Source organism: Sinohyriopsis cumingii, chromosome 16 (genome assembly GCF_028554795.1).
Source record: "Sinohyriopsis cumingii isolate HCF-2022 chromosome 16, ASM2855479v2, whole genome shotgun sequence".
NCBI lineage: Eukaryota > Metazoa > Mollusca > Bivalvia > Unionida > Unionidae > Sinohyriopsis > Sinohyriopsis cumingii.
This window is the reverse complement of record NC_142976.1, coordinates 28,672,995-28,745,083: the sequence shown is the minus strand read 5'-3', so window position 1 is coordinate 28,745,083 and position 72,089 is coordinate 28,672,995. Positions and strand designations below refer to the sequence as shown.

Sequence of the window (72,089 nt, the reverse complement as noted above, 5' to 3'; positions counted from 1 at the left end):
AATATTCGTTACGCATGGAGGACTTGAGATCCTTTTTCAGAGGATTTCAGACATTTTTTCAATAACTTGTCGTTTTATTATTTCCGGTTTTGTAATTATCTCCCTTGAGAGCGTTCTATCCCGAATGAATCGCGTGAAGGAGGTAGATGACTGAAATATAGGATTACCAGGGTCCTAACAAAGAAACAGCAAATGACAGCTTCAGAAATATTGTAAACAAGCTATTGTATTCAATAATGTAGAAAAACTTGCTGTTTTTTTTATAGACGACTGTCCTAGCCTAAAGCTGTAATAGAAGACGTATAAACTTGATTAAAAAGAGGCAGAAAGAAATAGATGAAAGTAGTAGAATAATGATAATAATAATAATAATAATAATAAAGCGAAAAAAGAATTCGCAATAAAATATGAAATGTGAATTCGTGTTTGGTACGTGCGATGCTTTCTTGGAACGTACGAGACTTTTTCGATGCTTTTGTTCTCATTTTTATATTCATTCTTGAGATTGCTTTGAATAGATTGTCTTTCATTTAGTCTATAAAGCTTGTACCATACTTCGGTTTATGGTCATTTATCGTACTTTATGCATTATGTTTGAATATACTACGAGCCTCCTATAAAGCAGAGCGTGTTTTAACGTTTTTCTTTAGGGATTTATAAACAAGCCGAAGGGAAAGGATCTAATCAGAGTAATAACGAAGCAACAAGACGAATAACGAAAGTTTGAAGATTAACAATAAAAGCAATAAGACAAAATGCTTGAAAGCACGACGACAAATAATAAAAGCAAAAAGACAAATAATGAGAGCAAGACGACAAAAAAAAACGAAAGCAAATAACGAAAGCAAGAAGACTACATAATGAAAGCAAGAAGAAGAAAATGAAAGTAAGAAGACAAAATAATGAATGCAAGAACACAAAAAATGAAAGAAAAAAGACTAAATATCGAAAGCAAGAAGACAAACAAGGAAAGCACGAAGACAAGTAATGATAGCAAGAAGACAAAATAATGAAAGCACAAATATTAAGTAATGAAAGCAAGAAGACAAAAGAAATGAAAGCACGAAGATTAGATTACGAAAACGAGAAGAAAAATAATGAAAGCAAGAAGACAAAATAATGAAAGCAAGAGGACAAACAATGAAGGCCAGAAGACTAAATAACGGAAAGCAAGAAGACACATACTGAAAGCGAGAAGGCAAATAATGAAAGCAAGAAGACAAATAATGACAGCAATAAGACAAATAACGAAAGAAAGAAGACAAAAAATGCAAGAAGGCAAATAATAAAAGCAAGAAGACACAATAATAAAAGCAACAAGACAAATAATAAAAGCATGAAGACAAGTAATGAAAGCAAAAGACAAATAATGGAAGCAAGAAGACAAAAAATGAAAGAAAGAAGACCAAAAAAATGAAAGCAAGAAGACTACATAACGGAAGCAGGAAGACAAATAACGAAAGCACAAATACAAAATAATGAAAGCAAAAACACAAAAAGGAAAGCAAGAACACAAAAAGGAAAGCAAGAAGACTAAATAACGAAATGCAAGAAGACAAATACTGAAAGAAGACAAATAATTAAAGCACGGATACAAAAAACTGAAAGCAAGAAGACAAATAATGACAGTAATAAGACAAATAATAAAAGCAAAACTACAATATACTACAATCAGAAAGACAAACAATGAAAGCAAACAGACAAAATAATAAATGCAAGAAGGCAAATAATAAAAGCATGAAGACAAGATAATGAAAGCAAAAAGACAAAAATGAAAGGAAGTAGACAAAAAAAATTAAAGCAAGAAGACTAAATAACAGAAGCAAAAAGACAAATAATGAAAGCAAGAAAAAAAAAACAAATAATGAAAGCACGAAGACAAATAATGAAAGCACGAGGACAAATAATAAAAGCAAGAAGACAAATAATAAAAGCAAGAAGACAACCAATGAAAGCAAGACGAATGATAATAAAAGCTTGAAGATAAATAATCAAAGCTAGAAGACAAACAATAAAAGCATGAAGACAAACAATAAAAGCAAGAAGACGAAATAATACAATTCAAAACGACAAAAGTATTAAAAGTATGAATACAAAATAATGAAAGCAAGAAGCCAAACAATAAAAGCAAGAGGACAAAAATAATATAATTCAAAACGACAAATAATAAGAGTTGGTAGAGAAAAAATAAAAACGATTCGGGTCCGATTCTCCCCTTATACTTTCAACGACAGTTATACATCGTTACAGATGAATACTGGGTGATTGTTCGACAACATGCACGCACTAGCGGACATAATGACATTATCCCAAAAACTTCATTCAAGTGACAATAACAAAATTGTTTGAAATGTGAAGTCTGTTTAAAATGTTACAGCGGGACCCCATATCACTTGCGAACATTATTATCAAAATTTTTTGATTTATAATGGTCTCATGATGTTTGTAGAATATATTGTTAAATGTATGATGAGCTACTAAATTTTGTCATGGAGTTGAAATGACTAGAATGTAATGGAATGGTGTTTTTTTTTTCAGACTTGGCTTTGCTTGCTTTAAATGGAGAAGCAAACATTTTATGAGATGAATGTGAAATTTAATTAGCAAATAGGTAATATAGGTGTAAGGTAACAAGTCTTGTGTTAAATGATTAATGCGCTATTTCCTTAGCAAAACAGGAAGCTTCGTACATCACATTTTGCGTGTCAAACATGTGTATTGTTCACAGTTCCCAAGTAACGGGATTTTTTCATGGTGAGAAAGTTTCTGTTATATTTCTCCAAGGAATACTTTTCACCATTGCCTGACGTTTAAACGAAAATTGGGGCATAATTACAATCACTCTGTGCAGTTAAAACTACAATTACCGCCTTATCGCACTTGGGCAGCCATCAAACAGTAGCATTGGACAGGGCTTTCCGTGCTGCAGATAACCAGATATAAGCTTAAGACAAGTTGAATGATTGATTTCTAATGCCAACCCGGTTTATGACTTCAATCCAATTGGGAACATAAATTGTTAATCATAATGCAATTGTTAAATTAAAACAACTTAATTAGTTACTGTAAGTGAGTCCGCGGGACAGAGCGACCGTCTCTTAAATACCTCCATCACAAGAATTGCCACGATTAATTTTCTTTGAACCGGTAGCAGATCCTCGCAAAAGGCGACGGGGGAAATTACAGAAAATTGAACGTAATACTTTATTTAAGTTGTATCAATATGGAAACAGAGAAGTGTGAATCCTCAAGGGGTAATATATAACTATATATTTCGTCTGCCGATGATATTCAAATTAACCATTAACATGTAGAATCGATCTTGCATTATATGCTGACTTTTATAGCCTTCATTAACGATATTGGTTGGCATTGAATATCTTTATGCACCGTTTTTAGTCATTCAATTCCCAATTACTTTTCGCTGTTTGGACGTATTTAGAATAAACTGGGATCTCTTTTCCATCGCGGCGGGAGCGAAGGTGAAAATCGCCGGCGGACTAATTGCCCGAATGAACATCCATCTGTCATGACGTGATGGAAAGTATAACATTGTAATCACTCTGTTGCTTCCTCCGGGGATTTGCCCGTGTCAGTTTATTGTACATAATTAACAGGTAAATCACCACTAACAGACTTAAACATTAATTAATTGGATTCCGTGTATTGCTAGAATGATATGAAACATCTTGCGATCATTTTGATGGCTATATCGCGTTCACCCGGTGGAATCAATTTTCATTAGCCCTAAAAGTCATGAGCGAGTCTAAGAGGAGGACAATTGCAGAACTAATGAAGAGTAACAATATGTAAATGCTCTTAAAGAAGCATTCCAGCGTAATAATTAAGGTCAATTCTCCGTGGATCATGAAAACTTTTAGATTCGTTTAGACAACTAAAGTATCGATACCAAGCTTCTATAATTTTATCCTTTTTTTGCATTTCAATTTTAAAAAACTGCGATGAATGTAATAATAAAGTTTATTAATTAGTCTCTTTCACCATCAATTAAATGGGGCGTTTGACAAGCATCTTTTTACAGACAAATAAATGCAGCAAAACTTGTTTAAACCATCCTCCCGAGAAATCCGGATCTTTTTATTGGCCGTACAATATTAGTTTGCAGTACAGTGTGGTTTTTTTGTGTCCTGTTCCGAGTCAAATGAGGTACGGAAAAAATAGAACGTCCACTAGAATAAATAAGAAGAATGCAAAAGCCACATTTAACATATCTGACACCCGCGTGTCAGCTAAAGGTTTGTGAAATAAAGAAAGTGAATCTTGATGGCAGTGCATGCTAATTAAAACGATACCTATCAAGAAGTAAAGGAGAACGCATGCGCTGGTTAGAACGATAACTACCAAGAAGACAAGGGGAACGCTGGTCGTATTTTTTGTACTTTAAATGGACGACTGCTCTTTAAAACACCTACTATAGCATCTTAGTGGCATACATTCTTTACCGCACATCGATTGTACTCACGATGCTCTGTCAGGATTAGGACATTTGAAGCCAAATGGTCAAATAGAGAGCAAATCCAGTCTAGCATTATTGTATTGTATTCAGTACGAAGCATAGATGTTCATTACTGAAACCAGTCTGCTTCCACCACCACCACCACCACCATCCCACGCTTTGTCATGTTCAAGTCGTTATGTGTATCTCTGTATCTAATCCATGACTTGCATGTAAGGAAGATGTATATCTTTTGTTATGAATTATACTGCTCTTTTGTGGCACTTTGGGAAATCTAGTGTATCTCCAAAAAGCCAAACAAACACGATAGTGCATACAAAAATTAAGATTTATTCGAACTTGAAGCATTGTTCGGGACATTGGGTTTCTAAAGAAGTACTTTACATGCAAGGGAAAATAGTCACAAATCCGCCCACTGACACTATTTACTGTTATTTTGTTTTCGTTAGCCCCAAAAATATGGAAAAATGTGGAAGTTGAGGAACTGCAGTTCTTCAGCGAGATATCTGGAAGACCAGGAACTGCAGCTTTGCAATTTTATCCGCATAACACGCATTTCTAGAAAACAACTAATCACCAGTCTACCGCGCAAAAGAAAGATCAACAACTCATCACCAATCTACCGCGAAAAGAATGGGCAACAATCTACAAAAATGTCTCTGGAAAGCAATGGTTAAAACAAAATATGTTATATTTTGCTGCGTGAATGGTTGAAGTTCTTGGACCACAGGTTCGTGATGCATATAGCAAGGCAACAAACCTCACTGATGTGTTTTCAATAAATGAGTGGGTCTTAGGGGCCATTTACATCATCAATACGAATCTAAATGTTGCCTAATATTGACACCACACATCATCCTGTAAAAATGTATTATTTTCACTGTCCCAGCATAAAATAGATTAAATCCGGCCATCCATAAAAGGGGCTTATTAAATATTTCAATAAAAAAACAGCATGTGTGCCGTCGATTCAGTGGTACCATTTTTGTCACAGAATGAGGGAAGAAAAGACTTGGTTTCTCCTTAGAATGATTTGATCATTTTCGTCGTACATGCGTACAACGTCGCCTAGGGTCGATAATTGTTTTTCTAGTTAAGCGACTGAACTAGGATGTGTCTCTTCGTAGATCACTTTCGGCGAGAGACACAAAGAGCACGGTATGCACGGGTATCGTACCCTTACTAATACTCATTCTCCTGTAGATTTAAGGCAAGTTTCTTTTCTAATGGAAACATTGGTCTTTTGGGATTTTGTCAAAGAGTGTACGTTCTCTATTTTGTTCTACAACCAAAGAGTTAAATGTTACATTTTTATTTTATTTGATATATGAAGCATATTTAGTTTTAATGTCGTAGCGTGAAATGTTGTCTTTACTACTACTCGGATTTGAAACGTTGTGAACTTGTGAACTGTTTTAAGTTAATATTAAGAGCTTAATTTAGTAGCACGTGTCTATATATTTTAATTCCGTACCTGTTATTATGATCAGTTTGCTTTTATTTTAGCTGTCTGTGTGTGCATGCGGGTTTATCAGGCCGTTGTTTGTGCTGTTTCAACTGAGTACATGGAATATATGGTGTGTTTCAATAGAGTACAATTTTAATTACCTTCATTACATGAGATTATATGAATCGTACTTTCATTACACGAGAATATATGAATCACATTTTTGTTTTCCCATCTGTGAATGTTTGTGTAGCGTAATTGAACGAGTCGTGTGTTTAGAGCTTGAAAGAAGCACACTGTATTTGTAGAGGATATACATATTTTTATTAATTCATTTCATAATCTTCCATCTTTCATCGCATTGTGTTGTGTTATTTAATCCAAACATCCATCCAGGTCAAATCCTGTAGCAATTTTGTATAGAATTTTCATATAGAAAAATTTTTGGATTTGAAATTTCCGAGGTAAGCTTCCTAGTGGATCCGTCTTCGGACATTTTCGGTTCAACATTTGTATGAAAGTGTAACGTTTTCAAAAGGAAAAGCTATTTTATTTAGTAGATGACGATAACGTTTTTATCAAGTCATACGCTCAAATCGTGTAAATTATCACCTGAGCCCAAACCTTAGCATACAGTATAGATTCCTGTCGAAACCTTAGCTGACAGCTTAGCAAAGTACTGCAAGTTATTGATATATTTTCGTAATCTTTGTTTTGATTTATTTCCATAAATTAACTCCATTACAGTGCGGCACGGCAGAAGACAGAGCCCCCCCCCCCCCTTTTTTTTTCAATTATGATACTTGCATTCTCACCCTGCACCATCACCGCTCAGAAAACACCTACAAGATTTACTGCAATAGTTTGGTTGTATCCTTACGCCAACCGTGTGTATGTTACGCGTCTAAAACTAAAATTCCAAAAGTCGGTCCCTTTTTGCTTTGTTTTCTGTGATACCTTGCTAAGGTCAATTAAATATTTGCCTTGCTTGTAATTTGAACACGGTAAATTGCTTTGTATAAATTTCTTAATATGTATATTTGTTTTCAACACGTAAAGTTGCCCATGCTCACTGGAGCACTTCCGTTCTCAAATTTTCATTTTCAGAGATGCGTAGTTTTTGGCATGCTGTCCAAGTCTTCAGTTTCGGATGTAAGTAAATCTTGCATGCTGTCTGCAGTCACAAATGGAAGTGATAGGTTTTGAAAATCACCGGAAGCTTTATCCAATCCTATTTTACTTGTCATTCATGCTGACTTGACAAGCCATACTATAAACCTTCCATCCTCACTACAGTTAATCTCTCTCTCTCTCTCTCTCTCACACACACACAAACACACACACACAAACACACACACACATTGGAGTTATTTTAGTCAGTTCTCTAGTAATCTGAACTATGTACTGTTTGCCCATCTTAATGTCATTTTGATGGATAGCCAGGTTAAGTTGTCATGAACTTCAGATTAATATCGTGAAAACCGAAATTTTCACCGCAATCCATTGCTTTGTAGATGAAAAGAAAGTTCATATTTTTACTAGTTTGATTGGTGTTCCCATTTATGACTGAGTTATTAGGATCGACCTTTCTAATTGCCTTCTTGATTTTTACAGAGGAAATGTATTCGAATTACATACATACATACATACATACATACATACATACATACATACATACATACATACATACATACATACATGCATACATACATACGTACGTACGTACGTACGTACGTACATACATACATACATACATACATACATACATACATACATGCATACATACATACATACATACGTGTTTAATATTAAGTTGAAGACCAGGAAACATTACAATTATCAATCAATCCGCAATCAGTGGTACCCGACGTGATATTCCACAATAACGACACTTAGGGGCATTCGACGCTTGTGATTTAAACTGGATATGATAATATGAAAGTGACAAAGAAAATCGTAATATGTTTAGCAGGATTTCAAGTCTATCCACGTCGTTATGAAATTGGAACCAAAATATATCTTTTGTTCGTGTGCAGGAAAAATGATTCGGGAATAATGTGATTAATATAAAACGAGATTGTCATAACATTTGCTATAAATTTAAAATAAGACACTTCAGAACTGCCGATGAAATGAGAGAAGACACATTTTATATATGGAAAAGACACCATTTAACCCAGATAACATTGCATTTAATAGAGTAAAATCTTTATAATGACAGAATTAAACCAAACAATGATAGCTCAGTAAACTCGGCAAGAAGACTATGGCTATAAAAGCAGGACGAAATCGGACACGTTAGTTGGATGAACTGATACCTTTGATTTATCTAGACTCTGTGTAAATCCGACATGATACTTAGTATTATGATATTTTACTGTGGCAATATTAGTTGAATATGATAGCAATGCTAATCGTATACGAACATGTTCATACTAATAATATTTATATAGTTTTGTTTATTAATTAATAACAGTATAATGACGTACAACCATCCAATTCTAGAAGTTATTCGGATAGACTTCAGACCAGCAATTATTACAATTTACTTAGCTGAAAAACTGGCATAACCCATTTCAAAGTGAACACACATGTAATCGAATTTCTTTTCTTTTCTATCTATCTATCTATCTATCTATCTATCGACTTACTAGTAGTACTTGTACTATTGCTTGTAGTACTGCTACAACTACATATGTATGCCCCGAATGGCCGAGTGGTCTAAAGCGCTCTCCGTTACTGATCACTGCCATCTCACCTCTGTCTGCGTAGGTTCGAGTCTCGGGCTCGACCAATGTGGGTATGTGAGAAAGCTTGCCAATAGTTCTCCCCGGGGTTTTCCTGGGTTCTTCCTCCACCATTAATACTGTTCGCCATGTATAGCCTATCCTGTGATGAAATATAGCGCTAAACCCTATAACAACAACAACAACTACATATGTATTACTACTGCTACTACTACTATTACATGTATCACTACTACTTGTACTACTGCCAGTGCTACTACTACTACTACTACTACCATTACTGCTTAACTACTACTGCTGCTACTACAATTTATCCTACTGCAATCACTGCTATTACTTGTAGTACTACTACTACCTGTACTACTACTAATACTACTTGTACTACCAATATTACTACTACTACTACTACTTGTACTACCAATAATACTACTACTTGTACTACCAATGCTACTACTACTACTACTACTAGTACTTGTACTACTAATACAACGATAATTATTATTATAAGACATTTTTGAAATTTATTTTCATTAAATGATTTATGTATTTTCTCGGACAAATAATGCTGAATATCATTCAAAACGATAATGTACCTGTACAATATATTGACACATTACGAAAATATTTATGTTACTATGAATTAGACACCAAAATTGAAGTGGCACTGATAGTCGAAAGCGCTCGCTTTACCGATCATTGCCATCTCACCCGTCTCTGTGTAGGCTCGAATCTCGAACTCGATCGATGAGGGTATGAGAAAGTGTGCCAGTAGTTTTCCATGGACCGATGTTCCTTTCAGGGTTTTCGCGGGATCTTCCTCCACCAGCTGTACTGGCCGCCATGTCTAGCATTTCATGCACTGAAAAATGGCGTTAAGCCTAAAACAACAACAGTAACAAAGTTGAAAAGGGTTTTAGAATCGTTTGAGACACATTTTTCATTAGTAATGGAAGGTTTACATGCGCGTGCTTTCGTTTTTCAAAATCGTTTTGGCTGTTCGATTGTGTAAGAAGGCAAGAAGGAAACTGTTTTGAAAAGCAACATCTTCTTGGTGCAATTAAAGGAATCGTTGAGACCCAGAGTGTGAAGGGAGAACGCAATTATTGTCATTTAAAAAGAAATAAAACCAGTGTCAAACCGATGATGCAGGTTGGTTTAAAATATGTAAATCCCCGTGTAAACTTAATGCATTTCTTGCAGTGTGTAGCCACAGGTTGTCACTTTTCTCGTATGAGCGAGAAAATGAAATCTCGAGTGGCCGTATTACAATGTACCCTCTCGCTTGATTAATTGCCACAGTTAACAGAAGATATTCGACTTTCAAAATGAACTCCGCTGTTCATTTTCCACTTTCGAAGTCATCATCACCCTCGAGTGTCTTGGTCTAATCCTTCTTAAGGGGTTTTCCATACACAATACCGCGTGGAGAAAGTGTGGACTTTAGATAAACAACAACTCAAACAAATCATTATTTTCCTTTGAAATTGATCTGATTTTAAGGTTATCCTCTTTATGCCAAATTCGGCACCCTCCCTGTTCAAGGGTGTCTACACAATGAACCCTGGGTTAAAGATCGCCCAGCCATATGCCCAGTCCAATGAACTAACTCGATGGGTCGACGTATTTAAATACAAACATTATAGGATTATGATAAGATTACATTGTATAAGGGCCAGAAGTGTTGCTGGCAGAACAATGTTGCCCTCCCCTTGTCCTTCTTAATTAAATGTCCTACAAGAAAATGCGAATCTTTATTTATTTATATTTTCTGCTTGTTGATTTTGCCTTGTTTGACGTCGATTTTTTTTCATGGTACTTAGAACCCATGACGCGCTAGAATGATTCAGAAATAGGACACTGAAATTACAGTCTTGATTGCAAATGCTAATAATCATGATATTGCAATTGGCACCGGAATGAAAACGGCCCCAGAGCATTACAATTAATTCTCACTAACAATAAGCAATCACCTGCAGCAACAAATAATAATAATAATAATAATAACAACAATAATAATAATCTCATTTAAGAAGTGCCTTTATCTTCTCAAAGGTTATCACAATTGTCGTCGCTGTCGTTATAGCAAATATTTGTATTGTCACATTTTTAAGCATTTGGTAGAATACAAAATAAAATTTCTGCTAGGCTCAGGGACATTACTGTATGTTATTTAATCTCAGAGACATATATGTGTGCTATCTACTCTCTGGGCCATCTCAGTGTGTTATTTAGTCTCAGGGCCATTACTCTTTCTTATCTAGTTCCAGTGTCTTCACCGTGTGTTACTTAGTCTCAGAGCCATCGCTGTGTGCCACCTAGTCTTAGGGCCAGCAATGTGAGTTATTTATTCTCAGAGCCATCAATGTGTTATCACTACTACATGTACTAATTTAGTCTCAGGGCCAACACTGTGTTATTATAACTACATGTACTAATTTAGTCTCAGGGCCATCACTGTGTTATTACAACTACATGCACTAATTTAGTCTCAGGGCCATCACTGTGTTATTATAACTACATGTACTAATTTAGTCTCAGGGCCATCACTGTGTTATTGCTACTACATGTACTAATTTAGTCTCAGGGCCATCAGTATTATTACTGCTACATGTACTAATTTAGTCTCAGGGCCATCACTGTGTTATTACAACTACATGTACTAATTTAGTCTCAAGGCCATCACTGTGTTATTACAACTACATGTACTAATTTAGTCTCAGGGCCATCACTGTGTTATTACAACTACATGTACTAATTTAGTCTCAGGGCCATCACTGTGTTAATACTGCTACATGTACTAATTTAGTCTCAGGGCCATCACTGTGTTATTACAACTACATGTACTAATTTAGTCTCAAGGCCATCACTGTGCTATTACAACTACATGTACTAATTTAGTCTCAGGGCCATCACTGTGTTATTACAACTACATGTACTAATTTAGTCTCAGGGCCATCACTGTGTTAATACTGCTACATGTACTAATTTAGTCTCAGGGCCATCACTGTGTTATTACAACTACATGTACTAATTTAGTCTCAAGGCCATCACTGTGTTATTACAACTACATGTGCTAATTTAGTCTCAGGGCCATCACTGTGTTATTACTACTACATGTACTAATTTAGTCTCTGGTCAATCACTGTGTTAATACTACTACATGTACTAGTTTAGTCTCGGGGCCATCACTGTGTTATTACAACTACATGTACTAATGTAGTCTCAGGGCCATCACTGTGTTATTACAACTACATGTACTAATTTAGTCTCAAGGCCATCACTGTGTTATTACAACTACATGTACTAATTTAGTCTCAGGGCCATCACTGTGTTATTACTACTACATGTACTAATTTAGTCTCTGGTCAATCACTGTGTTAATACTACTACATGTACTAATTTAGTCTCAGGGCCATCACTGTGTTATTACAACTACATGTACTAATGTAGTCTCAGGGCCATCACTGTGTTATTACAACTACATGTACTAATTTAGTCTCAGGGCCATCACTGTGTTATTACAACTACATGTACTAATTTAGTCTCAGGGCCATCACTGTGTTATTACAATTACATGTACTAATTTAGTCTCAGGGCCATCACTGTGTTATTACAATTACATGTACTAATTTAGTCTCAGGGCCATCACTGTGTTATTACAATTACATGTACTAATTTAGTCTCAGGGCCATCACTGTGTTATTACAACTACATGTACTAATGTAGTCTCAGGGTCATCACTGTGTTATTACAACTACATGTACTAATTTAGTCTCAGGGCCATCACTGTGTTAATACTGCTACATGTACTAATTTAGTCTCAGGGCCATCACTGTGTTATTACAACTACATGTACTAATTTAGTCTCAGGGCCATCAGTGTTATTACAACTACATGTACTAATTTAGTCTCAGGGCCATCACTGTGTTATTACTGCTACATGTACTAATTTAGTCTCAGGGCCATCACTGTGTTATTACAACTACATGTACTAATTTAGTCTCAGGGCCATCAGTGTTATTACAACTACATGTACTAATTTAGTCTCAAGGCCATCACTGTGTTATTACAACTACATGTACTAATTTAGTCTCAGGGCCATCACTGTGTTAATACTGCTACATGTACTAATTTAGTCTCATGGCCATCAGTGTGTTATTACAACTACATGTACTAATTTAGTCTCAGGGCCATCACTGTGTTATTACTGCTACATGTACTAATTTAGTCTCTGGTCAATCACTGTGTTAATACTACTACATGTACTAATTTAGTCTCAGGGCCATCACTGTGTTATTACAATTACATGTACTAATTTAGTCTCAGGGCCATCACTGTGTTATTACAACTACATGTACTAATGTAGTCTCAGGGTCATCACTGTGTTATTACAACTACATGTACTAATTTAGTCTCAGGGCCATCACTGTGTTATTACAACTACATGTACTAATTTAGTCTCAGGGCCATCACTGTGTTAATACTGCTACATGTACTAATTTAGTCTCATGGCCATCAGTGTGTTATTACAACTACATGTACTAATTTAGTCTTAAGGCCATCAATGTGTTATTACAACTACATGTACTAATTTAGTCATTTATTATCATTAGCCACATCAGCAAATGTATGCTCATCAGTACTGCTACTACTAATACTACTACTACTAATATTAATATTATTATCATTGTTATTATTAAACGACGATGGTAATAATGATAACTGACAACACTGACAATAAAAAGTATATATATATATATATATATATATATATATATATATATATATATATATATATATATATATATATATATATATATATATATGCGAATTAATGTTTTGTATATAATTAGATATACATAGAAATATCATACCTCAAGGATAGTTTCCATGAGATTATAACGACAGCATGTTTCTAAATATGCGCACGTTGCTGAAAAATACTGTTTTCATTTCCCCATAATTCCGGTGCGAATGGTCAAGTGATGGGAGGGAGGTTTCCAACATTTCAAAAGTACCCTGGCTTTCCTTGAAAGTACAACAAAGCAAAAATCTGTGTCTGTTTACTCAAAGTGTGCATAATACCCAAAACAAACTATGAGAAAACCGCATAAAGGAAATCTTATATAGTTTTTACATACCACATTTTGATACTTGAAGACATTACTTATTGACACAACGTCTTGTGTACTTTTTACATGCCAATTTCTACATTTGTTAAGACCTTACTTATTTACGCATTGTCTTGCATAGATTGTACATCTCAATTTGACATTATTTATTCACGCAATGTCAGTAAGCCTGGTACCTTGCCAACAATCAATAAGATAATTTCCACGTAATTAATATTTAAAGGATATTTTATAAATTGTTAGAAGAAAAAAATATGTAAACAGAAACTCTTAAAATTACAGAATCGTTTAAATTACAGAATCTTTTCAAAGAGGAGTAAACGAAAGAAAAGAACAAGTTTGCATATATATCCTGGTTCTTATTTATTAGACTACAAAGAACGTGGCCTAACTTTAAATATTGGCTATTGGACTGCAAATAACGTGGCCTAAACTTTACATATTGGCTCTTGGACTGCAAATAACGTGGTCTAACTTTAAATATTGGCTATTGGACTGCAAATAACGTGGCCTAACTTTAAATATTGGCTATTGGACTGCATAGAACGTTGACTAAACTTTAAATATTGGCTATTGAACTATAAAGAACGTTGCCTAAACTTACAAAACAAGATAAATAAATGAGTATTGCAGAACTATAATGACCAGCTGAAATAATATGCGTTATAAAGTATCAAAACATGCAATAGATGAAACGAAGAAAGATCTTTTGCAAAAGAAAGCTCATTAAGATATATAAGCAATGGACACTTCCAAATATATAAGCAATGGACACTTCCAAATATATAAGCCATGGACACGTCCAAATATATAAGCCATGGACACGTCCAAATATATAAGCAATGGACACTTCCAAATATATAAGCCATGGACACGTCCAAATATATAAGCCATGGACACGTCCAAATATATAAGCCATGACAATTCCAAATATATAAACCATGGGCACGTCCAAATATGTAAGCCATGACAATTCCAAATATATAAGCCTTGACAATTCCAAATTGCTAATGACTGATGAATCTGCTAGGAATATGGGTATTAAAACTGCTCACTGCACATTAAATACGCTGTAAAGTTTATGTACGCAACTAACATAGCTTTGTCTGGCCGGTAAAATGTAGGTGAGAAAATAAAAATGACAAAATTATTGGAGGCAACTAAAAAGTCAATTGACGATACTCAGGTGATAAGTTAGTTATCCGGCAATTTCTTACACATCAAAATTCAATTTTCCAATAGCTCATATATCGCAACGTATGTGCAAATTGAAGGAAAAAATCCAAATTATAATACAACCAAAATCTTCAAGGACAAAATTCGGATCAGTTTTCCATGAATTGCAGATACTCACTAAGAGACATTATTTCCTTTTTTATTTGAATTTAATTTTAATTACTCCAAATTGATGACAATACGCTGCTTTTAAATGCAATTCTTTTTGTTAGAGAAATTATGTCACTGAGACCATAATAACGTGGGATATGCCAATAAATAGCGAAATTGAAAGCAAGAGCCTGGGTCAGATTGCAGTATTAGAGCCGTCCCGCCCACGTTGATGGTGATTGGTTTATTGATATTGGAGAAGCAAAGAAGCGCCTTATTGTCCCGCCTTAATGTCCCACATATTGTCGACAAGCCTTTAATATATGCTGCTGTATGATTTTCATTTATGAAAGACGTTTAGGCAAATTAGAAAGGGCCAATAGAAAAGGAGAAAGTTGCTAGCAAATTCGTGTACTTTATGACCAGCTAATCCGCCTTATTGTCCGTTTTGGTTTTAGGTCGAAGTTGTAAACACGCATTTTAGATGTCTAACGTTCTCTGCGCTATACCCGGGTTAAAGGGTGTGACATTGTGGTTGGCTTAACTAGGAAAAAGGGATTTTGACATAAGATTTTATGTTGCTGTGGATTAAGTATAAGATCTGTTTTTAAAAGCCCAATTGCCGTTGATCGTTTGAATCTTCCACGTCACAGCAAGGCACGGATAAACAACCGATTTAAACTTTGATTTCAGTGTTTTCAAATATCTTCCGATATCTCACAGATGGACATTTATCCTATTTTGAAGGCCATACCCAACTAGTATAATTGCTTGTTATTTGATTATCTGGACACGTGTGAGTGTAATATACGCAGTGGACACATTTTAATTGTTTTCCAGCATGTGAACAATTATCCGCGTCGATGACTTTTAATACAAGCACATGATGAAGATCTTGTGATTTCTTGTACAGCAGAAACTGTGACAATCTGTATAAAGCACAAGGAATAGTTTTTCTACAATAAATTGTACACCAGTCTTGATGTGTTATTTATACATGCTTAGTTTCATATCTCATAGTTTGTAAAACTCTTCATTTTGAATATGGATTCGAGCTCGTGCAGTGAACCTGAATCGCCTGCATCCTATAAACAGGAAAAGAATGAGGTATGCACTGATTTAAAGTACACAAAATCTGTGCATAAAGAACCAGCAGAGGATGACTGTGCGCAAAACACATCACCCGGTGTTCCCACTCTGGAGTCTGGCAAACAGACAATTTCTTCAGTATCCGCCAAGCATGCGGACTCTATACCAAAGTCGGCAATCCCGAATTTGGTTCCATCGAAACCGTCGTTTTTAATCACAGACATTCTTTCAGACAGACATAAAGAGAAATCTACGGCACCTAACTTTTTTAATGATACAAGGACACTGTCTATGCATAATAGGACTTTTCTGGAAAGACCATTGACGGGAAGCTCGTGCAGTTCAGAATCGGGACGCTTAAAAAGTCAATTTCATGATGACGAGAGTGAGGACTCCGATGACGATGATAAACACAGAGAAGGTAATATATCTTTGATACAATTCTATTTTTATTTAGTAATAATCGTCTTTGTATTGTTATTTTAATTTCAAAATAAGCTCCAAGTGTATGTACAAATACAAATACAGTTTATATTACGTACATACAAAAATATAAGAAATGCCAAAAGTCTGTTGATGGAATGTCCATTGCATGGCAAACCTAAGGAACTGAGACAAATGGACGGACATAAAAGTGTTGCGCAACATACCATTGCTGTTATGGGGCGTAATCACAGATCAGAAAGAAAAAATGACAAGGTGTAAGGGTACCATTGGAACATTACAAACTGTAATGGTACCATAGGAACATGACAAGATGTAATGGTACCATAGGAACATGACAATATGTAATGGTACCATAGAAACATGAAACAAATGTGTCATAGAAACATAACAAGATGTAATGGTACCAGAGAAACATGGAGGGTTGTACGCACAACTATATACCATACGGTTTCTATGCGTTTTTTGCTCCTCTACAAATTTCCATTTCTTACTTTGAAATCAGAAATCAGTTCGTTATCCATTAGACATCAAGTTTTATTTCCATGTCAGATTTATTATCGACATTACACGACATTTGATGAATCAATATACGCTATTAATTGCTATTTTACGAGTACAGCACTTCAACAGGAAATGTTACTTAGATGAGGTTATTTTTCACTCATTGTTAATAATAATATTACATTCTTTAAAGTAAAATGCATGATTTCTCCGTAACGTGTACTATGATCTTTTATTTTTCAAAACAACCAAGATCTCCATCAAATTAGAGTTTAGAGTAGTAACATGTAATAAGCTACAACACTTAACATGTAATAAGCTACAATACTTAACATGTAATAAGCTACAATTATGAACATGTAATAAGCTACACCACTTAACATGTAATAAGCTATAACACTTAACATGTAATAAGCTACAACACTTAACACGTAATAAGCTACAACACTTAACATATAATAAGCTACAACACTTAACATGTAATAAGCTACAACACTTAACATGTAATAAGCTACAACACTTAACATGTAATAAGCTACAACACTTAACATGTAATAAGCTAGAATACTTAACATGTAATAAGCTACAATTATGAACATGTAATAAGCTACAACACTTAACATGTAATAAGCTATAACACTTAACATGCAATAAGCTACAACACTTAACATGTAATAAGCTACAACACTTAACATATAATAAGCTACAACACTTAACATGTAATAAGCTACAACACTTAACATGTAATAAGCTACAACACTTAACATGTAATAAGCTACAGTTATGAACATGCAATAAGCTACCTTAATTAACATAAAATTTGCTAGATTAATTAAGATGTAATAAGCTAATTACCAAACATTTTCTTCAAATATTAGTAATTAGCAGGTAAAATCTACACTTACGAAGTCGAAACGAAAGAATAAGTTAATGCTGCGAAGTATGTATGTATGTATGTATGTACGTACGTACGTACGTGTGTGTGTGTAAACGGCTTATCAACACAATTCTGTCTTTCAAGTTCGATAGCGCACATAGTAAAGGCAAAAACTTGCCATATACCAAAGAAGACAAAGAAGACAACACTGAATCCGAAGTAAATAATAGATCTACCAAGAGACAAAAGATGGAAGCTAACGATGTTGCTAAAGACAAAAGATGGAAGCTAACGATGTTGCTAAAGACAAAAGATGGAAGCTAACGATGTTGCTAAAGACAAAAGATGGAAGCTAACGATGTTGCTGAAGGCAAAAGAGGGTAAATTGATGAAACTACATGATCAAACTTTTACATTTATAATCGAACTCTTTCAAAGGTCCAATACCTCCGTTGTAACCTCATCACGACCTCCATTAGTCGCCTCTTAAGACATTTATTAGGTCGCATCGGACCAATTCACATCCCCAACCCAGCAAGGACACTGTGTTGTGACCCAAAAGTCAACATATATAATTTCTCTATGATCTTGTTTCACATATCCACTGAACGGCGGAAACATAAAAAGAACAGAGTGGCTTACTCGTTAAAACATCTGTAGTTTCAGATTTGTTTTACACCGTTATTGAGAATGAATATTTTGCAGTACAATCCATAATGTATATTTGTTCAATGTACATCTAATGACAGAGGTCTGTATACTTTGAATTGAATTCGTTAAGACATACTACGAATTTAAATAATTCTATTTCAGGCCATGATACTATTAATCTGAATGTGTTGCAAGCCGTACATTGGTTTCTTAATTGAAAGAAAGTTAACAATGCGTATGACGTTTTGCAAGTATTTATCAAATTACTGACATGAGGAATGGTGCTATTTGAGAACGTGTGTTGGAAAATATTGCTTATCTCTTACAAATTGTGATTAATATATTATATCTTTTAGTCCAAAACCCGATATTATGCTTGTTTTCTGCACATATTATCTAGCTTTCAGATTATGTATTTTAAGGGTTCATATTCATAGTATGCAGTTTCTCTTGCAAATTGAATGTCTACTATTAGAAACTGGATGTCATATAATAACTGTCACTTCATTTATGAAAATATCGGTTATTCGATACACATTGTTTGAATATTTTAATCTTTTAACAAATATTTCATAACTTGTAAATAGGATCACTTCTCTAGCACGCCAAAATGTATATTGTACACTCGAATCACGAAAATTATACAACTTGAGTATGAATTACCTGTGCTACAATGAATGTTTCTAACTTTATCACTGTCTATATTCGCTAGATGAAGCATTTAACGGCTAATTACCTGTGCTACAATGAATGTTTGTAACTTTATCACTGTCTATATTCGCTAGATGAAGCATTTAACGGCTAATTACCTGTGCTACAATGAATGTTTGTAACTTTATCACTGTCTATATTCGCTAGATGAAGCATTTAACAGTTAATCTTACACAATTAAGATATGTACTAGAACATTTTTGATACGAGGCTTTTTCTTGATATGTTCCAACATGTTCTGAACGTCTTTCTTGTTTGTATGTTGTCTATGTGACCGTACTTAGCTTTATTCAGGCTAGTTTTTTATAATATTATGTTGCTAATTATTTGTATCGATCTGCATGTTGTATTATGCACCACAACAGTTACAAATAGAAAGGATTTATTTCTTTATCAAATAATTATAAAAGATTTATTTCTTTTCCAAATAATTATTAGTTTTCTCAGAATTTATGGCTGTATACATTCATAAGAAGGTTTTGTGTAATTCACCTTTTAAAGCAAAAATCCACCATAAAGACGCATACACGCATACGCACGCATTCACACACACATACACACACCTTAAAAGTGTAATTCGGTACGGAGATGATCCCATAACTGCTTTCTGTCCTGACTAAAATCTATTTATCTAACACTTTGTACATGTCAAACGTTAAAATAGCATGTGCACACCGTTGTACCTCGAAGAATGCGTTTGTGCATATCGATATATATTTTTTATTTATATACTTATTAAAACAGGAATACAGGCAAATCAGCAAACCTTTTCCACACGTGCACGACATGATTTTTTTTTCCACTGACACATTTCATTTTATGATTTAAAATTTAAATCTACCTACCACGCCACGACTATTTCCCACATACATGAACGGCCATACTGTAAAAGTGTTTGCTTTCAAGAAAGACTATCTATTAATTCTTCATATTAAATTATTTTATCTTTACCACTCTGCATTACATTATACGTTGCTTTCGTATACTCGCAAATGTAACTGGCAACGCTTTGAATGCACATTTATTTAATGTAACTTTTGAATACACACTTATTTAATCTAGCTTTGAATGCAAGTTTCTTTAATGTACCTTTGAATACACATTAATTAAGTTTTAATACACATTTATTTCATGTAACTTTGAATTCGCGTTTATGAATACATGTTTTTTTTTTTTAATGCACCTTAGGACCCAAAGTATTAGAGATTTCAGAAAGTAAAGTTACTATTTGGTTGGTCTGATTATCTTTACCTCGCATTTCGGTTCCTGTATACTCGACAAATTACGGAAAATATATCATCATCCAAACATAGACCTACAAAGTTAACTATGGACGAAACATTTAATGAATGATGTAAGGGTGACATTGTACAAAACATCAGTATGTACATATATCGACACTGTACAAAACGTCAGTATATACAGAAATCGTCATGGTACAAAACATCAGTATGTACAGATATAGGCATTTTACAAAACGTCAATGTGTACAGATATGGGCATTGTACAAAACATCAGCATGTACAGAAATCGACATGGTACAAAACATTAGTATGTACAGATGTAGGCATTTTACAAACATTCAGTGTGTACAAATATGTACATTGTACAAGACATCAGTATGTATAGATATCGACATGTTACAAAACCTCAGTGTGTACAGATACGGGCATTGTACAAAACCTCAGTGTGTACAGATATGGACATTGTAAAAAACATCAGTGTGTACAGATATGGACATTGTAGTAAACATCAGTGCGTACAAAAATGACTGGAAATTTGTTTTTCGTCATATCTTTAAGCATATTTTTGTTTGAAAAATATCATACTTAGTTGCTAGTCATTTTTGGGAACCCATACGGTCAGCAACCAGCCATTTATAAGCTTGAGATAATGAGTGTATTTGTTATTCGTATCTGATAAATTTAAGTATCAGTAGATAGGAATGATTTATTTGTAGATATTAGAGGCGTGTAATTTTACTCAAGTTACATGATATTTTATTGCTTTTAATATCGTACAAATAAATAGGAATGATCCACTAATCTTAAGCTATGATTTAAAAAAAAGATTTTGACCAAAACGTTTCAGTATCAATTCCGTTCTTTTTTGTAATTTTATTTGAACTGTTTGATCTATTCTTCTGTTTGTGTGTTTCATGTTTCTTCCATTATCTTTAAAAATCGGGAAAGAAAAGGATTCCAAAAAAAAACCGTCAAGGAATATATCAAGGTCGAAATACTAGTGAAATTGTTATAAATCAGCGGCGACAAGTGAATCTTAACTGAAGTGAAATCTTCACAAATACAGCCCTTGCTCTTTTTGTCGTTTCCATTTTGTTTTATGACCGTGTCACTATTTGTAAGGCGTGTTTAACAATTATACGGGTATGAATTATCGTCACATCCCCATCCTATATCCTGCTTATGGTATCACTTTCCAGCGTTTAGAGCCATTCTTTCTTTTCCTGGGGCAGAGGTAGTTTTAATTTATTTTAAAACCAAGACTAGATCGGTATTTTACGGAGTACAATGTTTATATGGATTTTTCCAAATAAAGTCCTAACATACGTTTTATTGCAGTCTTCAAAACTCCTGCAATTATTCGGGAAATAATTGACTTTAAAGCTATGCTGATCAAAGAGTTTCTTTTACCCTTTAATACATTTATGTCTTAAAACAACTACACATATTTGCTTTTGGCACAAAGGTGGTGTCACATTCCATAGCAAAAAAGACACATTTACCTCCTCAAATTGAAATATGAGTTGCAAAATTATACGTTCATTTGCTCATAAATGTTCCTTTACCCCCGTGTCGCTGAATAAAGGGAAATGATCAATTTGACTCCTTAGTTTAAAGGGCTGATTTATGTCGCTAAATGTATCTCACGTAACAATACACAACACAATGATACCGGGTAACTGTATCTTGGCTAAGCCCAAATTGAGTTTGGCTGACAATTTGTTAGAAGACGAAATAAAGCGTTAATTGCCGTGTTCGAATGGCAAGAAAAGAGCTCTTCAATTAAAAAAAATTCTATTGCAAAACGTAAATACAAAGTTGAAACGAAATCTAATATAATCGAGAGTACGCAATTTGATGATGATTTAATTTCAATGAGACCATATTATTAATTAAGACCAATTAGATGATGATGTAATTTCCATGCGACGATATTATTAATGAATACCAGTTTCCATGCGACGATATTATTAATTAATACCAATTAGATGATAACTTAATTTCAATGTGACGATATTATTAATTAAGACCAATTAGACGATAATTTAATTTCCATGCGACGATATTAATTAACACCAATTAGATGATGATTTAATTTCAATGAGGCTATATTATTAATTAAGACCAGTTAAACGATAATTTAATTTCCATGCGACGATATTATTAATTAATACCAATTAGATGATAATTTAATTTCAATGAGATGATGTTATTAATTAGGACCAGTTAGACGATAATTTAATTTCCATGCGACGATATTATTAATGAATACCAATTTCCATGCGAAGATATTATTAATTAATTCCAATTAGATGATTTAATTTCAATGAGACGATATTATTAATTAAGACCAGTTAGACGATAATTTAATTTCCATGCGACGATATTATTAATAATTACCAATTAGATGATAATTTAATTTGAATAAGACGATATTATTAATAATTACCAATTAGATGATAATTTAATTTCAATGAGACGATATTATTAATTAAGACCAGTTAGACGTTAATTTAATTTCCATGCGACGATATTATTAATAATTACCAATTAGATGATAATTGAATTTGAATAAGACGATATTATTAATAATTACCAATTAGATGATAATTTAATTTCAATGAGATGATATTATTAATTAAGACTAGTTAGACGTTAATTTAATTTCCATGCGACGATATTATTAATAATTACCAATTAGATGATAATTTAATTTGAATAAGACGATATTATTAATAATTACCAATTAGATGATAAATTAATTTCAATGAGACGATATTATTAATAATTACCAATTAGATGATAAATTAATTTCAATGAGACGATATTATTAATAATTACCAATTAGATGATAATTTAATTTCAATGAGACGATATTATTAATAATTACCAGATAGACGATAATTTAATTTCCATGTGACGATATTATTAATAATTACCAATTAGATGATAATTTAATTTCCATACAGAAATGATATTATTAAGTAGAAGCATACTTATTTTTTGATCAAGCACAAAAACTATTTGTTTGTCTCTCGATCAATAATTGTTTTGAAATAATTGGCTAGTACACGCGTTGTTGTTTTAGTTTTAACACAATATACCTGATAAATTCTACTAGAAGGCAAAAGTTCAACTTAAATTTCATGCAAGGACACTGCGACTTCTGGATCTGATTGTTGAAAGGTATCTATTATAGGTCACAGAGACCAATATGTATAACTGTTGGAAGGTATCTATTATAGGTCACAGAGACCAATATGTATAACTGTTGGAAGGTATCTATTATAGGTCACAGAGACCAATACGTATAACTGTTGAAAGGTATATATTATAGGTCACAGTGACCAATATGTATAACTGTTGGAAGGTATATACTATAGGTCACAGAGACCAATATGTATAACTGTTGGAAGGTATATATTAGAGGTCACAGAGACCTATGGGTGTGGCTGATAAAAGTATGTGTTATATATAGATCGAAAAGATATTTCACTTCATTCTGCCGTGAATGATGGGAAGATGATAACAGATCTTTCACTTCATTCTGTCGTGAATGATGGGAATATGATAACAGATCTTTCATTTCATTCTGTCGTTAATGATGGGAATATAATATCATTTTAGAGCACTTGTTGGGCAGTTATACCAACAATGTCATTTGGATGTGTATAGGCAACTTTTTGCAATATAATATTGCTTAAATTTCGTAAATATCACAAACAAATTTGAATTATAAGATACAAAGCACAGAACAGATTTTTACAGGACATCGCGTGTGCGTGTGCGTGTGTGTGTGTGTGAGAGAGAGTGTATGCGCGGTGTGTGTGTGTGTGTGTGTGTGTGTGTGTGTGTGTGTGAAATGTTTAATGACTATTTTCTTGCTTAATTTCTCCTAATGTTTTCTTTCTTCTCCGAAGTCAACGTAGTATATGCGAGATACAGTACACTTATTACAAGATAAGATGACTCGGAATCTCTGATGAACTGGCAATTACTTGTATGATATTCATGTGGCAATCACTAGTATGATATTCATGTGGCAATTACTTGTATGATATTCATGTGGCAATCACTAGTATGATATTCATGTGGCAATTACTTGTATGATATTCATGTGGCAATCACTAGTATGATATTCATGTGGCAATTACTTGTATGATATTCATGTGGCAATCACTTGTATGATATTCATGTGGCAATTACTAGTATGATATTCATGTGGCAATTACTTGTATGATATTCATGTGGCAATTACTTGTATGATATTCATGTGGCAATTACTTGTATGATATTCATGTGGCAATTACTTGTATGATATTCATGTGGCAATTACTTGTATGATATTCATGTGGCAATCACTAGTATGATATTCATGTGGCAATTACTTGTATGATATTCATGTGGCAATTACTTGTATGATATTCATGTGGCAATTACTTGTATGATATTCATGTGGCAATTACTTGTATGATATTCATGTGGCAATTACTTGTATGATATTCATGTGGCAATTACTTGTATGATATTCATGTGGCAATTACTTGTATGATATTCATGTGGCAATTACTTGTATGATATTCATGTGGCAATCACTAGTATGATATTCATGTGGCAATTACTTGTATGATATTCATGTGGCAATCACTTGTATGATATTCATGTGGCAATTACTTGTAAGATATTCATGTGGCAATTACTTGTATGATATTCATGTGGCAATCACTTGCATGATATTCATGTGAAAATTACTTGTATGATATTCATGTGGCAATTACTAGTATGATATTCATGTGGCAATCACTTGTATGATATTCATGTGGCAATTACTTGTAAGATATTCATGTGGCAATTACTTGTATGATATTCATGTGGCAATCACTTGTATGATATTCATGTGAAAATTACTTGTATGATATTCATGTGGCAATTACTTGTATGATATTCATGATGATATTCATGTGGCAATCACTTGTATGATATTCATGTGGCAATTACTTGTAGGATATTCATGTGGCAATTACTTGTATGATATTCGTGTGGCAATTACTTGCATGATGTTCATGTGGCAATTACTTGTATGATAATCATGTGAGTAGGAAATACAAAATAAGATAACATAGACGAATGAAGGACGTTCAAAATTAATTTTATAATTTTTATGAAATTTTAAAGTGATTATTTTTCTATTTCATCAATGCCGTAGACGTGTTTCCACATTTATGATTAAAATACTAAATGTCAACAGAAAACTGCATTAGTAGGGTTTGACTATAAAAGAAAACAAATGAGGAAAGGAACTGTAAACGCCATGAAACAATAATCTGTTCATATTTCTTGTCGATAAATGCTACTATTCGTCGTTTTCTTGTCGATAATAATACTATTCAGCGTTCTCTTGTCGATAATGATAATAGACAACGTTTTCTTGTCAATAATGATTATATACAGTGTTTTCCTGTCGATAACGACAATATACAGTGTTTAATTGCCAATACTGATAATACACATTGTTTTCTTGTCGATAATGACAATATATAGTGTTTAATTGCCAATACTGACAATACACATTGTTTTCTTGTCGATAATGAAATGTACAGCGTTTAAATGCCGATAATGATAATATACATTGTTTTCTTGTCGATAATTACACTATACAGCGTTTAATTGCCGATACTGATAATACACATTGTTTTCTTGTCGATAATGACAATATACAGTGTTTAATTGCCAATACTGACAATACACATTGTTTTCTTGTCGATAATGTCAATATACAGTGTTTAATTGCCAATACTGATAATACACATTGTTTTCTTGTCGATAATGATATGTACAGCGTTTAAATGCCGATAATGATAATATACATTGTTTTCTTGTCGATAATTACACTATACAGCGTTTAATTGCCGATAATAATAATATACAGTTTCATTGCTGATAATGATAATATACATTGCTTAATTGTCGATAATGATAATATACAGCGTTTAATTGCCAATAATGATAATATACAGCGGTTTAATTGCCGATACTGATAATATACAGCGGTTTAATTGCCGATACTGATAATATACAGCGGTTTAATGACGATAATGATAATATACAGCGTTTAATTGCCGATAATGATAACATGCAGCGTTTAATTGCCGATAATGATAATATACAGCGTTTAATTGCCGATAATGATAATATACAGCGTTTAATGACGATAATGATAATATACAGCGTTTAATTGCCGATAATGATAATATACAGCGTTTAATTGCCGATAATGATAATATACAGCGTTTAATTGCCGATAATGATAATAAAAACCATCTCGTGCAGTTTTATGATAACATACATCGTTTTCTTACTAATAATTATAACATACAGCGTATCATTGACGATAATAATATACAGTTTTGATTGGAAATTACGGATAAATTTTCAGGAACGATGTTTCTTGATTAGTCTGTACCTTGATTAGTATATCAGCACAATTGTCCTATTGTAACAATTAGTACATAGTACAATTGCCATATTGTAGTAATTAGCAGAAAACACAATTGCCATATTGTAACAATTAGCAGAAAGCACAATTGCCATATTGTAACAATTAGCACAAAGCACAATTGCCATATTGTAACAATTTGTACCAAGTACAATTGCCATATTGTAACAATTAGCACAAAGCACAATTGCCATATTGTAACAATTAGCACAAAGCACAATGGACATATTTTAACAAATATCAAAAAGCACAATTGCCATATTGTAACAAGTAGCACAAAGCACATTTGCCATATTGTAACAATTAGCACAAAGCACAATAGACATATTGTAACAAAATGACAAAAAGCACAAGTGCCATATTGTAACAATTAGCACAAAGTACAATTGCCATAGTGTAACAATTAGCACAAAGCACAATTGCCATATTGTAACAATTAGCACAAAGCACAATTGCCATATTGTAACAATTAGAACAAAGTACAATTACCATATTATCAGATTCAGCACTTACAAACATCATATGGGTCAAAAGGAAGATCTTGTTTGAATTTGCATAATCATAAACTTGCCAAATTTCTTAACAAGATTATTACATTCCAAAATCGAACCGCAGGGAGCGCGTGAAATGATAATAAAAAAGTAAATACATAAATAAATAAACAGTATATTACTGGTAAGCATTTTCAAAATATGACAAAGAATGAGAACATTTGTATGCAAATTTAAGGAGAGAAGGGTCCAATTATTTTCAGGGAAAAGCCTATTATGTTTTCTAAATGCGAATTCACCATGAAATCAGACTGAAAATGACATGTTTATATGAAATTTTTTGTACATATGAAAATTACTTGTACATATGAAAGTGAGATATGAAAATGATATGTACGAATGAAAACTGATTTTAAAATATTTAGATATCAGCAATGTTTTTTTTACTCCTTTACTATTCATGGCTTATGTGTTACACAGGAACCAATCATTACTCCTTTACTATTCATGGCTTATGTGTTGCACATTACTCATTTTATATTTCCAGTGTGATTTTCTCTGGAATTGTGTAGTCTCCTGAATGATAATTCACATATAAATTCGTATTGCTTCTCTTAGGACAAATTTGATGAAATTCTATTTGCAGATTTTGATTTTCGTTTATTTTAATTAGGATTAAATTTTCCCCATAAAATTGCATGTTGCAATTTTAATGTGCTTAAGAGTTGCCTTTGATTTGTGTAGTTAATAGAAGGAAAATATTTTCATATTTTACAGATATTGCATATTGCACTAAATGAATAGTACTGTTCGATCCAAAATAAATAAATAAAAAAATAAATAAATAAATAGAAAAAGAAACAATGAAAATAGATATATTAAAAAAATAATCAAAATACATACATACATAAATAAATAAATAAATAAATAAAAAAATAAATAAATACCCATAGCTATCACGACGTAAATTAAGAAAGAAAAGATCTCTTATTTCGTCATTGTGCATGTAGACCTCTGCTCACTATTCGTAATAAAATACCGTAAAATAAAAAAAATGTGTACGCGTTTAACGAAAATATATGGGTCATTTACCGACATATATGCGACTACTACTATTTTATGAATGGCATTGTAACATTAATCTATTTATCAGGAAAATCACAATGAAATTTGAATGTGAAACAAAATAGAGAAAATATGTGTGTTTTGATTTAATATGCAGAGAGAAAGGGCTTCCATTAAGTATGTGGGGAACAGGAATCATATAGCTGATTCACTGTTTTAAGGACAAATGTGTCTATATATGGCATTCTTTCTTTGGAAAGAAAACTTGCTTGTTTGAAATTTACTGACTCGACAAATACATATTTATCAGGATAAAATTACACAGCCTTGACCCCCTACGTTAGAGGAAATTCATCATTTTAAACAAGAAGACACTACTTTTACACTAGAGTCTTTGTTCCTCCGCGTCAAATTACCTTTAAATAAATTGCCAGTAAACACATTAAATTAGATAGTAACGATATCTATATTTGAACTATCCATTTCACAAATGAGTGTGTATGCTTTAAAATTAGCTTCATTTGCAATAGGATACCCCAGGAGAGGGAAATTGGATTATGACCGCTCCGGGAGTATTTCGCACGAGAAATGATTAAATGTGTCATTAATGCCAAATATTGGCTTTGTTTAGAGAAATCTTAAGTCGAAGTTTGAATTTTCTCTTTGCATGTATCGACAATAATGAAAATTGTAAATTAATAATCAAAATTGTAAATTAAAAATGATAATTGTAAATTAATAATGATAATTGTGATGTAAAATATCGTTAAAATTCAATATGAAATTCCATGAACAACAACACCCAGCCACATAATGCACATTCAGATAAGCGGACGTATGGAATAATGAAAATTTTTCTAAAGAAGAAATGGAATTGTTCTTACTATCCTTAATTATTTTTAATTAAAAAGAATCCATAATCCATCAGGACACTGAAAGATAAGATTAAAATTTAAAAAAATAAGAAAGCAAACTGCATCGTTATATTATTGTAAAATTACTTAGGATTTATTTGATTACCATGGCAACGTAAAATGTTTCAGTATTCTTGATCATAAAGGAAGAAAATGAAGAGAAAAGGATGCATTCATGACTCAAATAAAGTATAACACTTACCTAAAACACTAGAAATTCAGCAAAAGGTGACATCTTGTGACAGCAATGCGTGGGAGTGGAATCGTCACACATGAGTAAGATTATTACGGATCCCTTGAGTTGTTACCTATGATAAAGCCCATATGATGGGAGTCTTTTTAAGTTTTATATGTGAAAGTACATTTCATATGAGTCTTTTAACTTGTAAGTTATTATGGCAAAGTCCATTCCATGGGAGTCTTTTTACCTTTTAAGTTACCTATGTCAAAGTCCATTTCATAGGAGTCTTTTAAACTTTAAAGTTACATATTTTTTAGAATATGCGAGGCATCATCTGAGTGTAACCAACAGTGATCCCCAACCTAGACACAAAAAAGCACCAAACAAAAAAAAAAGAAACACCGACACGTCTATCCTACGTCTATCTTTCGTCTATCTTACCAAGGTATCAAGGTAATAAGTAACCTTATGAGCTAAGTCAATGCTAATTTTCCGTATATGGTCACATTTACTGAGGGGAGCATATTCCAAATTCCTTGTTTTTAACTTTTACTAAAAATGACCATCACTACCTTACAGTACGGAAAGTAGCTTTAGATTCATTTATGGGTCACTGCTACGAAAGGTGATTCATTTATGGGTCACTGCTACGAAAGGTGATTCATTTATGGGTCACTGCTACGAAAGGTGATCAATATCGGCAAGTGTCTATCGATTTACCACGGCGGGGCATTTCGCTTATTGTCAATAGATTTATAGATTTACTTGATAACTTAGTACAGTCAAGAAAATAATGAAATAAGCTTTGCCGTAAATAAGACATATTGTAAAAAGCGTTTCCATATATCTAGAATGCAGGTCCATAGCGTAATCTTTTAAATAACGTAGCGTGAACTATTTTTAGATTTAGTTAAGAGCACACAAAGTATGTTTTATTTAAATTAGACATTTTTTTATTTAATATAACTGCAGTTTATTTCACGTTGATATCAACAATATTACAAGAAATTCAATATTTTAATGTATTATGCAATAACATAATTACGCTAGAATTATTTATGCGACGTCAATTTTTTTTTACGAACGAAGAGGTTATATTTTGACAAAGAAGTTTTATCGCGTCCACACACACACACACACACACACGCATATATATATATATATATATATATATATATATATATATATATATATATACAGTGAGAGAGACAGGCACACATAAACACAGACACATAGACCGACAGAAACACAAACACAAACAGTTATGCGTGGTGTACGGTTGCGTTAAGTTGCTGCACTGTTATATTCATAGTTTTTACAGGTTTCCTATGAATGCACAAGTCTGAACACTCCCTGACACATGATCGATACATATAACATCGACTGCATTTAAAGTACGCGTCGTAATTTTCGCTTACCTTTCGAAATAATCTTACATTTCGTTATTTAGTACAATTTGAAAGGATCATATTCCCGTAAAGAGAAATCATTTTGTATTTCAATACTTTCAAAGGGTAAGCCTTTTTGGGGGCTAAACGCATCATTTCAAAAGGAAATAAATATAGCTACAGCTTACACAATGAAACTAAACGTTTTCACCCTAGTGACTTTCGATAAGCTCTATTTTTGTTCATCAACGCTTGCATTTTGTGATAGAAGTATTCCCTGGCAAGTGAAATTTAAACAAGTGGCTTACGGGACCACCCCGAGGACGGATTTACTACTTGGATAGGTGACGAGATTACTCTCTTGGAAAGGTGCTGAAGGATGAGAAATATTGCCTTACACATCTTTGCATCACCTCATCGTTTAAAAGGACCTAATCAAGTAAAGATCTTCATGGGGTGCAAACATAATCCGAAGCGTCTGACTCACACTATTTGGTGACAGCGGTGGGATGTTTTGCACTTGACAGGTTTTAAGTTTCAAGAACGTATAATGCAATTTAATTTTAAATATTGCATCAACCAAATGAGAAGGGGAAAAAAATGACAGAACTACTGAAAAGAAGATATAATTAATAATAAAGTAAGCTCTTAGCCAACGTATTTAAATCTTAATTCAGTACCAGTATACATAATTCTAATGGTTAAAGATTGTCTCAAATTGTACATTACTCCACTTTCGAACAGAACAAAATATACACACGGTTTGCAACCATTTCATGGATATGTTCACTTTGTTATGGCCGCACAATTTCTCATACAGCATGTCGCCAGATGGTATCGTACTGTGTAAACAATTTACAGTAGTGGTACACATCAGCTTATGACATTGTCTACAAAATGTATAGAAAAGAATAAAAAATAAATTCACCACAAAAACGTAGCATTCAGTTATACCAAGAAATTGATAATTACGTTAAATTTCTTGACCGGGTATAACAATAACTTTAAAATCTCTTGAGTTTGGTATTAATTTTGTAGATTTTTGTATGAATTCCAAAACTGGTGTATTCAAGAAATTATACTGTATCTTTTGTGTATGTCTTCGCCAAAAGCAACTGCTTTATACCCGTTTGTACAATATCATTCTTGCAGTTCAGGAGGAAACGGCAGGCCAATCGGGTGAATTGAAAATATTGTAGTTACCGCGAACTAATTAAGAGCTGCCCTCCCAAGAGCAATTTGTTTTGTATCAAAACTTATTCAACACGCGGCAAGGTTTATTTCCCTTTGATAACCTTGAGAAATAATCAAGTAATTTATTTTGGCAAGTTATTTTGACTGAGAGAGAGAGGAAAGAAAAAAAAACAGAAAGAAGAAAAACAGATTGACTGATTAATGGAGTAATTTTCTGATTCATTTTTTTAATGCTGATTTAATGGATACTTAGTATTGCTAGGAGTTATTCGATTATTTTATTGATGACTTAATTGATACTTAGCAATGCTAGGAGTTATTCGATTATTTTATTGATGAATTAATTGATACTTAGCAATGCTAGGAGTTATTCGATTATTTTATTGATGAGTTAATTGATACTTAGCAATGCTAGGAGTTATTCGATTATTTTATTGATGAGTTAATTGATACTTAGCAATGCTAGGAGTTTTTCGATTATTTTATTGATGAGTTAATTGATACTTAGCAATGCTAGGAGTTATTCGATTATTTTATTGATGAGTTAATTGATACTTAGCAATGCTAGGAGTTATTCGATTATTTTATTGATGAGTTAATTGATACTTAGCAATGCTAGGAGTTATTCGATTATTTTATTGATGAGTTAATTGATACTTAGCAATGCTAGGAGTTATTCGATTATTTTATTGATGAGTTAATTGATACTTAGCAATGCTAGGAGTTATTCGATTATTTTATTGATGAGTTAATTGATACTTAGCAATGCTAGGAGTTATTCGATTATTTTATTGATGAGTTAATTGATACTTAGCAATGCTAGGAGTTATTCGATTATTTTATTGATGAGTTAATTGATACTTAGCAATGCTAGGAGTTATTCGATTATTTTATTGATGAGTTAATTGATACTTAGCAATGCTAGGAGTTATTCGATTATTTTATTGATGAGTTAATTGATACTCAGCAATGCTAGGAGTTATTCGATTATTTTATTGATGAGTTAATTGATATTTAGCAATGCTAGGAGTTATTCGATTATTTTATTGATGAGTTAATTGATACTTAGCAATGCTAGGAGTTATTCGATTATTTTATTGATGAGTTAATTGATACTCAGCAATGCTAGGAGTTATTCGATTCTTTTGTCCAACTTTTAATAGAAACTTGAAGACTGCAACAAATATTCAGTATCATTACGCATTTTGTAGTCATCCTTACCCCGTACTTACGTTTTCCTAACTCGGGTTCCGCCCAAGGGATGAATATAAGTTTAGAACAGTTGTGCATGTTTTTAATATGTAAATGTCAATTATATCCCAAAGTCTAATGTCTATTTGTCATATGGTATAGACGGCAATTATACCTCAAAGTCTAATGTCTCTATGTTATACGGTGTATATCGGTAATATGCATATGTCAATTACATCCCAAAGTCTAATGTCTATTTGTCATACGGCGTATACGTGAAATATACCTCAAAGTCTAATGTCTCTATGGTATACGGTGTATATCGGTAATATGCATATGTCAATTACATCCCAAAGTCTAATGTCTATTTGTCATACGGCGTATACGTGAAATATACCTCAAAGTCTAATGTCTCTGTGGTATACGGTGTATATCGGTAATATGCATATGTCAATTATATCCCAAATACTAGTGTCTCAGCATTATATGGCATCCCAATGTCTAATATATCTACGTCATACGATAATATCTATAACATGTACATGCAAATTATATCCATACTTATAACGTCTCTATGATATACGGTGCAGACGTCAATTATATCCCAAAGTCTAATATCTCCATCTTATACGCAGGGACGTCGGGGGGGGGGGGGGGGGGGGCGTGAATTTGCATGTGCTGTAAAATGTAAAATTGCTGTTGTTGCCTATATACGAAAATTAACAAGCCCGTCAAGTCCCCCCCCCCCCCCCATCAAGTTAATGCCCCCCCCCCCTCCGAAAAAAGTTGAAATGACGTCCCGGCTTTATATTTTGTAGACGTCGCTTATATAGTAAAAGTCTAATGTCTCTATGTTATACGGTGTAAGAGAACATGCGTGATTTTACATGCGCACTGACGCGTGTACACATAAAGCCACTCCCGTATGACAGCTCTAGACAGTCCCCACTGTACTGGAAGTAGTACTATCTTTAACTGAACCAATCTGTCATATATATTCAAATGTTCTATTACAATGTGCTGTATTTCAGATGATAAGGATGATGCGCCAAATTTAATAAAACCAAAGAAACCAAGAAAGGCAAGAACAGCTTTCACCGATCATCAACTGAACTGCCTGGAAAAGACGTTTGAAAGACAAAAGTACCTAAGTGTTCAAGACAGAATGGAACTAGCCGCTAAACTGAATCTGACTGACACTCAAGTCAAGACATGGTACCAGAACAGAAGGTATTTTTATTCCAACTTTCTTAATTATCTCCTCTCATTTCTGTATGCGACTGTAGAAGATACTATACATGGAATGATGATGCAAAAAATACAAACTCTTGTCATACGAGATAATACGATGCAGTTTAAAGTCTAGTGAAGTTATTAAAGGATTTTGAAACGTTACAATTTTGGGACTTGTTAAGTCTGAAAGAAATTAAGAATTAAGGAGACTGCAATACCAAAGGTACATGATGGGGGATATGTTTAGAAGTGGAGACTTGGTTTAGTGTTAAGTTATATTCTAATTCTGCAGTGTATTTTAATAATAATTAACCTTTCCAGAGAAACATTTCACAGCTTTAACAGGTGCTGAATATAATACTTACAATTGACATGTTTGAAAACTATTGGATGAAATTGACAACTGATACATCCTGCATGATGTAAATTATATATAGATATCAAATATAATGCCGCTATTACAAGAATCTTCAAGTACCCTAGTTCATTCCTAGGTGAATTTAGACCGGTACAGCAACCTTTATTACAAGAGTCATCGGGTACCTTTACTCACTTCTACATCATCGGTAAAAGTAGAATGTTTCTATGGCCATAATGTAAATTACCAAATATCAGGTAGATTTCTTTTTTTGTATTGACCCTGATAAAAATGAGCCAGAAAGTAAGGTTTGAATTTCAGTCTGTACCAACGATAATGTATAACCATCAAAATACAAATATTCACCTGAATGGACTCACATTTTAGAAGTGTACGAAAGTGACTTTGTAACCATCACAGTACAAATAGTCAAATAAATCGACTCACATTTTAGTAGTGTCTGAAATTGACTGCAGATTCTAAGTAATGATACAAAACGAGCACAAAGACTAGAGATTGTTACAGCATCAATGGAAAAAAAAGCTGTTTATATTTGTCAAAGGAACATAGTTGCAAGTGAGTTACGCACACACACACAAGCACACTTAGACACACACACACACACACACACACACACAAACACACCAGAATGGCTATATGTAATTTTGCAATACAGTAAAATGGAAACACTTGATTACGGCATCAATTGATAAAGATCTTGGTCAACTTTATTTCAGAGTTGAAAATCTCTTTCTTTACACTCATACCGGACAACTCTTTGACTACAACTGACGGACAGATAAGCGTATTGTATTTATTGCATTACTTTTTTAGTAAAAAGTTTAAAATGTTATATTTGCGCTGATTTCATGCAGAATAATCCATGAAAAAAATTAAGTTTACCTAAACTCGAAACATGATTTGTTTGCCAATAAGTTTACGGGAATTGTTAGCCAGTAGTGTACAACGACATATATAAAAAGTATAAAGAATTAAATAGGAAAGTAGTCGTAAATAAGAATGGATTTTATATTTTGATTTTCCCAGAATTTTAAATATAATATTATGATTTGTAATAACCCTGAAATTATTATAATAAGAATTGTATTAACCCTATAAATATAATTACATGAATTGTAATGACCCTAAATCTACAGTAATAGCAATTATTATAACCCTATAAACATAATAACATGCATTGTAATGACCCTAAATCTACAGTAATAGCAGTTATTATAACCCTATAAATATAATAACATGAATTGTAATGACCCTAAATCTACAGTAATAGCAGTTATTATAACCCTATAAACATAATAACATGCATTGTAATGACCCTAAATCTACAGTAATAGCAGTTATTATAACCCTATAAATATAATAACATGAATTGTAATGACCCTAAATCTACAGTAATAGCAGTTATTATAACCTTATAAATATAATTACATGAATTGTAATGACCCTAAATCTACAGTAATAGCAGTTATTATAACCATATAAATATAATAACATGAATTGTAATGACCCTAAATCTACAGTAATAGCAGCTATTATAACCATATAAATATAATAACATGAATTGTAATGACCCTAAATCTACAGTAATAGCAGTTATTATAACCCTATAAACATAATAACATGCATTGTAATGACCCTAAATCTACAGTAATAGCAGTTATTATAACCCTATAAATATAATAACATGAATTGTAATGACCCTAAATCTACAGTAATAGCAGTTATTATAACCTTATAAATATAATAACATGAATTGTAATGACCCTAAATCTACAGTAATAGCAGTTATTATAACCATATAAATATAATAACATGAATTGTAATGACCCTAAATCTACAGTAATAGCAGCTATTATAACCATATAAATATAATAACATGAATTGTAATGACCCTAAATCTACAGTAATAGCAGTTATTATAACCATATAAATATAATAACATGAATTGTAATGACCCTAAATCTACAGTAATAGCAGCTATTATAACCATATAAATATAATAACATGAATTGTAATGACCCTAAATCTACAGTAATAGCAGTTATTATAACCATATAAATATAATAACATGAATTGTAATGACCCTAAATCTACAGTAATAGCAGTTATTATAACCATATAAATATAATAACATGAATTGTAATGACCCTAAATCTACAGTAATAGCAGCTATTATAACCATATAAATATAATTACATGAATTGTAATGACCCTAAATCTACAGTAATAGCAGTTATTATAACCTTATAATATAATAACATGAATTGTAATGACCCTAAATCTACAGTAATAGCAGCTATTATAACCATATAAATATAATTACATGAATTGTAATGACCCTAAATCTACAGTAATAGCAGTTATTATAACCTTATAAATATAATAACATGAATTGTAATGACCCTAAATCTACAGTAATAGCAGTTATTATAACCCTATAACTATAATAACATGAATTGTAATGACCCTAAATCTACAGTAATAGCAGCTATTATAACCCTATAAATATAATTTTATGAATTATGATAACCCTCTAAATAGAATGCTAGTAATTATAATTAACATATAGATATAATAATAGGAATTATAATTATCCTATAAATAGAATAATATGACTTATAATTATCGTATAAACTTAATTCCATGAATTATAATAACACTTTAAAAAAATACTACCAATTATAATTATCCTCTATATATAATATGAATTACATTTATCCTATGAATACAATCATATTAATTATTATTATCCTTTAAATATAATAAAATGAATTATAATTATCCTATAAATAGAATACTAGGAATTATAATTATCCTATAAATAGAATACTAGGAATTATAATTATCCTATAAATAGAATAATAGGAATTATGATTAGCATATAAACGTAATTCCATGAATTATAATAACCCTCTAAATAGAATACTAGGAATTATAATTATCACATAAATACAATAATACAAATTATAATTATGCTATAAAAAGTATAATATGGATTATAATTATAAATATAATAATATAAATTATAATTATCGTATTAATAAAATTGTATGAATTTATCGATCTAAAATTCTGTCTGAAATGTGATGTTGATGTCTTTATAATGTCGTTTTTCAAATTAAAATTCTAAGGGAAACATTCCAAAGAGAAAGACATAATAGGAAGCCTCATTCTTTCTTAGTTTTACTAACTACTGTCGGCAGATTCGTACATATATTCAATTCGGCTGTTGTAACACTTTACAAATCGTGCTTGTTTGACAAGTTATTTGCCTTCAGTTAAATAAATATTTTAAAAAAAAAAAACCTGAAGTACGATAGACGCTAGTTCGAAGATATAAATAACAGAGAATAAATATTCATCGTTAAGAAATCAAAACATGAGTCTGAATCAGGTTTTAAAACACGTTATCGGGTCGTAAGTTATTGAAATATTTTTTTACTCACTTCTTAACATACTTCTTTCTACTCGATGAAACTGTATTAATCTCAATAAATGTTAAACTGGAAGCATCGGAAACAATATAAAAAGGACACGTTAAAAATTTCCTAGGTATCAAGCAAAAAGATAGCTTTGCATGACTTCAATCAGACATATCTTAATCGATTGTTTGCAAAGCCTGTATTATAAACAAACCTGTATTATAAACAAACCCGTATTATGACTAAACCTGTATTAATGACCTGTATTATGACCAAACCTATAGTATAATCCTACCTGTATGATACCAAACTCTGTTTTTACGTGTTGTTTTGTGGGTTCATATAAAGTTTTAATAGAGATCCCCGATAGCCAGCAATAGCAAATATACTGTACTAAATGTAAGATTTGATTCAAATATTCATAAAGAAGACTTGTAATATATAACTGTTTGCTATACGAAAAGATATTATGACACAAATGCCCTGCACTAGAACGTGGAACATTACAAAATCTCAGGTGTTCTTAATTAATTAGAAGGTGGAACATTACACTATCTCTGGTCTTCTATATTATTTAGAACATATAACATTACAATATATCTGGTCTACTTAATTATTTAGAACATGGAACATTACAATATATCTGGTCTTCTTAATTATTTAGAACATGGAACATTACAATATATCTGGTCTTCTTAATTATTTAGAACATGGAACATAACAATATATCTGGTCTTCTTAATTATTTAGAACATGGAACATAACAAAATCTCTGGTCTTCTTAATTATTTAGAACATGGAACATTACAATATATCAGGTCTTCTTAATTATTTAGAACATGGAACATTACAATATATCTGGTCTTCTTAATTATTTAGAACATGGAAAATTACAAGATATCTGGTCTTCTTAATTATTTAGAACATGGAACATTACAAGATATCTGGTCTTCTTAATTATTTAGAACATGGAACATAACAAAATCTCTGGTCTTCTTAATTATTTAGAACGTGGAACACTATAAAATCTGGTCTTCTTAATTATTGTTTCTATAGTTTACAATGTATTCTTTACGTTATGTAAAGATTCAGGAAATCTGTAATAATTATTGTTGTAGACTTCTTTTATTACCAAATTAAGAATCAAAATTCAATACATACATACACAACCGTTTATACATGCATACATACGTACGTACAATTTGGAAAGATTTTTAACAATAGTCCATACGAGAGAAGAAATTTAGCCCTTCAAGAGTAAAGACGAAAGACAATAGCCATGCGAGAAAATGTACCATTTTAAGAAGAATGATTAAAAGCATTGCCAGACGAGAGAATAAAATGTATCATTTTAAGAAATGTATCATTTAAGAAAATGTATCATTTTTCAGAAATGTATCGTAGCTCTAGAACATAACGAAATTCTAACAGATGAACCCGCTGATGATGAGGGGGATAACTCGTTAAAACCTGCACGTATGTGCCGCTCTGTTTTACAACAGTGCCCATCACGTCCTTAAATAAGAACGTTACTTCGGAACCTAATGATATCAACAAAATCAATCAGGCGATGTGTCGTTCGTATGACTAGTTCTAATACAGGTATTGCAAACATTCATTCGCCCATAGACGATTTCTATCCGGCTGCTTACAGAACAAACGTTCTGAATTTATAATCTATCATCAACGACATCTTTGGCAGAAGAAAGCTTGGTTATTCAAGCGTCCAAATGGCACCAGATGACATGTATGGAGTACACGAGTTTGCTATTCTAAACGTCCATATTTCCTAGTACAAAACTAACAATCAAAGGTAAGCTTACCTGTCCGATAGCCTTATAGATCATTGAAAACAGCTGGTGTGAATGTTGCATTGGTAAATAGATTCGTCTGAGTCTTTGAAAATTGCCAGCAACCAAAAATACAATTTAACCAATAGCTTTTAACAAAGCCGAGCACATAATAGAACCAAAGTACTGTCAAATTCTCCACCATTTAAAGTAATTTTTTCATATGTAAAGAAACTAATTTAAATTGGGATTTTTTCTTCTAACACCACTTTCACAGAGCTAATATCACGTGATCCTATGACTAATGTTAATCATTTGACTGTAAAATTCAGTTTCATCTGTATATCCAATATAATTGCTATAGACGTGGTATTCGACAAACTCTTAAAATGAAAAAGGCTTTGACAAGAAAGATTCGTTTGAATACCGTGTTTTAAAATACCACTTAAGACATTTGGTTCAGTTTGCATTTGTACTGGACAACCCTACCAACTGCGCTGCGTTCAATGTTTAATCTTTAACAAGGCTTACAAAAATATATTGATGAATTCGCATTAGACCTAACTTTTGCTGGAAATCAAATTTAGGTTTCAAGGTAGAGCGGTACTAATGTAATCATCCGCAGAATTGAAACAAATTCGTTCGCTTAGTTTTTTTCTTTCTTTTCTTTCTTTTCTTATTCAGAACTATTCGGCATTTCTTTGAAACTACAAGTGTTTCTAATGAATTGATTTCGCTCCAGTCTCTTGTTTTGTAACAAAAGCACACAACCAAAATAGCGTATTCGTAGAGGGAAGATGTCTCCTGAGTTTGTAAAAACAACAAGCATCATTATAAAAACAGTAGCGTGCTGAATTTTAAAGTGCAAGCTGAAATAAATGTCACACACAGAGTAACTGTGCCTTTATGTTTGCAAGATAAACAATAATAGCTTGGTATATTTAAATTGTATATTTTATTCTTCCCGAAAGAAATTTGAATTCCTTAGTTTTTTTAAAAGAAATACCGTGCTAATTAGGACAAATGCTATTCTAATATTTTGCATTTTAAGATTACTAATGGCTTGGTTTAAAAATCCGTCTAGTAATGTGAATAAATGTAACTTTCTTTGAATTTATTTACATACTGGCTACAGAGCAATAATTTCTTGTACAAAACTGACATCTTCTCCATTTTCACTTTACATGTAGATTTCTTAAAACTATTTCAGTCATCATGTACAATATTATTACAGGCTACCAGCAAGTATATCTCACACGAAACGTTTAAAAATATTTCACATAACATATCCAAATCTTCATTATATTTCTAGTTACAATATTACTTCATTTACTGTTTCAATATTACTTCATTTACTGTTTCAATATTACTTCATTTACGGTTACAATATCACTTAATTTACGGTTATAATATCACTTAATTTACGGTTATAATATCACTTAATTTACGGTTTCAGTATTACTTAATTTACGGTTATAATATTATTTCATTTACGGTTTCAATATTACTTCATTTACCATTTCAATATTACTTCATTTGCTGTTTCAATATTACTTCATTTGCTGTTTCAATATTACTTCATTTACGGTTACAATATCACTTAATTTACGGTTATAATATCACTTAATTTACGGTTATAATATTATTTCATTTACGGTTTCAATATTACTTCATTTACGGTTGTGATATTACTTTACTTACGGTTTCAATATTATTTCATTTACGGTTACAGTATTACTTAATTTACGGTTATAATATCACTTAATTTACGGTTATAATATTACTTCATTTACGGTTAAAGTATTACTTCATTTACGGTTTCAGTATTACTTCATTTACGGTTTCAATATTACTTCATTTACGGTTGTGATATTACTTTATTTACGGTTTCAATATTATTTCAATTACGGTTAAAGTATTACTTCATTTACGGTTACAGTATTACTTAATTTACGGTTTCAATATTACTTCATTTACGGTTACAGTATTACTTAATTTACGGTTTCAATATTATTTCAATTACGGTTAAAGTATTACTTCATTTACGGTTACAGTATTACTTAATTTACGGTTTCAATATTACTTCATTTACGGTTACAGTATTACTTAATTTACGGTTTCAATATTATTTCAATTACGGTTAAAGTATTACTTCATTTACGGTTACAGTATTACTTAATTTACGGTTTCAATATTACTTCATTTACGGTTACAGTATTACTTAATTTACGGTTTCAATATTATTTCAATTACGGTTAAAGTATTACTTCATTTACGGTTACAGTATTACTTAATTTACGGTTTCAATATTACTTCATTTACGGTTACAGTATTACTTAATTTACGGTTTCAATATTACTTCATTTACGGTTACAGTATTACTTCATTTACGGTTTCAATATTACTTCATTTACGGTTATAATATTATTTCATTTACGGTTTCAATATTACTTCATTTACTGTTGTGATATTACTTTATTTACGGTTTCAATATTATTTCATTTACGGTTGTGATATTACTTTATTTACGGTTTCAATATTACTTCATTTACGGTTTCAATATTACTTTATTTACGGTTTCAATATTATTTCATTTACGGTTGTGATATTACTTTATTTACGGTTACAGTATTACTTCATTTACGGTTTCAATATTAATTCAATTACGGTTTCAATATTACTTCATCTACGGTTTCAATATTACTTCATCTACGGTTTCAATATTATTTCAATTTATAATGCATACACTTATGAAAAGTGTTTATTTTTTAAATTAATGCAAAATTATAAAATACGTATACGTACGACAACCAATAAGTCTCTCACCATTTAAGCAATAATAAAAAACATGATTCATGAGTTTGCTTGACAACATATGTTCTTTTTTATTGAAACAGGATTAACTGCGACAGGTTTTTTTCCCTATAATGTAATCAATTATTTGTCTAGACATGTGATTTGATTTCCTTTGACTAAATCTTTCAGAGTGTAATATAAAAACACAGCTACACTCTAATACTGTGCAAGTAATCAATTATAATTAATTTTCCGGCTTGAATATTATAATATACTTTGTTGAAACTAACCAAAGACGTGACTTTATAAATAGTAAGAGATGATTTTGCCGCTTAGAATTGCAACATCAACGTATATGAAAAATGCATTCCTACGTTACAGATGTTCAGGAGAATAATTAAAAAATCCTAAAGCATTGTATTGCATTCCCCTCGTATACTGAGTACATACAGTTAAATGACTATTTGCATCCCCTCTTATACTGAGTACATACAGTTATATGACTATTTGCATCCCCTCTTATACTGAGTACATACAGTTAAATGACTATTTGCATCCCCTCTTATACTGTATACATACAGTTAAATGACTATTTGCATCCCCTCTTATACTGAGTACATACAGTTAAATGACTATTTGCATCCCTTTTTATATAGAGTACATACAGTTAAATGACTATTTCACTCTTAAAACTTAAAATAGACGTTAGCTGATTCACTAAGCAGATGCATTGGCAAACACCTTGTTTTCAAGCTACACCATGAAATTTAACAAGCAAATAAAGGAATTATACCATTTCGCCTTATGAAAAAGACGAATACTACTACTACTACTACTAATAATAATAATAATAATAATAATAATAATAATGATAAATTAGTCAACACACCGGTGGCCTAAGTGGATAGAGCGTCGGGGGTTCGAACCACGGCCGAGTCATACCAAAGACTACATGTATGTGACATGATGCTTCAGAGCTAGACATCACTATCAACTGCCACGCGGCAGATTTCGTAACGATACGACTGAACAGTCGTTGGCAAGCTACGTTAAAATCCTCCCCCCGTACTAAGAAGAAGAATATTAACACTACTACTACTACTACTACTAATAATAATAAGAAGAAATAAAGATAATTATGATTGCACAATTATAATGATGTAACACTGTTTCAGATGCTTTCAAAAATATCGTAAGTAAATATTTCAGGAGAAAATATATGGATGGTAAAAGGTTTTAATACTACGACACAGCTGTAAATGAACTTTTTGAATAAAGAATACAGTTCTGTGTTTATGACACTGAGCTGTAGATGAACTTTCGAATAAGGAATACAGTTCTGACTTTATGACACAGCTGTTAATGAACTTTAGAATAAGGAACACAGTTCTGAATTTATAGCACAGCTGTAGATGAACTTTCGAATAAGGAATAAATGCTGACGCGATGACACTGACCTGTAGATGAACTTTCAATAAGGAATAAGATACTGACTTTACGACACTGAGCTGAATATGAACTTTCGAATAAGGAATACAATTCTGACTTGATGACACTGACCTATAGATGAACTTTCGAATAAAGAATACTATTCTGACCTCTATCATTCATTTACAACCATATTTGTTTTGTGAAAGTATGGACTGTAGTACTCCAATCTGGCTGACGTGTCACTGTAATTATTGTAACCTTGGGAGCTGACTACGTAAAATATAAGTCTATGATTTAATGTTTGTGTGTAAATTTGTCTCATTTAGTATGGTTGATAAAATTATGACTGAATTCTAAATTCGGCATTATTTTCTTCCAGGACAAAATGGAAACGTCAGACAGCAGTTGGTCTTGAATTGTTGGCAGAAGCTGGAAACTACGCTGCGGTACAAAGACTTCTTCAGTCAAATCCTTACTGGTTTACCTACCATCCACAAGCAGCCGGTATCATTTCTAATATAGACGCCCTCTACTTCCGGTCAGGAGAAAATTCTATTCCGGGTCAAAGACCACCGTTACCTCGAATGTTTATTCACGGACTTCAACAGCACGTCAGTCACTTACCAGCAAATACTGCCTTATTCGCTGACAACAGGAACTGAAATTTGATTGGATATAGCGTGACTATGTATTGGCCGCAAGCAATACATTTTGAAGTATCGAAACTTACAAACATTGACTGAAATACATTATTTCAACAGTGACTTGATTCGCAAAACATGTTACGGATAATTAAGTGGTGTACAATCGATGTTGTGTCTTCATCAGTAGTATAACAAATGGAAAACGTTTCTACGACATGTTAACAGTAGTATAACAAAATGAACTCTTTCTGCGGCATGTAGCAGTATAACGTTCTTCGTTGATAGTTTAAAATAATGTTACTTGTGGAATGATTTTAACACTTTAACGTAGCATTCTTCATGGAGCAGACATTTTTCCAGAAAATAATGTAGTAAAAAATAATGTGATGAAAATCGTTTAAACTGTGTTAAAGATGAATATTTTATTTCCTGATGTCACGTGATGTTTAAGTTAACGCAGACTGATGATCAGAATAGTCGCATGTGCTCTAAAATTTGATTAAATATATCTTTGATCCATATGCGAATAGTGCAAGCAATTTTCTTTTCGTTAACGTTAATCTGTCACGTGATTGTTTTCCTGACTTCGATACCAGCACTGGCTCAGAACGGATTTAAACTTTGTCTATGGACTAATGTATGTCTTCTTATACTACGTTATGTCTATGAACTAATACATTACTGCCGGTATTGTTATACAACGGAAGAAGTTTCTTTTAGACAGTATGCCACATTGCAGTGTCATGGACGGAAAATATAAAATGAAACATGAAATGTAATTCGTAACATGTAAACTATTTAAAAATTCCATTTATTAAAGCATGATGATCTAAGTTAATCGGAAATCAGGGGAAGAATATTGCAATTTTAACTCATTTCATATTTCAAATAAATTTTTCGCTTACTTTCTTCCTTGTATTTTGTGTTTGTATTCACAAGCAGTGGGCTGCTAATAAAAGGATTTCATAACTTAAATACAACACTCATAGATAAAGAAATGCAATCCTTCCATAAATCAGTGCATGTATGAGTTCATACCTCCCCTCCCTCCCTATCTCCCTCCCTCCCTCTATCTATCTATCTATCTATCTATCTATCTATCTATCTATCTATCTATCTATCTATCTATCTATCTATCTATCTATCTATCTATCTAAATTACACCAATCATCACATCAGCTGTGCGATCTAGTAACTTGCAAATTAAATAATAATTGGATATGATTAGTTTGAGGCTTAATGGTACGGCAGCATTAGCGGTTATTTAAGTACCTTGCACAAGGATTCATCATGGTAGCCGTCCAGGGCTCATTCTGTTGTAGGATTCGAACCCAGACCCTTTCGGTCGCGCTTCCTACAAGCTAAGCACTTAGTTAACTTGGATTCTACTTCAATTACTCGCCTCTTACAAGATGCTGGGAAACGCAACAGGTGTATTCTACATCGACTACCCTGCGGATGTTAATCTATTATGAACTCACTGACAATATACGATATTTTAACGGTTTTCAGTTCATGATAGTAATAATAATAATAATAATAATAATAATAATAATAATAATAATAGAAAAACTAATGTGTCTAATCTTTAGAAGCTCTAAGCACTTTATAAAATTAGTAACACAAAAACCCACATACAGCGACAGATTACAAAAACAATCACCATGAAATTACGAAACAAAACACGCTTACAATAATTAAGGAAATAAACTTGATTGGGTTTTAAATAGGTTCTTGTAGTCGAAATATTGAGTTGTATGAGCACTCTTGAATGAGATCACTTTGTTATTGTGATCTATGGTCAATTAGTTACATGTAGCTGTGCTCTGGTACGCAAAATAACTTTGTCCGTATGACTTCGTTTTAAGAGTGGTAGCAATGAAAGTACGAGAGTCGATAAAGGGGCGCAAGTTTCCAGATACGATTTATACATGGGTGAGGTGAGATAGATATATTGAACTGGAGGCAGTCTACGAAATGTAGCACAGTGAACAGATTTTGTGCTTGATTCTAGATTGAACGGTTAGACAGTGAAGGATACAAAGCGTAATGGGTGTGGTGTGTGCTCAGTTCTTTGCTCTATAATGATACTCTGAACATTTGTGTTTTGAACTTCTGTACAGTTTCTGTGGTTGATACTGAGACGCACCAGATATAAGTGAGTTACAATAGTCCATTCTTGAAATTATTAAGGTACACACAGGTGTTTTAGTGGCATCAACCGAAAACAGAACTGCGAATGGACCTGATGCATCTCAGCTCAGTATATGCAGCCTTGCATATGTTCATGACTTGTTCATGTAATCAGAGAGTACTGTCGAGAGACACTCCTAGGTCTCCTACTGAGTATGCCAAGTTAACGTTGGTATTGCTGAAAGGAAAGACTGCTAATGTCTTTACGTGGTGATCAGGATGGATTCAATACATATCTATCTATCTATCTGTCTATCTATCTATCTATCTATCTATCTATCTATCTATCTATCTATCTCGATATATATATATATATATATATATATATATATATATATATATATATATATATATAACTATATATATATATATATATATATATATATATATATATATATATATATATATATAACTATATATATATATATATATATATATATATATATATATATATATATATATATATATATATATATATATATATATATATATATATAACTAGAGTAAAAATTATTTCCGATGATAAAAAGATATATTATTTAAAGGCAGAGACAAGTACGATCCCAAAAAGAGATGACCACTGACCCGTCTAGCTGATGCCAGATACGTTTTTTATATCTTCATTGGCCAGTTTAATTCTTGCCTTATGCGTTTGTGAGATATCCACTGTGTAGTTTAGTTCTTGTCAAATGCGTTCTAGAAATATCCACTTACCAGTTTAATACTTGCCAGATATGTTTAAGAAATATCCACAGGCCAGTTTAGTTCTTGCCACATACGTTTTGTTTGCATTTAATATATAAACAGTAGCGCATGTGAAGTCAACTGCAAAATGAATGAAAATAATAGAAGGCAGACACGGGTGTTTTGTATATATCTAAACATGGGGACTTCACTGTGATAAAACGTGACATCTTAGACAGGTGAGCGCCATCTGAAGTCATATTATAACGAAGTAAAATAAATTTAACAGAAACGAAAGTCAATTCATATCACTGCGTTGGCCCTACTTGCAAGGGGGCGGTTCGAATATATCTGGATACAGTTAGTCATAGGCTTTCAAGACTAAGTTCCCACCCTTTACATACTATAATTTGTTTTGGTTAATCTGCTGACCACATCTGACCATGAGTAAACATTATTTTCCTGACCATGAGTAATCACTATTTGCCTGACAATGAGTAATCATTATTTGCTGACTATCAGTAATCATTATTTGCCTGACCATGAGTACTCACTATTTGCCTGTGAATAATTCATCGTTTGGCCAAACGTATATACCCATACAAATGTTCACATTCATTATTCAAGAATGTTATTAATTAGATCTAATTTATGTTAATAAGCAGTTATTTTTATTAAAAAGCACCAATTTCACGAAGATTACAAGGTGTTAATATAGGAATACATTTCAAGAATTACATCAGTAGACTTCAAGTTGCATACTGACAATAAACAAAAAGTCTTATCAAAGTCTATTGTATGGTATTACTTAGTGGGCTTACGCGGTAGTGAACGGAGATCTATGAAACTAAAGGGATAACTTTTTAAATAGTTTAACTTGTATTGTTCTCTGTGGTAGAAGAGATGTGACAGAGGTTGAATACCAAGCAGAACACTTCACCCTGTCTCTGTATTTGTGTCTGTCTATCTGTTTCTCTCTCTCTCTCTCTCCCTATATATATATATATATATATATATATATATATATATATATATATATATATATATATATATATATATATATATATATATATATATATATGGTGTTTCCAGTTTAATTTTTTCATTTGAAAACAACACTGAAAACAACATTTTATATAACTTACATTAATTTGTAACCCATTCTAATACTTCTGTTTCAAAAGAAAAATTTACACTTTTACTAATTGGATTCTGCTATGTTCAAACTATTTAAATCACCAGGCATTGGCATCATGGCCCCATAAACTGAAGCTTAGGCTGTCAAGAAACGTGTCATTGCGGTGTTTTATTGAGTGGTTAATATAGACTGCTTTTGAGTGGGACGGTACAATTATTGTTTGGGAGAAAGGCATGACTTTTTCACACCAAAAAATCTAGGGTACTCTGGTTTATGAAAAACTTAAGATAGCGTATACTTGAATGGGTGTGGTGTTTTCTATAATGGGATTTTGTAGGGGATTGAGAAATGGGCCCTATTTCTATGCAAGATGACTTGCATTTATTCCGCCTATTCCGTGTGTAATATCGACCACTCCCTCAGCCAAGCTCTGTCTGGCAGTACAAAATAAACATACATACATACATACATACATACATACATACATACATACATACATACATACATACATGCATGCATACATACATACATACATACATACCTCATTACCACGATGCAGTGGTCTAAAGCGCTCTCCGTTACGGATCACTGCCATTTCACCTCTGTCTGCGTGGGTTCGAGTCTCCGCTTCTCGTGGGTCGGTGGTTCTTTCTGCGAATTTCCCGGGTTCTTCCTCCACCATTAATACTGTCCGCTATGTATAGCCTATCGTGTGCCGAAAAATAGCGTTAAACCCAAACAACAACCACGATGCAAGGCGCACCCAGTTTCTGAGAAAAAATATTTATAAAGAGGAAGGAAATATTTTGTCATATTTTTTTTTTGTGCAGTGTGCAAATTAATAACTTCAGAATATATCCATCTTCAATCATAAGTAGGTACCGACGGCGTGAGAAGAATGAAAGATCACGACGTTACAATCGAAATGTGTTCTTTGATTGGGAAATGTTAAAGGGTTTAAAAAAGGACGACAAGAAACATAAAACAGAAAACCTGAAAACGATAGGAACTGACATGCAAGTAACCATTCAGCTAACATAAATCTCTGTCTCTGTCTCTGTCACTCTCTCTTTATATATATATATATATATATATATATATATATATATATATATATATATATATATATATATATATATATATATATATATATATATATATATATATATATATATATATATATATATAAGGTCTGTCAAAGGTTATAGCATTTATAAAATAACATAGCAACTTGACTGCAATGCAGGCAAATATGAATCTGAAATATATTTGTTGTTATTTATTGGAACATAAAATGTTCATCAAAATCCTCTGATAGTAATAAAATATCCCCTGCAAGGTATACCATGAAGAGCGGTGGTAAAACGTTGAAAAATTAAATTAAAAATAATTTTGAAATTAGTTTACATAATTCAATCACCATGCACATCATTATTGTTAATTGACACTAAAAGTGTTGATGCAAATTTTTAAAGTATATGCATGGTATATATTCATATTTATGAAGCCCAAAGACACACTCGTAGTTCAGCAAGTTTACTATGTCAGATAAATACTATTTGTATTCTATGACGTTTACCAAAAGGTTGTATCCTATGACGTTTACAAATAGGTGGTATCCTATGACGTTTACCAATAGATTGTATCCTATGACGTTTACCAATAGGATTTATCCTATGACGTTTACCAATATGTTGTATCCTACGACTTTGCCAATATGTTGTATCCTACGACTTTGCCAATAGGTTGTATTCTATGACTTTGCCAATAGGTTGTTTCCTATAACGTTTAACAATAGGCTGTATCTTGCGACGGTTGTCAATAGGTTGTTTTCTATAACGTTTAACAATAGGCTGTATCTTGCGACATTTGTCATTAGGTTGTTTTCTATAACGTTTAACAATAGGCTGTATCTTGCGACATTTGTCATTAGGTTGTATCCTATGACGTTTACCAATAGGTTCGTGGAACAAGCGTTTTCAGCCCTTTTGGTGACTACCATCCAAACTTTAATCAACAAATTTCAACCAGTAGAACAGAATGTTCTACTGGCTCGTTCCAAGCCTATCGAACAAAATGTACACTGACTTGTTCCAGGCCAAGATGAATGCAGCAGAGATCTGTTTGCAAATATGGAAAACTATTTCTGTTTCATTCAAGAATAGACAAATTTGTTACTGACATTTAATTAGTACCAAACGAGTTATTTAATGTTTTGCTAAAAGTTAACTCGTACCAAATGAATACTTATTGTTCTACTACAAATTAACTGGCAACTGATGAACACTGATCTTTTTATAGGAGGAACCGTAAAACAAACTATATGTTCTATTTTTCATATCATTTATTGATTCTGTCTGACCTAACTGTTCTACTTTGACAAGAAGTACGAATTTATGAACATTATTGAAACATATTGTTTAAAAATCTCTCATATCTATTCTCCTTTTGTCGTATATGTATATGCCCTATCTGTTCTATCTACCATATCTGTTTTCTTTGTCCTATATGTTCTATCTACCATATCTATTATCTTTGTCCTATATATTATATCTACCTTATCTGTTTTCAATGTCCTATATGTTTTATCTACCAAATATGTTATCTACGTCTGATCTGTTTTATTCATTATGTCGGCTCTTTGCGTTCTACTTTGACAAATAATACGAATTGATCAACACTGTTCATATATTTTGTCTAGAAATCTGTTCTATCCGTCGTATCTGTCCTATCCGTTATATTTTTCCTATCTGTCCGATCTGTTGTATCTCTTCTGTCCGGTATGTTATAATTTTTTTTACATCAATATGTTCTGTATGGTACATGCATCGTATCTGTTTTATTTGCTCTATTAGCACCATCTGTCAGCTTTCATTATTAATCGTTACTTATACTGCATCAATAGCGCAATAAAGACATTGGCCTGATCACCTTCAAACGACGAGGGTTTCGAATTCCCATGACTCCTTGTAACGTAAACCAATATGTTTCATGTGATATCAACACTGGAATCATTCATATGAAAGTGTCATTCACCGTGACACAAACTATTTTCCTCTTTCACTAAGACTACTAGATAAATATAACCGTTAACGTCTGAAATATGTTTACCAAAGTAATATAATTGTTAAAGTCGCACATATTTATCTAGGACAATATAAACTGTTAACGTCTAACATGTTTATCAATGACATTAGAACCTGTTAAAGTCTGACAATTTTATCGAGGACAATATAACGTCTGACATATTTATCGAGGACTTTTATTATGGAGGAGACATATGCATATTTCTTGTAAACCTATTTCATCCTTGCCTTGCAGGTCTCTGTCTGGCATTCCATTTCATCCCGGTCTTGTAGGTATCTGTCTAGCACGCCATCTCATCCTTGCCTTTCATTTCTCTGTCTAGCATCCCAATTCATCCTTGCCATGCAGGTTTCCGTCTCTCATCCCATCACATCATTACTTGCAGGTCTCTGTCTATCATCATTTTCATCCTTGCCTTGCAGATCTCTGTCTAGCATCCCATTTTATTCTTGCCTTGCGGGTCCCTGTCTAGCACGTCATCTCATCCTTGCCTTTCATTTCTCTGTCTAGCATTCCATTTCATCCTTGCCTTGCAGATCTCTGTCTACTGCTTTTAATCCCATTTCATCCTTGCCTTGCAGGTCCCTGTCCAGCATCACATTTAATCCTTGCCATGCAAGTATCTATCTAGTATCCCATTTCATTTTTGCCTTGCAGGTCTATGCCTGCCGCGTACAATCCCATTTCATCCTTGCCTTGCAGGTCTCTTTCTAGCATCGGATTTCATCCTTTCCTTGCTGTTGTTGTTGTTCTAGGGTTTAACGCCATTTTTCAGCACAAGATAGGCTATACATGGCGGCCAGTATAACTGGTGGAGGAAGAACCCTGGAAAACCCAGGGAAGAACCACTGACCCACGAGAAGCTACTGACAGGCTTTCCCACGTACCTTGCCTTGCATTTCTCTGTCTAGCATCCCATTTCACCATTGCCTTGCAGATCTCTGTCTACTGCTTCGAATCCCATTTCATCAGCGTTGTTTACGACCGTTTTGTAAGGAGATTCTGCATTATTATACAGAAATTCTTTATTCTTCTGGGGCAACTTTTGTATTCTTGTGAGGAGATGCTGTATTCTTGTACGGAAATTCTTTATTCTTGTAAGGAGATTCTGTATTCTTGTAAGGAAATTCTTTATTCTTGTAAGGAAATTCTGCATTGTTGTAAGGGTATTCTGTATTCTTGTAAGGAGATTCTGTATTCTTGTAAGGAAATTCTTTATTCTTGTAATGAGATTCTGTATTGTTGTAAGGAAAATGTGTATTGTTGTAAGGAAATTCTTTATTCTTGTAAGGAGATTCTGTATTCTTGTAAGGAAATTCTTTATTCTTGTAAGGAGATTCTGTATTCTTGTAAGGAGATTTTTTATTCTTGTAAGGAGATTCTGTATTGTTGTAAGGGTATTCTGTATTCTTGTAAGGAGATTCTGTATTCTTGTAAGGAAATTCTTTATTCTTGTAAGGAGATTCTGTATTCTTGTAAGGAAATTCTTTAGTAAGGAAATTATTCTTACATTCTTGTAAGGAAAGTCTTTATTCTGGTAAGGAGATTCTGTATTCTTCACATGAAATTCTGTATTGTTGTAAGGAAATTCTATACACTTGCAAGGAAATATTTGTATTGTTGTAAGGAGATATTTTATTCTTGTAAGGAGATTCTGTATTGTTGTAAGTAAATGTCTGTATTGTTGTAAGGAACTTGTGTATTGATGTAAGGAGATTCTGTATATTCGTAAAGATATTCTGTAGTCTTGTAAGGAGATTTTTGTATTCTTGTAAGGACATTTTCTATTGTTTTAAGGAGATTCTGTATTTTTGTAAGGAAATTTTGTATTGTTGTAAGGAGATTCTGAATTCTTGAAAGGAAATGTTTTATTCTTAAATTCTTGTAAGGAAATTCTTTACTCTTGTAAGGAGATTATATATTTTAGTAAGGAAATTTTTGCATTTTTGTAAGGATTGTAAGGAGATGTTGTATTCTAGTAAGGAAATGCTGTACTATTTTACGGAAATGTTTGTATTGTTGTAAGGAGAATCGGTATTGTTGTGAGGAGATTTTGTATTGTTGTAAGGAGATTCTATACTCTTCTAAGGAAATGTTTGTATTACTGTAAGGCAATTCTGTATTGTTGTAAGGAAATTCTGTATTGTTGTAAGGAAATTTCGTATTTTTGTAAGGAAATTTCGTATTTTTGTAAGGAAATTTCGTATTTTTGTAAGGAAATTTCGTATTTTTGTAAAGAAATTTCGTATTTTTGTAAGGAAATTTCGTATTTTTGTAAAGAAATTTCGTATTTTTGTAAGGAAATTTCGTATTTTTGTAAGGAAATTTCGTATTTTTGTAAAGAAATTTCGTATTTTTGTAAGGAAATTTCGTATTTTTGTAAGGAAATTTCGTATTTTTGTAAAGAAATTTCGTATTTTTGTAAAGAAATTTCGTATTTTTGTAAGGAAATTTCGTATTTTTGTAAGGAAATTTCGTATTTTTGTAAGGAAATTTCGTAAAGAAATTTCGTATTTTTGTAAAGAAATTTCGTATTTTTGTAAGGAAATTTCGTATTTTTGTAAAGAAATTTCGTATTTTTGTAAGGAAATTTCGTATTTTTGTAAGGAAATTTCGTATTTTTGTAAAGAAATTTCGTATTTTTGTAAAGAAATTTCGTATTTTTGTAAGGAAATTTCGTATTTTTGTAAAGAAATTTCGTATTTTTGTAAGGAAATTTCGTATTTTTGTAAAGAAATTTCGTATTTTTGTAAGGAAATTTCGTATTTTTGTAAGGAAATTTCGTATTTTTGTAAGCATGTTCTGTATTATTGTAAGGAAATTCTGTATTGTTGTAAGGAGATTTTTTACTCATGTAAGGAAATTTTCGTCTTCTTGTAAGGAGATTCTGTATTTTTGTAAGGAAATCTTTGTATTGTTTTAAGGACAGTCTGTATTCTTGGAAGGAAAAGCTGTATCCTTTTAAAGAAATTCTGTGTTCTTGTAAGGAAATGTTTGTATTCTTGTAATAAAATTCTGTATTGTTGTAAGGATATTCTGTATTGTTGTAAGGAGATTCTGTATTCTTGAAAGGAAATATTTTATTCTTAAATTCTTGCAAGGATATTCTTTAGTCTTGTAAGGAGATTTTGTATTCTTGTCAGGTAATTATGTATTGTTGTAAGGAAAATTTTGTATTCCTGTAAGGAGATTGTGTATTCTTGTAAGGAAATTCTGTACTCTTGTAAGGATAATCTGTATTCTTCTAAGGATATTCTGTATTGCCGTAAGGAAATATTTGTATTGATACAAGGACATTCTGTATTGTTGATAGGAGATTCTGTATTCTTGAAAGGAAATATTTTATTCTTAAATTCTTGTAAGGAAATTATTTATTCGTCAAGAGAGATTCTGTATTCTTGTAAGAAGATTCTTTATTATTGTAAGGAGATTTTGTATTTTTCTAAGGAGATTCTGTATTCTTGCAAAGAAAGTTTTGTATTCTTGAGGAGATTCTCTATTGTTGTAAGGAAATTCTGTATTGCTGTAAGGAAATGTATTGTTGTGGAGAGCGTCTGTATTCTTGTAAGGAGATTATGTATTGTTGTAAGGAAGTTCTGTATTATTGTAAGGAAATTCAGTATTGTTATAAGGAGATTCTGTATTCTTGAAAAGAAATATTTTAATTTTGAATTCTTGTAAGGAAATTGTTTATTCGTAAAGAGATTCTGTATTCTTGTAAGAAGACTGTATATTATTGTAAGGAGTTTTTGTGTTTTGTAAGGAGATTCTGTATTCTTCAAGAGATTTTGTATTCTTGCAAAGCGATTCTGTATTTTTATAAAGTAATTCATGATAAATATCTTTTGTTTTCTTGCCTTTGTGTATGGACTCTACCTCGCCGTGTTGAGTACTATAAACTTGTAGAGACAGAGATACAATGACAACAGTATATGAAGGTGAGTAAATGACCTTATTACGGTCAGTAATGTCATCGGTATGGTCCGTAATACCATTATCATGGTCCGTAATACCATTATTATTGTCTGTAATACCATTATCATGGTATGTAATAGCATTGCTGTGGTCTTTAGTACCATTATCACGGTCAGTAATGCCATTATCACGATATGTAATACCATTGTTATGGTCTGTAATACCATTGCTATTGTCTGTAATACCAGTATCACGGTCTGTAATACCATTGTTATGGTCTGTAATACCATTGCTATGATATGTAATACCATTGCTATGGTCTGTAATGCCATTATCACGGTTTGTAATACCATTGTTATGGTCTGTAATACCATTGCTATGGTCTGTAATGCCATTATCACTGTCTGTAATACCATTGTTATGGTCTGTAATACCATTGCTATGATGTGTAATACCATTGCTATGGTCTGTAATGCTATTATCACGGTTCGTAATACCATTGTTATGGTCTGTAATACCATTGCTATGGTCTGTAATGCCATTATTACGGTCTGTAATACCATTGTTATGGTCTGTAATACCATTGCTGTGGTCTGTAATGCCATTATCACGGCCTGTAATACCATTGTTATGGTCTGTAATACCATTGCTATGGTCTGCAATGTCATTATCACGGTCTGTAATACCACTTTTACGGTCTGTAATACCATTGCTATGGTCTTTAATGACATTATCACGGTCTGTAATACCATTGTTATGGTCTGTAATACCATTGCTATGGTATGTAATACCATATCTATGGTCTTTAATACCATTGCTATGGTCTGTAATGCCATTATCACTGTCAGTAATACCATTGTTATGGTCTGTAATACCATTGATATGGTCTTTAATACCGTTATCACGGTCTGCAATACCATTGTTATGGTCTGTAATACCATTGCTATTGTCTGTAATACCATTATCACGGTCTTTAATACCCTTGCTATGGTCTGCAATGCCATTATCACGGTCTGTAATACCTTTGTTATGGTCTGTAATATCATTATGTGGTCTTTAATACCATTATCATGGTCTGTAATACCATTATCACTGTCAGTAATACCATTATCACGGTCTGTAATACCACTGTTATGGTATGTAATACCATTGCTTTGGTATGTAATACCATTGCTATGGCCTGTAATGCCATTATCACGGTCTGTAATACCTTTGTTATGGTCTGTAATACCAATGCTATGGTCTTTAATACCATTATCATGGTCTGTAATACCATTATCACGGCATGTAATACCATATTTATGGTTTCTAATACCATTATCTCGGTATGTAATACCATTATCACGGTCTGAAATACCATTGTTATGTCTGTAATACCATGATCACGGTACGTAATACCATTGCTCTGGCCTGTGGTACCATTTTCACGATCTGTGATACCATTATCACGGTCTGATTATCACGGTATGTAATAGCATTATCACGGTCTGTAATAGCATTATCACGGTCTGTAATATCATTATCACGGTTTGTAATGTCATTATCACGGTCTGTAATATCATTATCACGGTCTATAATAGCATTATAACGGTATGTAGTACCATTTTTATCGTCTATAATAAGATTATCATGGTCAGTAATCCCATTTTTATGGCCTGTAATACAATTGTTATGACCTGTAATACCAGGGGCGTACCCTAAGTAATTGGCACCCGGGGTTGATCCTTCCTTTGGCACTCCCACAAATAATTTTCAAATGTAAATACAGAAAAATATATTATGTTTACAAGTATATTTTTAAACAGTACAGCACTTTCATAAGCAAATTGGAAATAACTTTAACTTTGGCGAATGTTTCATTTGGTTGGAAAACTTGTACTGGTATTTCAAATCTCCCCACACTGGAGCCTTTTCTGGCTGTCACCTGGGAAGGACCGTCTCCACTTCGCACCCATTTTAGTATGCCACTGTGTAATACTATTGATACGGTTTGTAATACCATTATTATGGTATGCAATACCAACAACAATATATCAATAGTATGAAATGTAGTGTGACGGCACAAGTTTATATGAGTTATTTATAGTCTTTTTGTGGTTATGTACCTAATTGCTAAATTGAAATAATTTGAAGAGGTTTTGTCTTTCATAGACACTGCTTAAACACTTATTTCTTCTTAGAATGTGTACTTGTTGAGAAACACTGCTTCAACACCTGTACCATCTTAGATCGAATGTGTACTTGTCGAGATGCACGCTGTTTAAACACCTGTACCATCTTCGAATGTGTTCTTGTTGAGGTAGACACTGTTTAAACACTTGCACCATCTTAGATAGAATGTGTACTTGTCGAGATAGACACTGTTTAAACACTTGTATCATCTTAGATATAACGTGTACTTGTCGATATAGACACTGTTGAAACACTTGTCCCATCTAAGAATGTGTCCTTGTCGAGATAGACACTGAACACTTGTACTATCTTAGAATGTGTACTTTTTCGAGATAGACACCGTTTAAACACTTGTCCCATCTAAGAATGTGTACTCGTTGAGATAGACACTGTTCAAACACTTGTACCATCTTCGAATGTGTACTTTTTATATACATACACACTGTTTAAACACTTGTACCATCTTCGAATGTGTTCTTTTTTATATAGATAAACACTGTTTAAACACTTGCACCAAATTCGAGTCCAACAAACACGGCGTTGAACAGTATCTACGATGTTACATAGGCAATCAGCTGCCCATTCGACTGTGTCAGACGCTGGCCTTGAAATCTCATTCACTTCCTCATAAAATTAATACCACCACTCCATTTCAGCACGGCGCATCAAAGATTACAACCAAATAAATGTCTTTGTAAAATTTCGGTGGAGAATATCGAACGCTGAATAACACTAACATTTACAAATGCATATTGTTTCCTTCAAGACTAGAAAATTGTAAACAATATGGTTGAGGTATGGAATTTTTATTGATCCAACATCATAACATGAGCCAATTTATCGAGGAGAAAAACCCGTATTAGCAAAATTCCCAACCGTACTAAGTTAAATTTTCATTGCTGACAGCTACTAAAATCAACCTATTGAACAAAACAGTTTTCATTTAGTTAATTTATTTCCATTTCTCCATTTTTAATTCAGCATATTGTGAATTTAAAAATAAAAATTTAATATAATTGTAAGAATTTTTGCACGTTGTAATCATTTAGGGTTATCCTAGAAAAGTGCCTATACAGCTGAAATAGTGATTTTTTTTTCTTTTAAACCTATCGATATTATTTAGTACAATAAAATATTGATACATGGACTTTAATTGAGGACAAGATGGTATCTTTCGAAAGCAGCATTTAAATTTTTTAGACTTTAATACAAGCGTATGGCTAGTTATCTCCCTTTCATTAGAATGACAATATGTAACATGTGAATGTTTAATGTTTTTAAAAAAAATAAATGAATCCGTTAAGTTCAGATTATGTTTTAAAAATGTGTTTGTGAATCAAAATATCATTTTGTATTTCCCATTATCAAGACTATCTATAATTTCCACTCATACCTAAGAATGTAAGTAATGTCCAGAACAGTGTTGGATGATGACACATGAAAGACCGCGTCAATCAATTGATTAATAACTCATCAACATGTACACACGTGCTGTTTATGAGATATACAGTCGTAGACAAAAAGTAAAGGTAACTAAGCACAGTTGCAGGAAACAATAAAGGTAACTGCTGATGATAAACTCGTACAAGTACACTTGTACTTAAATTTTAGTGTGAGAGATTAGAGATTAAGGAAATAAACAATATCACATAAACTTCTTAAAAGACAGTCATTATGCAGATTAACACCCAGATCATGATAGAATATGGACTGGTGCATGCAGACAAGACGATGGGTGCCGTGCATTCGCGGACCCCGATTCGAATCTCCATAGAAACAAACTAAAAATTTCTCTAACCTGTATGATATATGTGTGTGTGTGTGTGTGTGTTTCAAATTCATGTTAATCAGAATTCAGAGCTCACTAAACAAATAAATATTAAGATAAGAAGTTATTTGATTTGGACTTAATCACAGGAAATGAATGCTTTTCATGAAAGTAAATGGACCTGAATTTTATTTCAGTAATTTTAATAGCATATATGAATTAGTAACGAGAATGTCATACTACTGACTACTGAATCTAGTATATGAATTTTATTACAGTAATTTTAATAGCATATATGAATTTGTAGCAAGAATTTCATACTATTGACTATGGAATCTTGTACACGATCCTGAGTTGGATTTATAAATTTACACTCATACCATTCTCTCTAGGGCAAATAATCGATTTCGAAGTAATAAATGAGATTAATTCTTGTTTAAAACACAAAATACACTGTGAAATGACTTATCACCGTAGCAAAATGTGCAAGATTTATTGGTTATTTTTCTCCTGCCAAAAGTTGACTAACTTTGTACATAATCAGGTTTATGGACTGATCATTCAAACTGGAACGCAAATAATCCTATTTGGACAATTGGCAAATTTATGTTGGTTGATAATGAATTATGGTTTTTTTTTGTATAAAACAACTAGATCAGGAAACTGTGGATGACATAACAAAGAAGAAATTTCATTTTACTATCAGCAGCACATAAATATATATTTTTTAATTATTTACTGGAATAGAGCGCAAGGTTTTCAATATACCTCATTGCCAAAAGTAGTAAGGCATTCAATATATCTCATTGCCAAAAGTAGTAAGGATTACGAATACCTCATTGCCACAAGTAGTAAAGCATTCAATACACCTCATTGCCAAAAGTATTGGGAAAGAGGTTTTGAAAGGCAAGCTTCTAGAGAGAGAGAGAGAGAGAGAGAGAGAGAGAGAGAGAGAGAGAGAGAGAAAGAGAGAGATTTGAATTAATTAAGGAAAACTGTAACACTGAAAATACTAGTACTAAAGAGATTTTAGATATAAAACAATATATTATTAGAAAATATTCGAAAATGGGAATAAATAATTGATATAATGTTGTTTTCTATGTAATTTAAAAAAAATAAATATGTGTTTAGAAAAGAATAGGAAAAACAATGAGATTGTAACTTAAAAATGGACTTATTAAAACTGATAAAGAGATTCAAATATGTTTATAAATTGATTTATCGTGAACCAAATCATTCAGGAGGTATAACTATATATGAAACATTACTGGCATGGTTGAAGAAAGTGGCAAATAATTAGGCTATTCGATCTAATTAGGCCATTGGATCTAACAGAATAAAAAGTGAATTTGGCTTGGTCTGAAATATTATATGGCGAGTGCGAGTGCATAAATGATACAATATAATTACGTGTATGCCTAAAATGGATTCAAATCACCACTGAATGAAATATTAGTGAATATATATATATATATATATATATATATATATATATATATATATATATATATATATATATATATATAAGCGAATACACTTGGATCTGTGTGTACTGCAACTAAAATGAAAAGTACACGGAATATTTTCATCTGTGCATATTGCGAATAGAAGGGAAAGTACAGTGAATAATTTCATCTAGTGACATCAAACAACATTTCTCAAAAGAAGAAACAATGGCTCAACGCACGATTATTAGATGATAAAATGAAATAAACAGAAGAAAATAGGCAAGGACTAATGCCAGGACCATCGCCGGGGTTATTACCATAACTATTACCATGACTATTGCTAGCTTTATTGCCATGACTTTTGCCAGTACTATTGACAGGGTTTTTGTCATGACCATTGCCAGGATTATTGCCAGGACTATTGCCATAACTATTGCCAGGGTTATTGTCAGGACTAATGCCTGGACATTTGCCAGGGTTATTGCCAGGACTATTGACAGGGTTATTGCCATGACTATTGCCAATGTTTTGACCAGGACTATTGCCAAGACTATTGTCAGGGTTATTGCCATGACTATTGCCAATGTTATTACCAGGACTATTGCCAGGACTATTGTCAGGGCTATTGCCAGGACTATTGCCAGTGTTATTGCCAGGGTTTTTGCCACAACTGTTACCAAGGTTTTTGCCAGGACCATTGCCAGGGTTATTGCCATGACTATTGCCAGGACTATTGTCAGGGTTATTGCCAGGACCATTGCCAGGGTTATTGACAGGACTGTTGTCAGGACTATTGTCAATAATATTTCCAGGGTTATTGCCAGGACTATTTCCAGGGTTATTGACATGACTATTGCCAGGGTTTTTGAAGGACTATTGTCTGGACTATTGCCCGGTTTATTGCTAGGAATATTGTCAGGATTATTCCATGACTATTGCCTTGATAATGCAAGGACTATTGCCATGACTATTAATTATTCTTCTTTATTTGAAACATAACTTCTATTCTCTTTTAAAGACAATAAGAATTGCTACCTATCTAAAATTATTCAACAATCATGAAAAACTGCAATATTGTCCCATGCTAGTTTCGTAAACTGTATATAATAAAGATATCGTATCAATATTTATTTATAATCTATTTGATACAGTTATGGTATTAGTAATTACGTCAAATATATTTGGTATCACATATATCGTATCAATAGTTACGTAAATTATGTTTGAAATCACAATATTCAGATTTTGCAACAATAACACTGGATGGTGCCCTCTAATCTGAATTGTCACAGTACAAAAACTGTAATGCTATTTGGTCCTTGACTCCTTTATTTTATTATCTTCCTTGCTATTGATATTCATGTTGTATATACATTTATTTGACTTTTATTGATATTTTAAAATGGTTTAAATAACTATGAAATCTGCTACATGCATCAAGTATATGGACACATACTGTTAAGAGATGATTTTATATTGTCCCGATGCTGATATACTTGTCTCGGAGAAAGTAAACCTTCCAAATATCTCTGCCAAGAAGCAAATCACAGTTTATTTAAAATCAAGATACATTAATCAATATGTAGGTATGTTTGAGAGGCACCAATATAAGGCCATTTTCTATTAATTGTTTTGTTTACTAATCCAATTACAGCTTTCATAACGCTGACAGTCAAAAGCATCTTTCGGAATTACTAATGATAATTTTGTCTAAAGTGAAATGTAACTGATATGTAACCAAACATAAGTATGTTTGCATTTCCAAAGGACATATATAATCAAACATAAGTCTGCATGCATTTCCAAAGGACATATATGACCAAACATAAGTCTGTCTGCATTTCCAAAGGACATATATAACCAAAGATAAGTCTGCCTGCATTTCCAAAGGACACATATAACCAAACATAAGTCTGCCTGCATTTCCAAAGGACATACATAACCAAACATAAGTCTGCCTGCATTTTTAAAGGACACAAGAATACGGATTTTAATCAGTGCCTGGTCAGATCGTCGATATGTTTTACATTTTTGGCACCGAACAAATGCTTTATTGATATCCTTGAAATATATTTGTATATCCAGATGATTTATCGTGTTTTATCGGAATGTGCCTTAATTGAAACAAGTACGTGATGTGGAAAATAAACTGATAAGATGGACTTTTAATATAGACTATTTAAACACAATGGTGAGATTGTCAACTCAAAGTTATCTAAAGTTACAACTGTAATCAAAACACGCCCAATTTTTAAGTGAGTTTCACTCCCCCTTCTTCCGGTAGCAGTATCGTATGTATCCAGCCATGACAGTGTCCACAGTCATCTCCTAGATCTAATCTATTATTTATGAGAGATAATGTAGGGCTTGAATTCCAAAGTTATCAACTATGTAGGCGACAGTGGCATTTTTGTTGATATATAGGAATTCATTCAACCCTATATTAAATTGCTGCTAGATAAATAATTCTGGCAATTGGCGGTAATTTGTATGTTTATTTCTTTGTGACCACAGGGGATAAATGCTGATGCTTTCACAGATAATTTACATGGACGACGTTTCGGAAAAAAATCTATAAATTTATCACAGATAGAAGAGAAAGATGTATTTGGAAACAGGATATCCATGGACGAATACTTCTCAAGAATTTAATGTGAAAATGGGAGGAGTATAGAAGGAGACATATTTTGCATGGGGAAACGAAAAATAGAAGATTGAGTGAAATTAGAGACGAAAGAGAAATATTTTATAAATGTTATACATATTAAACTTCTCTTTCAAAGTTAAATGGCCAATGTGATTAATTTGTTATCTTTATCATTTTATGGATTTGTTTTATGTTTTTATAATAACGCAACCTATTCTTCTGTTCTTCAACTGACCAGTGTAATTTAAGGAGAATGCTCAGGCGAAACTTTGCATAATTATTCATTTTCCTTTGAAATTTTCTCTGGTTGAAACAAAGTCGTGAGTAAATACAGAATACATTTTAATACTTAGCAAAAAAAAATTGATAAAAAGTGTATGAAGAATGGGGAATAAAACTGCATTCATTTTAATGTCTATGTCTTGGTGAACCACTCTGTTGGGCAAACTCTTGTCGGACCACGTTTTACCTGTACAAATGCAGCAAGGTAAGCAATGACCTCGATCTAGGTGGTCAGATTGGACAACGGGTATTTGAATGTTTGGTACCTCAAAGTAGATTGGCATAATTCAAGAGGTCAAATGATGGATATTCCTCTCAAAAAGGGGATTGGGTCAATCAAAAATGGAATAGGGTCAATCAAAAAGGGGAGAGGGTCATACTATCTTCACAAGTGGATAATTTTACGCTGCGTCTTTTGATCCGTACCTTACGAGGGCCACCAAATTAACGTAACTTACAAATACATCTGCACTAACACTTTAATGTGCTGCTTTTATATTTATCTATGCATGAATTTTTACCCTTATCCATTAAATGTACGTATTCATATCCCTGTATTAATATCTAAGCATAATGCATCGAATCCATATTTTAAAAAAAAGTTTGATTCGATTTCCAAACAATTATTAAACGCAAGATCTAAATATTGCTACTGGCTGACGGCGTTCAGTGCAATACGACTTAGTACTAAATCGATTTTTTTGAATACGGCTTCAAAGCAAAACAGGCGTAAATCTCGTAATGAGGTTGTCCCTCTACCATGCAATCAAAATCCTAAGATGTCTTCTGACGGTGCTTGATGGCAATTTCTTTCCGTTTTATTGTATATGGAAAAGTTTTTTCGTCAAGTCAGGGAGCTTAAACAAAAAGATCGAACAATATGGACGTTTTATCTGTTCATCAATGATACAACACGTTTGATTTCATTAAGGTGCGAACTGCAGTCGGGGAAATTGCTTTTCAATTAACCCATTATGCATTTTATCTCTTCCGATTCTCGGAAATGGAGGAACGATAAAGAGCCAAGTAAAAAGGGGGATAATCTTCCTATCATGTAATGTCCGCCTTGCATTTCATTTAGAGTTTCACTAGCTAGAGACGTCATTCAAGGTCTCAAGACATATTTGTCGTTCAAAGTAAAATCTCACTAAAGTCAAACTCTTGTTCGGAAAATAGCTCTCTTGACACTTGTGTATCTCTCTTGACACTAGTATATCTCTCTTGACACCGGTATATCTATCTTGACACTAGTGTATCTCTCTTGAAACTAGTGTATCTCGCTTGACACTAGTGTATCTCTCTTGACACCAGTATATCTGTCTTTTCTCCGTTCTCTTCATAGCCTTCAATGCAACAGACGAAATTTGTACTAGGGACAAAATGGAAATACAGGCTTACTGACGGAGGGCATTTTGCTCAATATTACTGTCTGCTGAATAATTTTGCTTTTCAGCCAATTGATTATGAAACATATTTCAATCAGACTTGCTTTTGTCTAAGTAATAATTTTTTAAAATGTACAATGTCCAATATTTCTACAACGTTCTCGGGTTTCTATGCATTCATCAAGATATAATACTACACAATAAAAACAGTTAGAGAATGACAACAACCGTACTAGTTGTAGTGGAAACATTTGATGTATACTGCAAAATAAAATCAGCGAGAGAATGACAACAACCGTACTAGTTGTAGTGGAAACATTTGATGTAATACTACACAATAAAATCAGCGAGAGAATGACAACAATCGTACTAGTTGTAGTGAAAACATTTGATGTAATACTACACAATAAAATCAGCGAGAGAATGACAACAATCGTACTAGTTGTAGTGGAAACATTAGATGTAATACTAAACAATAAAATCAGCGAGAGAATGACAACAATCGTACTAGTTGTAGTGGAAACATTAGATGTAATACTACACAATAAAATCAGCGAGAGCATGACAACAATTGTACTGGCTGTAGTGGAAACATTTGATGTAATACAACACAATAAAATCATCGAGAAAATTAAAATAATCGTAAAAATAGTAGTGGAAACATTAGATGTAATACTACACAATAAAATCAATCAGAGAAATACAAAAATCGCACTGGTTGTAGTGGAAACATTATATGTAATACACACAACAAAATCAGCGAGAGAATGACAATAATCGTAATAGTTGTAGTGGAAACATTACATGTAGCACTACGAACATCATATATAAATCTACACAAATTAGGAGACAGCATAACAAAGCTAGCAATAATACTAAAACCAGACATAAAGCAACACTTCTTGGAACAGCACACAAATTGCGGACATCCCGTCAGATACAAGGGTACAGGAAGTGTCTGGATCCCATATGAACTTACCAGCAAAGAAGAAAAATCAATAGTACGAAGAATTTGTGGATGGGAATACTACTACTACTCCTACTAATACTACTAATAATAATAACATGATAGCACATTATTTATATAATTACCTGTTACAGCTTTTGGGTTGGTATAAATATCGAACAGCTCGCATCTGTGTATATGTCAACATCAGCTGTATTTGTCATCATCATCTGTGGATTTGTCATCATCCATTGGGTATTTGTCATCATCATCTCTGTATTTGTATTCATCATCTGTGTATTTGTAATCACCCAGTGTGCATTTGTCATCATCATCTGTATTTGTCATCATCATCTGTGTATTTGTCATCATCATCATCATGATCATCATCATCAGCTGTATTTTTAATTATCCTTTGTGTATTTGTCATCATCATCATCATAATCATCATCATCATCATCATCATCATCATCATCTGTATTTTTAATTATCCTTTGTGTATTTGTCATCGTCTGCGTATTTGTCATCATTATTTGTGCATTTGTCATAATCCTTTGTGTATTTGTCATCATCAGCAGCAGCAGCATCAGCTGTATTTCCAATTATCCTTTGTGTATTTGTCATCATCATCATCATCTGTATTTTTAATTATCCTTTGTGTATTTATCATCATCTGCGTATTTGTAATCATCATCTGCGTATTTGTCATCATCCTTTGTGCTTTTGTAATAATCATCTGTGCATTTATCATCATCTGTGTATTTGTCATCATCATCTGTGATTTATAATCATCCTTTGTGTATTTGTCGTCATCTGTGTATTTTCATCATCATCTGTGTACTTGTACAAATCCTTTGCATATTTGTCATCATCCTTTATGTATCTGTCATCATAATCTGCGTATTTGCGATCATTATTTGTGTATTTGTCATCATCTGTGTATTGTCATGATCATTTGTGTATTTGTCATCATCAATTTGTGTAGTTGTAATCATCATTTGTGTACTTTTAATCATCCTTTGTATTTCTCATTATCTTTTGTGTATTTGTCATCATCCTTTGTGTATTTGTCTTCATCAATTTGTGTATTTGTAATCATCCTTTGTGTATTTGTAATCACCCTTTGTGTATTTGTCATCAGCATCTGTGTATTTGCATCCCTCGTGTATGTGTTATCACCCTTTGTGTACTTGTAATCACCCTTTGTGTATTTGTCATCATCGTCTGTGTATTTGTATCCTTTGTGTATTTGTTATCATCCAGTGTGTATTTGGCATCATCATCTGTGTTTTTGTCATCACTATTTGTGTATTTATAATCAACCTTTGTGTATTTGTCATCATCAGTCATGTTATCTCTTAACCATTCATCTTCTACGTTCGTCTTTGTCGTTGCCTTGTTTTAGTAGCAGCGTATATATTAAGGCTATTTTTAACACATAGTATTTACAATAGTAAATGCATAATCTTTTAGCCTTTTATAGGATATATAAAATTAAGTAATTTTCATTAATCGCTGCAATTATCAAAATCATAGATTCTATCCTTTGCATGGCATCCATCAAATGGCATTTCTCTCACGGATAGGCATGCACATTATAAATCAGTACTGACCTTTCCTTGATATAATGGCTTTGAGTTGTTTTTACCAATTAATCTGAACTCTTAGACACGTATATTTATATCCAAGTTATTACATTATATTTGATTAAAACAAATATCTCAAAGCAATGTTTGTACCTAGATCACTTGTGTAGTTAAATAAACGTGAGAGAAAAAAAGCAACATAAATCTGACAGGTAAAGGGCAAATACAGGTATGAAAAAGAAATTTTTTTTTTTTTAAATACATTCTCTTGCTTTTTGTAAATAGTTTTCAAATTGTTTTATCCCAAATTTTTAAACTAATGCAGTTTTTATAAACTTTAATCCTTAGTTTAATAGACACTACCAGTTTTCCACTGCTGATAGGAAGTAAAATTTTTATCGCGTATATGATCTACCATTTCTTTTTATGTGTTTCAAGTTAACGAAAATATATGGGACCTAACATGCCTTTTATGTTTTAAGGTAAAACAATGGCAACTATATTTATGGTTCATTTAATATATTGAAATTATATGTTAACAACAATAATCAATAGTATTCTTCGGAATGCTTTTCACGTGTTATTTTTAATACTGCATTGTTATTCTGATGAAATTATTTAGATGGTGTACTACAAATCAGCGACTCAGACAAATGTAACTTTCGGCAAGCCTTCACACAAGTCTGTAAATCTTGAAACAGCCAGAAAGGAGGAACAGAAGGTGTGAAATCTCCGCCAACACTGTTATTCATTCGTTTACCAGATTATCAAATGAGTCAAAATAAAGAATAATAATTGTACAGTAAATAATACTTTATTGTACAGTAAAAAATAATTGTACAGTAAATAATACTCTAGAAAAATGTATGAGAAACTGAAACGCCATTAAATTTGTCCAATTATGAACGTGTCTAATATACGTATATTCATCTAGTCTCTGGCAAAAATGCTGATTTTCAAAGATGACTTAGAGAATCATAAAATAAATAGGAAAGAAAACATTCAAGTCTTCCTTTCTGGTTACCAAATTGATAACTTCACAACAGTCTATATGGGTCAGGTAATTTTTTGTGTAAGGTCTAAAACATTTAATTCTTACTTTGCGTAAAATGCGGAGTGTTCATTTTAATGACTGATTCTTTGGAGCCAATATATTGATACATGAACCTACAGTCTTGGAATATAAAAACCTCATGATTTTATGGCATTGGTTTCGAAGTGATGTTTTCTACGGTCATTTTATTGTCGTTGCCCCAGGGGGAATTTAGCAAGAAAACGTTCCATGTCATTACACTCATTTCTGCAATGAATAAATAATCGATGGTTTCCGTGAGCAAACTTAACAACGCCTTCTGTGTTGTCAAGATGAATTGAAAACTGTTAATTACATCATTCCATTTGGCCCAAATCAATTAGTATGAAAGAAACCTTTAACCGTAATGTTGAAATCGACTTGATTTCGTTTGAAAATGAAACTTCCTAATACACGTTAAATAGTAAAGTCTCTACATGTATTTACTTTAAAGATAAACACAAAGACTTTGGGCAAGATTATTATATGAAATTAATAAATTAATTATTAAGGTCATGCACGAGTGCAAATAAAACTAGTGTCATTAAGGACATGCACGAGTGCGGATAAAACTGGTGCTAAAATATTTTGAGACATTGATTTCGCTTCGTTTTTGACATTTATATTGAGACTTTAATTTCTTTATTGCCATTCACTCTGAGAATTTAATTTATTTTCTTTAATGTTGTAATGTTTATTTGATGCTGCATCGTAGAACACTTGTACGTAAACTGTCATTCATCACTTGTGTATGACCATTTACTAGTAGTCTACCATTAGTCTAAATAGTTATTAAATTACAAAGATGGAGGAAACGAAGCTGTGCAATGCCTAAAAATGGTAGCACACTAAAGCTTGAACAACATCCTGGCAATGAGTACAATGGATATATCTACAATGGCCCATGTCAAAGATGTAAGTAAATGGACCATCTTACCCCAGATTGTACTGAAGATATAAAGATTAAAGTATGCACGACTTGCGGCGCTAGTAACCACGACTATCAAGATCTAGTCGGGAAAATTTCAGAACAGAAAAACGAGGGACATACGAATATGACAATACGGGGCGATAGAAGTAAGGGGACAGGGAAATATGACAATACGGGGCAATAAGAGTAACGGGAGAGGGTAAGATGACAATACGTGGCAACATGAGTAACGGGACAAGAGAGAAGGCAACTGCAAAGGGATCACACCACCAATGTTGTGTACTGAGGACTTCCAACCTCTCTTATAAACCGAGGACGAAACAGGTTCTTTCCGGGGTTTTCACGGGTTCTTCCTCCACCATTAATACTGACCGCCATGTATACCATATTGTGTGCTGAAAAATGGCGTTAAACCATACAACAACATTGGATTCTACGGTGTGTCGAATAGACCACTATAGGGAAAAATTTACACTTATTTTTGTACAAGTAGTCGTGTACAGATTAGTGGTGATTTACTTATATTTTCTGCATTTTGTGGTTACTAGTTATTTATGTTGGTTTATGCATAACATTGGATAAATTAGTTTTTATCGTTGCACAGTCATTTACAAAGAGAAAGCATGATAGCTTTGTATGGCTGCTGGATTGCGTAAAGGGGAATATTAGACCGAAGTCTAAACGTTTGTACATTATGCCTTGAACCTGACATTAGGATACAAAGAAAAGGACTTAAACTCAAGATTCATTAATTAATAAAGCTTAGAAATATGAATTAACAGTTGTGGCACAATATATAGATGGATACATACATACATACATACATACATACATACATACATATATATATATATATATATATATATATATATATATATATATATATATATATATATATATATATATATATATATATATATATATATATATATCACGTACAAAAAGACAGACGAGAAGAGAACATTAAAATATTCCAGGCTGTTTTATTTGGGGACCATGCTAATATTTGGGACTATAAACTGCGTCGTCATTATTATTGCCAAGATATACGGAGATCTCGTGTTATTGTCTTCATCATAAAATGCGGCTTATGGCCATTAGAGGCCTTTGTAGCTTTTTTTAAAATAGAAATTACAGTCTAGTTTGTTTGGGACTAAAATCCATTTTTTTAAACAGGATATGTCGAAAATAGTTCTTTTTCACTTTCTCCGTGTTTTGTTCAAAATCCTCTTTACTTTGCCACTAAACGGATTATTCATAGGTGTCAGTGGCATGCCATCTTCATCAGATATACACTCCATGCTGCAGTACATTCGGTACTAAATGATGCAGGATATTTAACTGAAAGAAACTGGATATCACTATTACCATGATTTATAGCCGTTTCTTAACAATCAGAACACGATACCCCCACCCACCGATGCTAAATTGCGCATTACCAATATCCTTTAAAGATGAGTGAATAAGAAACATTTAATTCAACAGTTACCTACACTTAACGCTGGATGAACAGGAAACATTCCATTCAACGCTTTCCTACTTTGTGGTCTTTTTGGCGCTCCGGCAGA

General features: G+C 32.5%; 1 protein-coding gene across 1 annotated transcript; it reads left to right on the top strand.

Moving 5' to 3' along the window:
- The first annotated feature begins 15,593 nt into the window (after positions 1 to 15,593).
- On the top strand, positions 15,594 to 46,173 carry LOC149780121 (barH-like 2 homeobox protein). The gene is made up of 3 exons (XM_089936332.1): positions 15,594 to 16,639; positions 34,601 to 34,799; positions 45,000 to 46,173. The coding sequence occupies exons 1-3, from the start codon at positions 16,174 to 16,176 to the stop codon at positions 45,280 to 45,282; spliced, it is 948 nt and encodes a 315-aa protein (XP_089792458.1). The 5' UTR covers positions 15,594 to 16,173; the 3' UTR covers positions 45,283 to 46,173.
- The last annotated feature ends 25,916 nt before the right edge of the window (positions 46,174 to 72,089 follow it).

What these genes read in the sequence shown, in the direction of transcription:
- LOC149780121 (XM_089936332.1), top strand. Translation starts at nt 16,174, where the DNA reads ATGGATTCGAGCTCGTGCAGTGAACCTGAATCGCCTGCATCCTATAAA. An exon ending in CGATGATAAACACAGAGAAG is followed by an intron (nt 16,640 to 34,600) that starts GTAATATATCTT and finishes GCTGTATTTCAG; the next exon opens with ATGATAAGGATGATGCGCCA. An exon ending in ACATGGTACCAGAACAGAAG is followed by an intron (nt 34,800 to 44,999) that starts GTATTTTTATTC and finishes ATTTTCTTCCAG; the next exon opens with GACAAAATGGAAACGTCAGA.